Raw genomic sequence first — 72,089 nt, 5'->3', positions numbered from 1 at the left:
AATATATTAAAACCTTAATTAAAAAAATCTAAATTGACAAAACTCAAAATTGAAAAACATAGAGAATGTACATTATAGTTTTGGTCTTTACAACAGTTTTTGTATTTTGTAACAAAAGCCCATCACTAAAAGCAGAAGAGGGATACAAAAGAGACTTTATCAAATAATGACCATATAGCAAAATAATGATCATTCAGCAAAAACAGTCAAGAGTTAGCTAATGAAATGAGTGGACAAATTTTACAATCCTTCATCTGATAAATGTAACTATGTAAAATATGTTAGGAATTCTTACAAGGCAGTAAAAAAAGAAAGAAAGAAAATTTAAATAGTAACAAATAAATCCAGGATTAGAATAGGTGTTTCTCCAAGGATCACATAGATATAGCCAATAGATATCAGGAAATGCAAAGCAAAATGACCGGATTGACCTCCACACCTGATATACTGGCTGTTCCCAGGTGGTAGAAAACAACAAGTTTGGTTAAGGCCATCTTTCCTCATGGCCATCAAGCTGAAGAATGGCTCAGCTACTACGGAACATTCAGTTGAGGTTTTGAAATGAAAATAAGAACTTAAACGTGACCCAGTAATCTCATGTCTTCTTATTTATTCAGTAGAATTAAAATCAGGGTGTGGAGGTGTCACCAAGACCTTTGCCCCCTCACACCTCTGACAGTAATTTTCATATTAGAAAATGCAGTAGGAAAAACCAAGGTGTCTACTGATGGATTGGTAGTAAGCAACAATCTTTTGCATATTAAAATTATGATAATTCTGCTAATTGTAACAATGTGGGTACATCTTGGGTACACTATGCTAAGTGACATAAGTCGACCATGGAGGGATAGACAGCACAGAATTCCACTTTTATAACGCAGGTAGAGTTCAATTCAAAGAAGTTATGATGGAATGATGTACTAGAGACTAGCAAGAAGCACAGTCAAAGGAGAGTGAATGAGTTTTAGTCATTCAATGTAAAAATCCCCTTAATATTTAATAATCAGCATACAGTTAATAATATTAATAGGATTGATAATACCTATTAATAGGTTAAATTTTCTGCTATTTAACCTTCCAATAAAAATGAATTTTTGCTGTAAGTGTATAGTTTTAGGATATTCAGGTTTTTCCTATAGACAGACATAAATGAATCTCAAAAATGATTGATGATACTTAAAGTCTTAAGCAAGTTATTTTATAGTTCTACAACCAGCAATATACACATCCTTTCAAAATAAAATTTACTTAACAGGTTTGTCTGGTGGAGGAAAACTGAGAGCACATCTCAGGAGAAATGCCACATTGCCAGTGTTAAGATCTTGGCTGAAAAAAAAAAAAAAAGATCTTGGCTGAGTTTCAAAGGAGGCAATCACCTGAGGAATGTTTCAAGAATAAGAAGTAAAAGGATTCTAACTCCTTGAAAAGGTCAAGACTGGCTTCATGCGCATTTGGGGATACTCTGTCTTGTTGTCATTTTCTCTGCTATTTCTGTCTTTTAAGGTAGTTGTCAATCCAATTGCCATTTTTCACCTGGAAAATTGTAATTTTATATAAACAGTTTTCAGAGTCTCCTCTTGTTTTCCATAAAAGTGGCATGCATATCATTATGTTCCTATTATATGAGCAAAGAAAGAGGCATACACAAACCCTGCAAAAGAAGAAACAATAATTAAACCTCTAGACTCACTACAGCACATACTGTTTCTTATTCTCAGTACCTTTTCTTCTTTCTTCTTTTCACCCTGCTAGATTAGGAAAGAGGTTTGGAGACAAAAGACCAAGGTGGTCACAGAATGCCTGGGTTAGTGTGTGAAAGGCATTCTTCAAGCTTCTCTGCACTGTGCCTAAACAAGTGCAAAATTTTAAACTGATGTAAAATAAACATTAGTAAGATTCACACTGGAGACACCTAGGAGATAGATATTGGGACTAATACTATTTTCTCAGGGAATCTGTGGCATTATGCAGAAGAAGAAAATTTGAAAATGATTTTTCAAGTCCTATAGTGAATTTCATTGAATGTGTCACAATGTGAGGGAACTTATGTTTTCAGAATGTAGACTCTGAAGTGTAAGTTTGAAAATTAATTGAAATTTATGCCTGGCAATGCTGAAACATGCATGGGCAACCCATATATTGCAGTTCTATTTAATTTGTCCATTTTGGGTTTCATGGTCTAAGTTGGTAGGGACGATTGACCGGTCTCTTCCTCAAGAAGGCGCCAGATCTCATTACAGATGGTGTGAGCCACCTTGTGGCTGCTGGGAATTGAACTCAGGACCTTCGGAAGAGCAGGCAGTACTCTTAACTGTTAAGTCATCTTTCCAGAGCTGGAGAGATGGAAGTGTAAGTTAGTAAGTATAGTTGCAAACTGTGCAGAACAGTTACCTACCATTTATCAGTCTGCTTTGAACACCAGAATACTGAAATCATTGTGAGTCACAGACAACGTAGCCTTTAACTATTTGACAGTTTGCTTTTAAAAATAGTGTGTTTCTCAAATTTGAATTTTAAAGGGCATTTCCGATTTTGTGTGCGTGTGCATGAAAAAAGAAACTCATGGTCTTTTTTGTTTTTTTAAACAAAAGAACTCTTATGTCCTGCATCTATTCTTTTTTTTTCTTTTTTTTTTTAATTCAAATTTAAGAAAAAAGTGGTAGGAACTCCATAATCATAAGATAAAATATGCCTCAAATTTTTTATTGAGGATACAATCATAGTGCCAAAATAAATAGGTTTTAAATAGCAAAAACAAAGAATAGTATGTTTCTCAACACCAGTCTGAACTTATTTTTATATTATCTAATGGTATTGTTCAAAATATTCATCTGTTCCTTTTGTCAAGCAGCCAAATATCAATCATCCATTAAAAGCTATGCTCACAGAAGTCTCTATACATTCCACTTATAATCAGTCATTAGGAATGATACTCATTAAAAATACTACCTACGATGTGAACAATAACAAGGTATATTTTGCTAATTTTTCCCTAACATTAAGTACTTCAGTAATTATACATATTACTGAAAGGCAATATCATGCTCTCAAATTCCCAACTCTACATAACTTTATGTGCTTGTCTATCTTTATCATTCTTCAGTCATTTTCCCAGGTTTTTTTCTCCTGAAGTGCAAAGTATCAAATCACATACTTGCCTGATGCTGAAGAGTTAAAGAATTTCAGTATGAAATCATAGGGACCATCTCTATGGACGGTCAGTATAAGCTGCTCATGCATAGCTTTCTACTTTTCCTAAAGTCTACTATGTTATGGATTACATGACACTACTTGTTGATTTAAGAAAGGCTCCGTTTTCTGTTATGCACCCATTCAGTCATATGTTATTGTAATCTTTATCCAAATATTTTATTTGGATATTTTACTCATGTCTTTATTATTTTACTCTTTCTCTACCATCACATATCACAATAATATATTCATTTTTTTCAATAGGGTATCCTACTAATGCAAAAATTATTTATAATTAATTTTACTAATGCTAATAATCATTGAATCTGTAAGACACGCATTTTCAACCCTAAATCTGTAATATGTAGCTTCATTTTATGTCAAAATATCTGTGTAAGAAATGGAAAGATGATTAATTTTCCGTTTGTTTGGGGACAGGGCACTATTTATAAAGCAAACAGACAAATCACTTCAAACAGAGAGGGCACTGAACACCAAGCTATGTACTTCTTCAATCAATACCCCATGACCTTTCCAGATGAAAGGGTGATAGTCTTCCACCAAGGAAGGAGGGGAACAGTTCTTTGCTCTGCTTATGAGATATAGAGGTCTTTTGGTTATGCAGAAAACAGGATACAATAGAAACTTCAGAAAACACTAGAGTGGACTCATGGCTACATATTTTTCTAAGCTTCCCATTCACTACTAGTTTTCATCTGTTAATAAGCCCTTCTGTTCCCCAAACTAAGGACACATTCTGTTTATTGTGTGCCTGGACTCCCCCTCCCCTTATATTCAGCTGTCTGTCTATGCCCTCTTCACAGTACAAGCAATAGCTCTAAATCAAGAGCGCAATGCATGGCTAACCCATTCAGCACTCTGGGGATCATATGACAGAGCTTGGAGAATGTGAGGGAGGTCCCCAACAACAAAGCAGGATATTATTTCCAAGGCAGTCTTGGGGCTGTGTGCACCTCTGTAGCCAGAACAATGAGGCTTTCATTTTCCTCTGATCCTAAGAGTCAGCCTGACTGTCCCATTGCAAAAACTCAAAGGAGTTCCCATAGCTTTTCTAAAGCCCCCGAGACTGAACAGAAACCACTCCACTATTAGAGACCCAGGACATATGCTTTAAAAAGATGGGGGATTTTACTAATTCACTAATCACAATTCATTATCTTTCCAAATAAAGTGTAATTATCATGGCAAAATCATGATTTAAAAGAGGTGAACTAACTAAAGTATAAGAAGTATACTTTCTAACAACGAAAATGTAAATTTCAGTCACAAGTCTAAGTTTTAGACTCAAGATTGTACCTTTCCTTTAGAGTCTCATAGCTTTTCTCACAGGCATGTAGGATCATATTTTATACATCAATCTGGACTGTATTTAGGGGCTTTTTGCAAACTTTTGACAGTGTATTCACTTGTGTTTATTTGCTTTTCAGAGTCAGTAAACACAGACTCTAACATGAAATACTGTGAAACTGCTGTCCTTCCTGATGAAATGGAAAAGATAAAGGTACATTCTTTATGCGGGACTTTAACTTATATTTTAATATCCCCTAATGAGTTAGAGCTGACTTGTGATGCACACCAAGTAAGACTAACTTATTTTACACATAAAACAAGGCAATCGTAGAGAATCACAATTTGGAAGCTGAGAACCAATTAATTCTCATGCTCTTTTGTCTCCTTGAGAGCTGCAAAATTAATACTAAAACACATAACAAATTCCTCAGTGTTGATAGAATTGACTAGATGTAAATTTTGACTGCAAAGTTTGGTGATGTCTACTCATATTTAAAGGCAATGAGAAAAATACTAACAATTGTCACAATATCAAGAAGACTCTTCAGAGATGGCAAAAATTCAGAATCTTTCATACAGCTATCACAAAATCACCTCAAACCAACAATTCTTTGTGAGGCTTAGGTGTAGAATTATAAATTCCTGATACTGTTTGAAACAATGTTTCTAACTTCAAAAATACTAGCATTCTTTAAGAAAATATATTAAAATCTGGACATCTTAATCAAATAACCTATGATTATATTTTAGAATATGATTAATGTAAATTAGATATTTAGTAAATTTAGAAAATTGATTAATGTAAATATGAAACAAACTTGGATATGATACACGGTAATGTTTATGATACTTAATCTCTGGGATATAGAGTCAGAAAGATATTGAGGAACTTTGTACCACTGCCCCCATTCTATCTTTATATACAGGTTAATGAAACTGACAATGTTTAATGACTGCACTAACTTGTGAAGAATCCTATTATTACTCATGGACATCATGACTTTGAAACATAATTCTTATTATTGTATCTTAGGTTCTGATGAGACTAAAACTATATATTGCTAAATCTAAAGACATAAAACTATAGGATGATTTTTTTGATGGCTTGAATTATACTTTTCCTAGGTCAGGTGATATTTTGGAAGAATGAACAGGCTGGACTGGAATATTTCTGAAATTTTCTCTCACACATTATTATTTTATCAAAACTAAAGGCAACCTCCTTATAAACACTGATCTGTCATGCTTTCCGTGTCCAGCTACCAAAAGGTGTTATTGGGCTTCTATTAGTAGTGACAGGTAAAGTAATTTTAGGACTCAGACCTCCCTGTGCAATCACAGTTTATTCAATAAATATTAACAATGTAAAGATTCTACATAAGTAGCTAAGTTCAATATGAATAAAACTATAAAGGTCATCAAAAGTTCTGAGAATTGGACAGGCAAAGGAATTTTTTAAATATTTTTAGGTACAGTGTTGCAAATAGTATGATGTCATCTTGAATAGTAAAGCTACCTGTAGTGCTGTGATTAATTTTATGTAGTAACAATTTGCCCCATAATAAATACAACTCTGATAGTTAACGATTATAGCCTTGTCAACCATCAATTTGGCAACTTAATACCAACATTTCTCACCTAAATATGCAATTTATTTCCACTGTTTATCTTGCTTTCTCAAACTAGTTATGAAATATTCACTCTTATTGAATATATAAATTGTTTTGTGAAGATTTTATAGGTGTATTTGATTTTACATTCTTGAAAATTACCTTTTAACAAAAGTAAACTATTCATAAATAAGTAAAATATAACATCATAATTAAGAAGCACATACTTGTAACAATATAAGAATCAGCTTGCAAAATAAACAGCAGAAAATATTAAATAAAATTCACACAACCAGAAAACCCAAAGCAGTGAATATAGAAGTGTTTTTAGTGTTAGCTACTATACATTAGCAGACTATAATATTAAAAACCTCCCCAATGTAAAATGCATTTTTCTTCCAAGAATAATAATGAATCAAAACCTTCAAATAGTCCCCTGTGATGCCTTCCACAGCATGACAGCACAGGAAGAAGACTCTGGCCAGATGCCAGGGTCTTAATCTTGAATATCCTGTGCTCAAGAACGGGGAAGATAAAAATGGATGGTCCTTATAAATTATTCATTCTCAAGAATTCTGTTAAAGTAGCACAAAATGGACTAGGACAGCAACCAAGCATGTACATCTAGTCAAATTCTTATTCAAAAACTAGGACAATGTGTAGATATTCTCGGGCAGAACTCAAGAGAATTTATTACTCGTAGACACTCATTAAAAACACTGAAAATCACATCAGCTCAAATACAAATAACCACCAGAAAATGATGTAGGTTCAAGTAAAATATCATCATAAAACATTTGATAAAATATTCTGCTAAAATTACCTATGGAATGTAACTATATACAATACCAAGAATGTGTAGATTGTATAAATGATAAAGTCAATGCAAGAATAATCATTTGTTAGTAGAAAATATTAAACATGCAAATTTTTCTTAAATATTTTATTCTTTAATATTAGAGCTGTAAAAGAATTATTATAAGATAGAAACAACAAGATATAAATATGCCAATTACATTAATAATAAAATATATTGTATCCATTAAAACTAACAAGCACATTGATTTAAAAAAATCTACTGTATGATATCTGTGAGTCTTATGCATACACACATGCATATGTAGCTGTCATGAACACATGTACATATACTTTTGCGTATACATACATACGTGCAAACACACACACAGCATATACATACATCACATAGTAAATATGGCCTAAGGAGTTGTCTCTGTTGGTGTTTGTGGCACAAATATAAGTACATTAGTTGGAATCTTAAGAATCCATGCAAAATATAAATGAAATTATATGTAGAAACAATCCAAGTCCTGGAAAACACATAGAAGCATGACCAAGACTTTCTGGACAGCCATTTTATCCAAATTCATGAGATTCAAGTTGAGTGAGAGATGATGTTTCAAAACAATCAGATGTAGAGCACCTTTCTTGAACTTTTGGGCTGTACATGCATGCTTATACATATGAACACATATGTGGACTCATGCCAGCATGTGCCGAGCATAAAAGAAGACATATTCAAATAAAGAATACTAAACAATTAATACCATTGGTATGATACATCTCTTGTAAAGAACAGTTAAACAAGGAGGTACAAGTACTTTGTTCCCAATCCATTCATTATCTATTTTATTATGTAATATGTATGAAACCAAGTGTACAGACAAAAACTTCTAGAAATCTCAAAATAACAATATCACATAGATTTCTGACATGACAATTCAATAAGACATAAAATATAAATACAGACAGACAAGAAAGCAGATGCAGTTTTAAAAAATTTAAGGTTCATATAGAAATAAGATAAAGATAAAAATCAACTGGAAAATTGAAACTTACGTTAAGCAATTATTGTAAGTTTGTTTAACCCTATAATCGCTTCCTTTCCTTGGTGACAGAATCTATCCTGTATCTGAGGCTCTCCCTTCACCCTTACCATGGCTGAAATGATGGTTTCTGCACCAGTCTCTGGGTTTACAGTTTTGTTTTCCAAAAAAGTTCAAGCCAATATTTCTTTAAAAATAAAGAAAAAGTAATTTCCGTTTATTTCACCATTATCTGAGAACAAAACAAAACTTTTTTGGTCCATTTTATGATGTAAGTATAATCTTCTAAGTAAACCAGACAAACTCAACAAGAAAATAAAATCATGAGCCAATCTAAATTGCAAACAGGTGAAAAAAATCTTAGACAAAATAAAGGTTAATGGACTAATACAAGAGGAAAAAAAAAACACTTCATTCAGAAAGCTGTGGATTCGTGGCTTTAGAAAACCTCATCAAATAGCAGAGATTATTAGAAAAGTAGAGGAAAAATCATATAATCTTAACAGATTTCATTTATTCTACACTTAAAATACTCTTTGAAATTGTAAAAACAAGAAACAGAAAGGATCTTCTTAAATAATTATTTGTTGAAGTGGGATGAAACTATAATCCTTAAGTTTAGGGAAACAAATATTTTAATGAAAACCCAGAAAATGACAATGATATATTTTATGAAATGTCATTGATATTTAAAACAGTTCTTAAACAAGTCAAACACATTTGCAAAAGATAACAGAAATACAAAGACTAACAAACCACATGACTTTAGTATTTTAAAATATTCAAGAAACTCTGGACTTGAGATAACCGAGGCAGTAACGGATTTCCTTGCAAACATAGAACAATGCCGAGCACCCATACAGACACACTAGGTCGGTGACAGGTACTTGCGTTTATGATTGCAGGCAGTCTCCTGGGGCTTCTTCTCCACTCAGCCTAACTTGATGAGCTAAGCCAGTGCAAGACACCAGTACAAAAGAAGATGAATTGCACTCCTGGAGATGATATCTGAGGCTGTCATTTATCCCTACTGCCACCAAACATGTGTGTTTACTTTCATGGGCATTAAAAAATGAAATCCAAGATAATATAAATATCTTTTTTTAGAATAAATAAAATATTCAGCTACGTGCTATATATGGGTAAAGACACAAAAGTCAACCAATGGACACAAATTTTCTAAATAAGCAGAGATAATAAATTCATAATCTAGAAGACATTGCAATTAGAATTTCTTTCTGAATTAAAATACAATGCAGAAGAAGTTGAAATATCAACATTTAAAATATTCTTTAATAATTATAATATTGGTATATGGAAAAATGACTAATATTAGAGAATAACTGCCTTGCAACATGATTGCTGTGGCTGTGTAAATAAAAGGGGACTATGTAAGGAATCAGTAAATGAAACTTGGACAATTGACTGTTTACTAAAGCATACAAATAAATTAAAGTTTGTGTTGTATCTACTTCTTATATCTTACACAAGACATTAAACATGTATGAAATTTTTAATCTCAAAATAAAATTTGTTTGTGATTTATAAATTCCATGTCTGAATATTTTCATGTAAAATTCTTTGATATAGATAATAAAATGAAAAGAAAATTATTAAAATGAGTATTGACAATTTACATTACTGAAGCTAGAAGATTTTATCAGAAAATAAATTCAGGATGATAACATTTATTTCAGAAAAATTTGCAGAGAGAGATGAGCTATCACTAATAGGCATTGTGAAGATTTAAAACTGGAACTCTTTGGGAGGCACATGATTTAATAGCAACTTTAGGTTTTTTTTTTTTTATCAGATTTACATGGTAAATTTTTTCTCAAATATACCATAACAGAAATATTTTCATAATTTAATCATAGAAAGCACTAGTTAACATCTTACAAAATTGCTAGCATGATCCACTTATGACATTAAAACCTGAAGTTAGGTGTACTAACATGTCATGTAATTTTAGAATATTTATGAAATCTTTCTTAAACAGAAACTCTCAAAATCACATCTATTTTACTTCTTCATAATTCATAATGTAGGATTTGTATTAATTTTTATTGTTTTGAAAAGAATCTGAAGTTTAGCATTACTCAAAAAGTAGTATTAAAACGTGCAAAAATCCAGCTTCTGCCATACAAAGAGAATATAAATGAATCCCAAAGACAAATTATAAATGGAGGTTTCTTTCCTGCTTGCCAGTTCCTAAATAAACATTCAGTATCTTAATATTAATTATAATTCTTTTACCAATGTCTCAGGCATATTACTGACTAACTGTTACAATTAAATTAACCCATTTTTATTAATATATACATTTCCACATGGCTGTGGCTTACAGGTGATGTTCTGGCATCACATTCCTTTCAACAGCTACATGACATCTCCCTGACTCTGCTTTGTTTCCTTCCTTGTCTCTGTTTTTATTTCATATCCATTTATATTCTTATCTGCCATAGGCCAAAACAGTTTTATTCATAACAATACAAGCAACACATATCTTCAGCATACAGATGGACATTCCACATCATCTCCCCTTTTCTGTCTAATTAAAAAAGTTTTCAAATTTAACATAATAAAATTAAATATAACTAAACAGTTATCAAGCGAGAATTACAGTTACAATATTTAGTCTACCTTAAAAAATGTTACCAAGAAGCTCAAGAAGCTGTGCTTGACTACGATTTTTGTAGGTATAGAAGCCCTCTTTTTTTTTTTTTAGTCTTTTGCAGGTTTTATGTGGATGTACTTGCCCTGTTTTGGTGCCATATGTAAATGCAGGTTTCTTTCCTGCCCACCAGTTCCCAAATAAACACTCAGAGACTTAATATTAATAATAATTATTTGACCAGTGGCTCAGGCATATTACTGACTAGCTTAGTAATTAAATTAACCAGTTTTTGTTCATCTCTGTATTGCCGCATGACTGTGGCTTACCTGCAATGTTCTGACACCTTACTTCTTAGGACAGCTACGTGGCATCTCCCCCGACTCTGCCTTCTTTCTCTCCTTATTTCTGTATTTTCCGCCTGGCTATTTTCTTCCCTGCCATATAATATGCCATAATAAATAACTTTATTCATCAGTCAATAAAAGCAACACATATTCGCAGCATACAGAAGGACATCCCACATCACTAATTTGTATCAAACAAAATACAGTATAAGCTCCTAATAATTACTGTGAAATATTATAAATCTTTACAGATCAGGATAGATTACTCTGCTAAAACTTAATTATATATCAAAAAGAAAAAAAAAGAGTACCCAGTCACTAGAAAAATAAAGACTAAAATAAAATTTAAAAACAAGAAAGTAAAAAATAATATCAATTAGATATGTTCTATATTACTAATACTCAAGTATATAAAGATTACATAATTGATTAGTGATTAAAGTATTTAACTGGCAAAATGGCAAATCTTGGTTCAGATATAAATATTCGCACATATAAGAAAAATTATTGTGATCTAAGGGATAGGTATTTAAAGAAAACACTCCAAATAGAATGGAGCATTCTATTAACACCTATCAAAGTAGAAGAAATAACCAAAACTGAAATGATTATTTTCTCCTCAACAGGAGATAAGTAAGAACTTTCAAGCTGTTGGTGAAAGTATTACTGTCTCTACACATGGGACCTGTTCAGAAAGACCTTTCTCTCTTTTTTTCATTTATACTACTTAGTTTTTAATGGTGGTGTGTGACTACAATCCACTTATAAGACGGCATTAAGAGAAGGCAGCTCAAAAACAGACCTGGTTGTATGATAAGAATGTGTGACAAGATAAAGAAATATCAAGAACCTAGATATTCTGAGGCATAGTCACCAGAGTACTGTGAAATTACAGGGCATACTTCTTGAATATTAATGACATTAGCTGTTTGAAATCTGTGAACATTTTAGATACTGTCCAGTATTTATAATACTAAGAGAAGTATAAATTGATAGGGAAATCAGAAAGAATGGTTAAACTTGGGAATTATCTTGTGGATATTTGATTTGGAAACATGCATTTGATAAACAAGAAACATACTAAGAGTGAAAAAGAAAAGTCTAAAATCAAACTAATGTGACTTAAATGAATGTAAAATGGCTTCCTAAAAAAGATCGTGTGAAGGAAGCTCTCATTGGTTTGAGCAAGGCATTGAAAGAGCTTGTCATTTGAGATTTGGTGTATGTTTCATCTTTTCAAGGAGTACAGAAAACCAGAAATCATAACTGAAAGGATCAAAGCAAACTTGTCAGCATGTAAAACTCTATCTATAACAAGGAACATAAAAATAAAGTCCAAATAATAAAATAGAACTGAAAACTATTACATATCTCTGACACATGTAAAAGCCAAGGAGACTGCATGTAAAATTGATAAAGGACCAATGCTTCCTACGGTATGAAGTGGAAATGTCTGCACATCCATCAAACTGTCATGTACCTCTAAGGTAAGTGTTTATAATTGATTGTATTTTAGAAATTTATGAGAGGAAAAGAAAGTAATATCTGATTGCAAAACATTTCACAAAACTGGTATTTTCATAGCACTTTTATAGCTATCAATATATCTTTGAAACAATCTGGCATAATCTAAATTTACCATATAGAAACAAATAAACACAATTAAGTACGAAGTAAATCTTATATCTGAAATTAAACATTTGCTACTAGTTCCATATAGTAATAAATTATATCTATATAACATCTATCTATATCTCTATATATTTATATGTCACTAAACCTCTTTAATGAAATTAGGGTAAGTTCATTAGGTAAAAGATCACTGAATTGATATCTGTTATATATATATATATATATATATATATATATATATATATATATGTATCAATGCCATCAAAATGTTATAAAGTAAATATAAGTAAAAAGTGTGTGTTAGTAAAAACAGTATTAGTGTTATGTTTACAAAGGAAAAACAAGTTTGAAGGCCATATGGCCTAAACAAAAGTAGGCATGTTTGAAATAGTACTCAGGTGTATAAAAATGCGAAAAAGGTATATGAAACTCAAGTTCCATAGACAAAGAATGAATCCTGGCAACTGCTATGGAGGGCTGTTATGATGATTCATATTTGTTCTTCTTCACTCTAAACATTGGCTATGTGGGTTGAAAATTAAATACATCACAAGCAAGCATTCCAGGGTTGCATGGTGTAAACTTTGAAATAAGAAGTAGGAGACAGAGTCATGGGTCACTACATAAAACCCTTGGCACACAAGTTTGAAGACCAGAGTTTTCATACACAGAACACACGTAAAATGAAGCAGCCACCAAGCCACTAGGGGAGCAAAGACAGGACAGACTTAGGCAGCTGGGAAGCTATACTAGACTAATAAGCTAGTTTTAGATTCAGCAGGAAACTATTCCAATTAATAAAATACAGAAAACTCCAGAGGGATGTAATAGTTCAATATTCTCACAAGAAAATGTATATGTTCCTACATATTTGAACATGTGTATTCACATACACACATATCAAAAAGAAAAAGAAGAAAAAATATTTTATATATTTTATATTTTTCTTCCAAATTAAAACCACTCAAGCCAAGAAATGCCTAATTAGTTTAATAATGGTGAGAGAAAACTTGGTCTCCAGGGAAAAGCCATTTTTATTGGCTAGTTTCCATAGTTAAACATTAAAAATGCAAATGATCTAACTCTGTATAGAATGTAGGATGTTTGTGGTGTATTCTAACTAGTGAAATACTCAAAAACACAATATAGAGAAGTCATGAATCAAGGACTCTATATTTGATCAGATTTCCTAGCATAAAAACTTTCTAAAGGATTTGTCAAATGCATCATTTTCTAATCTGATTTTTTTCTATTTAAACAAATCTAGTTTGTATTTTTGCAGGAAGATAGCCAATGCTTCTCAAAACTATAGATATATATCTGAGATTCTGTATAAATGTAGAGAAAAACTTCGTCCCTCAACCCCCTAATTGCACCCACTTTGTATCTTTAAGCCTCAGTTTATGTTTGAAACCATAATGGTGACTCAACAAATGAGATGATGTCGGCTTTGGACAATCACAAATGATAGCAATTTCTTCCCAAGCCTTATGGGCTAAACAAACAGAACAGAATGTAGGGAAAGTCAATAAAGCAGAGAAGAGTGTAGAGTCCCTATGAACCAGTTAATGGCTGCAGAAAATAGAAGTATTTATTGAATATTCCTTATAGAGACAATCCACTTTATCTCCATTGTTTAAGATCAGTGACGCAGTTGGCATGTCTTTCAAGTCACTTTTGATTTTAAGGATATTTCATATATTTAAAAGTTAAATTGCAAAAAAAAAGTTAAATTGCAACCAAATAAAAATAGAATATACTTTTTTGATGACAAAGAATTCTTGCAGGTTTTTCTTCAGTCTTCAATGTTGTGCTCTGATTTAACCACATCCCCTTCTCCTACTACCACCCCTTCTTGAATACACACACACACACACACACACACACACACACACACACACACACACACACACCAAGTACATACACAGCCTCCTTAGCCACAACACAATTTTATCTTATGACAGTGTGAATCCTTATGTTTTTGCCCCCCCCCCCCCTCTCTTTTTGCCTTTTGATTTTTACCCGTTTTGCAGTAAGGAAGAATTAAAGGTAAGGGGAAAGACCTGCCACTGTATTATTATTTCCTAGATCACAGTTAAATGAGTAAGTCTTGACTTATTATAACTTAATTTAGTATTTTCAGTTTGTTACATTGAGAATGATAGCCACATAGTTTTCCACTTCCCGTTTGATGTTCCAAAAGTGAAGTAGGTAATTAACTTTAACTTATGTGTGCTTAATGAATTTGGCAGTGTGTAGACAAATGGAAATATTGCAAACACATTTAAAGTGGGTAGATAGGCCTGAGGCTTGGCAAGTAACATGTATTAAGTGCATTTTTGACTTATGACACCTTTGATATGTAATGTGATTATTGGGATAAATGTGTATATGGTTCTTGCCTCTTTATCTCCTGATGAGTTTTGTTGATCAGTTGTTAATAACCAGCTTAACATCTGCTGTCTACAGGCCTGTCCATATTATCAGTTTTGGTTTGAGGACATTAGCAGTGAGAGCATATATTAATAAATATAAACTTGTGGTAAAGTGTTCACTGTGTGTTAAGTGTCTCTGTTGTCCATGTTTGACTTTTGTTTTATTTGTAAGGACTTTTCTTAGTACTTTTCTTTCCAGTTGACTAAGGGATAATGTGTTTACACTTTCTCACAGTTCAGGTTATATTATGATCCTATTTTTAGGAGTGCACAATGAATTCATGTAAGCATGATCTATTGCTTTTTGTTATAATAGACTGTAGTTTAAAAATGTGATAGAAATATACTCTTTTCCCTTAAATTCTTTCTTGGAGGTAATTTGTCACAGTAACAGAAATGAAACTAAGATAGAAATTGGTACCCAGAATTGAGGTTGTTGCTGTGATCAATCTTACCATGTGTCTCATAAGCTTTCTAACTCTTCCATAGGAGCAATGTGGGAGAATTTAAAACTTTGGAATGCAAACACGTGGAATTCTGCAAGTAGAGCTTAAGTGGCCTTTTTAACACAGGCTCACAAGATAGTAAGATTGAGAGAAACATGGACATGGAAGCCCAGATCATAATGTTTCAAAGAGGAACAAGGACTTTATCAGGCCCTGGGCTTGGAGTCATTGTGTATTTTGGTCACAGATCTAGTTTCATTTTTTTGCGTCTATCCAGAAATTATGAATAAAATTGAACAATATAATGGACTATTTATATGACAAAGATAAAGGTGTGGGCAATATTAAAGTTTCAGAAAGGGAGAGTGCAGACATCAAACTGAATGCAATTGTTAAAGATTTAGCTCCTTTTAAGAGAAACCTGATGCATTCCTCAAGGCTCTCTAAGAGAAAACAGTGTGTCTTCTCAGGGTGAGCATAGTGGCATAGAAATGTTCAAGACCTAGGAGGATATGTACCTAGCTTGTGGCAGAACTTCAAGAAGATATCCATATGGCAACAGTTTTTAAAGCAGGCAAGATGCAAAATTGAGGGGGTGATATCAGGCATCTAAGCATCTAAGCCAAGATAAGATTCCCTCTGGATAGGACCTGAAAAGCCACTGTGTTAAGTTATGAGGGAAGCCTGTATTTCCTGTTCATGTCATAATATCTGATATGCCAGTCCTGTGTGACAGCCCCCAAGGAGGTTGTGGAGTCAAATCAAGAGCAAAGTTATGTGTGTTTCAGGTAACAGAGTAGGAAGAATGAGGGTACCCAAACCTCTAAAGCCCAGGTGATTACATTATTAGGCCCCAGGTAGTGGGTGATTTTCCTGCTGGATTTCGGTTTTGCTTTGGTATGACTGCTTCTTTTCTCGTTTTAAAGAATATATTTTCATTAATTCTCTGAGAATTTCTTACAATATTTTGAACATATTTAACACACTCTCCTCACTCTAATTCCTCTCAGAAGAACTGCTCATCACCTCAACATTGTCTCCTCTTTGTTGTGTGTGTGTGTGTTCGTTTTGTTGCCCACATTTTCATTTGCATGTTGCCATCCTCTGGTTGCCTGGTGAACCTACCAGAATCTACACTTTTAAAGAAAACTACTTATCACTTTCCCCAAAAGTCCTCAAATTTCAAAATTTCATCAGCGAATGGTGGAGTCCTATGTATCCCTGCATACTGTGTGCTACAGTACTGATTGGCTTGATTTTGTGCTGGTGTTACATAGGAATCCTAGCTTCTGTGAACTTACTTAGAGTACGGTAGTTCCCTTAAATTAAGGAAATAGTGTTTCAGTAGAGTTCTCCCCATCCTTGGGTCCTCACAACAGTGGGTCTTCTGCCCTCTCTTCTGATGTGGTCCCTAAGCACTTTTGTAGTGGTGGGGGGAGGGCTCCAGAAGTCCATTTGTGGCAGAGCACTCTACTGACACTTATTCTCTGCATCTTGACGAGGTGTGACTTTTTGCATTAATTGTTGTTCACTACGCAAAGAAACTTCTTTGATGAGATTTGATTATTCTACTAATCTGTAGTTATAGAGTTACACATTGAGAGGTCAGTTTGGCAGCGTGTCTGCTTAGCAGAACTCTAGGACTTGCCAGCACTCTAAAATAAGTTCTTGGCCAGCTCTTCAGTACAAAGCACAGATTTCTTCCTGTGGAGCAGGCCCTCAAGAAAGTTGTTCAGGCCGGGCGGTGGTGGCACACGCCTTTAATCCCAGCACTTGGGAGGCAGAGGCAGGCGGATCTCTGTGAGTTCGAGGCCAGCCTGGTCTACAAGAGCTAATTCCAGGACAGGAACCAAAAAAAGCTACGGAGAAATCCTGTCTCGAAAATTCAAAAAAAAAAAAAAAAAGAGAGAGAGAGAGAGAGAGCTCTTCAGGAAGTTGTTGGCTATCTCCATTCCATTCCTGCAACTGCTTCATCTATAAGCATGTGTGTCATGCCAGCCATTACTGTAGTTCACAAACTAACAGCAGGACAGTCAATGATGTTTTCCCCAACCTTCTCCTACATAGCGTATTTCAGTAATATGAATCCTAGGAAACAGAGAGAAAACTCCATATTCAGTGCAAACTTTATTTTTCTAAGTACTGGGACAAAAGTCTGTGGCGTCTGGAGCAACAATGTCTTATATCTAAGTTTTAGAGGACAGCAAATGGCAATTCCAATAGCCTGCATTGTTTGGGGTCTCCAGGAAATGCCTAACTCATATCTTAAGTCGAATTATCTCACATTTAGTCTTTGGAATTTAAGTTGTCATACTTCTATATCTTATTATTATTTCTAGAATTTTCCTTTATATCATTTGCATTCTACTATCACCACCCCTTCTTAGAACTTCCTTATCCTTCCACAACAATGTGTTTTTCAGTTCCATGGACTCTTCAGGTCTTCCTCACTACATACATAAATCTAAAGATCTGATGCTGTGATCCACGTGAGTGAGAAAATGTAATGGCTTTTTTTTTTTTTCTGAATACGGGTCTCTTCACTTGATGTTCCCTCTGATAATTTCATTTTCTTTTACAGATGAAATTTCACTATTTATGGGTTGCATATTTTCATTATACATTCGCTTACTGATGAATATATTTGTTTTCTATGTCTTGGCTACTGTGAATAGAGCAGCCGTAAACATGGGATAGCAAGTATCTCCTCAGTGTGAAAGAGTCCTTACAAAATATTTGCGACAGGGCTATAGTTGGGCCATGTGAAAGTTCTATTTCTATTTGCTTTGAGAACTGGCACAATGACTTCCATAGTGCTTGCTCCTTCCATTAAAAGTGCATAGGGATTCCTTGATCCTACATCCATGACAACATTTCTTGTCTGTTGAATTTTTAATCTTAGCCATATGCACTGACGAAATATGAAACCTCAAAGTAGTTTTAATTTCCTTCTTAGGTAAGGATTGTGAAGAATTTAACTTTTTTTCTTAGTCATTTTTATTATAAGAATTCTATATTCAGTTCCATAGATTACTGCTCCCTTTGGCAAGTGCATGAATAAGTATAATATGTTTCGATTAGGTATATCCCAAATTGGAGGGATTTATTCCCTCCCATAGTCACACTCTTACTATCTTTTCTCAATTTCTTACAGCATTTTTAAATCTCACTAAGGTTACTTAGAGATGTCACTATGTGCTTGGCTTTAGGGCTGTTTTTCAGAGCATGAGAAGACTTATAGTGGCTACATTTTTCAAGATAACTTATTCAGGTCTAACATCAAGATTCATTCCCTTTGAAATTGGTTTGTATAAATATTGGTACATAAATTCTGTTTCATTTTTCTACTTGTAGATATCTAGTTTTCCTAACAGCATTTATAAAGACAGTGTCTCTTCTATAATGTATATTTTTGGTTTCTTTAACCAAAATCCAATGACTGGCTGTGCATTGTCTTACATCCGTTTACTTAACATTACTCCATTAATCAATGTATCTGCTGTGTGCCTCCACGGTAATTCTATTTTTGTTACTGATACTTGGTAGTACAAGATGAAACTATGGATAGTGTTACCCCCAGCAGTGTTTTTGCTGCTGACAATTACTTTGTCTGGTTTTTCTTGTCCTTCCATATGGAGGCTTGGTGGTGTGTATGTTGTTTCTCTCTCTCTCTCTCTCCCTCTCTCTCTCTCTCTCTCTCTCTCTCTCTCTCTCTCTCTCTCTCTCTCTCTGTGTGTGTGTGTGTGTGTGTGTGTGTGTGTGCGTGCGTGCACATGTTGTGGTGGTTAGTTTAAATGTCAACATAAAACAATTTAGAATCACATTGGATAAAGGTCTCAGAAAATGTCTGTGATGGATTACCTTAATTGTATTAGTTGTTAAAGGAGGGCATGCCTATTGTGTTTGGCATCATTTCCTGTTGTAGAACCCTGTAGTGGATGGAAAGGAGAAAGTATTGGAATGAGGGTAGTAATTCATTGATTTCTTGTCTTGCTTGCAGATGTAATGTGACCAATTCTCCCAAGTTGCTGCTGTTGTTAATTCTCTGCCATGAGGGACACTTCCCTAAAGTTGCAAGACACATGAGCTTCTGTCTACTGAGCTAGCTTTGTCAGGGCATTTCATCACAGCAACAGAAAGAAAATTATAACATGATTCTTCTAATTTAAGGAGAAAAAAATGCCACTATTTTTGTTTATTTTCTATATTGTATTTTGACAAATAATGTTAATTTTGGTGTCTCATTAGGACGAAGGATATTAGTTAATTTTAGGATCCACCTAAGCGAATCCAAAAGTAGTTTTTGTATTCATTTCTATAATGACAGTGCCATTTTATTGCTTGTACTCCTCACAATCAATTCCTCACAATCACTTTCAAATGCAAATAATTATTATATTTTATAAAAAGTCTGTAGGACAAGTCAGATTAAATATTTAAAGGGAAGGTACTTAGTGTTTTTATTGAATATTTTAAAAATGGGGGAATTGGAGGTGGAGAAGAGGTGGAAATTTTTAATAAAAAAATAAAATATAAATTGAATAGACAATTTTGAATTGAAACTAATCTTAGATAAACTTAAATTTTTCCAGAATGATATTCTTCAACTTAGCAATCAGGAGTAATACAATAATGTGTGTTCTTATTTCATGTTAAGAAACTTATTCTCTAGGCTTTTCATAGGAAACTGAAGGCTTGAAAATCTGACTCTGTTCTTGAATTTTATCTGGATCCCATCAGCATGCTTTGTAGGGTACACAGATAAGAAACTGACAATACATTTCAACAGGTTTAATTTTGAATTGAGGCTTTCAAACAAAGAACATAGCATAGCTAGACTATTTAATTACATTTATTTCAGAGAAAATTCAAATTATATTCTTCTCCTGAAAGATAATTAATTTCAAAATTAAAAAGTTAAAAAGAGTAATTAAAGTTCAAACAAGTCCTTAAATACCCTAAGTAGACTTTCCATATTTTGGTTTTGTTTAGGAAAATTAGGGATAACAATTGCTGGTATATTTCTGTGCCAAAATGATATCTGATCCAAGTATTGACAGACTTCAGAATGAACTGCCTGTGGTTATGAAGTAAGCTTCTTTATATAAGTTAGCTGACATGTTTTCTGAAAATATCTACGAAATTATTCAATTGTCTACATTAGTGAATTATCTCAAAACATCATAGATCTCACTTTAATATATTAGATAACACATAGATATTTCTATAGAATGCTTTGTATAGTCTTTAATGCTAGAATGTCCAAAACAATAGTAACAAAATTTGAAAGCAAAACAAAACAAATAAATAGGGTCTCAAGTAGCTCAGGATAGAAATGAACACGTAATGTCCTTGGATGACCTTTAGTTTCTGATTCTTTTTTTCTACCACCCAAGTAGTGGGATTGCAAACATTCCTCTTGACACCTTGCTCATGCAGTGCTTCATGTATGCAGGCGATCTACCAACTAAGTTATGTGCTCAGCAAAATCTTCACTCTTAGAAGGAAGCAGTTATATACTGAAGTCCATTTTAACCATCTAAGTTTTTCCTAATGTCCTTCCCTTCAATTGCATGCCACTATACTCTCAATAATGGGTATTGAACACAAATCATCTCTAGTTACTGTTCCATTTTACAATTTCTGTACTACTAGGTTACCATATGATTTCAAAATTCTATAACTTTTAAATGCCAAAACATATATGTCGAAATACACATGAATTTACATAAATATATAAAATCAGGTTTGCACAATAACTGTCCTTTAAAGAAATAAACCTTTAACTAATGAGAAGATCTATACCTAGACCTCTTAATGTATTTACTTGGATTGACTTTTTAATGTCATGAAAATGAAAGAAATACATAAAAACTAATTTTAAAGAGTTATTTATGTTTCTATGCATTTGTGCCTGAGTGTATTTACTTGGATTGACTTTTTAATGTCATGAAAATGAAAGAAATACATAAAAACTAATTTTAAAGAGTTATTTATGTTTCTATTCATTTGTGCCTGAGTGTATGTACGAGCATCACTGGCCTGCAGGTATGCAGCAAGTCAAAGAGTGTGTCAGACCTGGAACTAGAGTGCTGGGGTTGTGAGTCACCTGCCGTAAGTGTTAGGAATGATTCTGGGTCCTCTTCAGAATAGCGGGTGCTGAGGCATCACTTTACTCCATAAAATCTGATTATGAAGTTTTTAAATGTTTCATAGTTCTGATAGTTCATTTGACAATAATCATTTTGGTGACCAGATTCCAAATACCTTATTGTTGTAATGTATTCCAAGAACATATTAAAATTTCATATATTCCTATAATTAATTGGAGGAAAATATGCTGATTCCATGTTTATTGATTGTACTTCAGACTTCTTCTCTCCATACAATTTTGATGTATCATATGATTATTTCTGAATTCTATATGTTTCCTATATATAAATGTAGCATATCTAGTTATATAATTCTGCTATGTTAGTTCTCTAAAATATACACATATATGAAGGTGATCTAAATGAAATCGCAAATAATGGGCGATATAGAGGTCCACCTGTCCATATCTTATTGACAAATGATGCTGGTTACTGAGACTGGTTAACATTCTCCTGAGTTGTTGCTCAAAGGTTCACATGGGAGTTTCAAAACAATCCAGGTGTGCTCTCCACAGTCTTAGGGCAGGAGCGTATGACTAAAGACAACCCCTACACAACTCATTGAACATGGAGAAATCGAGGTGATACTTACATATCGCCCCTATGTCCTCACATCTTTGGTGAAGGAAGGTACATTTCATGCTACCAAAAGAGAAAAAAGAGCAACCCAGCCACAAACGACTTAGTCCACAGGGGTGTCTGCTTATGAAATATGTAAGGGCAATTATGGCACAAAGCTTGTACAAGTGCAAGTAACTAACCAATATCTAATTTGACATAAGACACACTCCACAAAATATAACCCATATATGAACCTGCATGGCTGACCAAGAACCAGTAATTATATAACCCAAGGACCTAGGTTAAAACCAAATGCTACTGTTCTAAAAATCAACAAAAATAGAAAAGCAAAAAATAATAAAAATAAAAACAAGCAAACAGCAATAAAAAGACACCTGATGACATTCTGCTACACTTATAAATCAGTGCCTTGCTCTGTCATCTTCGTGCAGCAGGTGACAAGAATGTGCAGCGTGAGAGTCCTTGGAACACTCAGTCCTAAATGCAATGTTTATCTCCTTGAAATCCTTCCCGTCAGGGCTTAGGGAACCCTGGAAAAGTGGGAACAAAAAGATTTTAAGAGCCAGAGGAAATGGAGGACACCAAGGAAATGTCTGCTAAGTCAACCTGATAAAGGCTCATATGAGTTCATAGAGACCGAAGCAAAGTGAACAGGGCCTGCACGGATCTTCACCAGGTCCTTTATGTATATACTGTGACTTCCAGTTTAGTGTTTTGACTGGATTCTTGAGTGTGTAAAAGAGTGGGTTTCTTGTGCTTTGTCTTGGATTTTTTTTTTTTTTGCTTCTGTATGTCTTGTCCAATTCCAATGTGTTAGTTTTTGTTTTATCTAATTATTTTAAAGTTCTCAAAAAAAAAGGAGCTTGGAAAGTGTACAGTTGGGACTGTTTTGGTCATAATGACATGCGTATAGCTGGCAATCAGATAATCCTTGTCTCATCATAAAACAAAGAACAGTATGCGAATGGTCTGAAGTAAGAGTGCATCCACTCTTGCAGAATCCTATCCATGTGAAGAGTTAATTTGATACTTGTGTGAAATCCTATTGAAAAGTGGCAGTTCAATCAAGGCCTAAGTCAATTAAATCAACGTGAGTCTAATTAGGTTTTATGACTGCATCAAAAAGAAATGATGGAAACATTTGACATCCTCAGAAATTCATTGTGGGATATGAATATGCCTACTTTTCTCTCCTTTTTATTTCTTAAGCTCTAGCCACACCAATCACTATTAATAGTCAAACTGATATTTTTGAATGGTGAGCATTAATGAAATGATTTGGATAACAAAATTTCCAGTGTTTTGCTAGGACCAAAACGATTGTTCATTTCAGGATTCTCACTATATATCTTTGATTCACTGTGTATTTTGAAAGTACAAAACCCAAGGAGACACCTAAGGCAAAGACTCTTCTACATTTTTATTTATTTATTTATTTATTAAAGATTTCTGTCTCTTCCCCGCCACCGCCTCCCATTTCCCTCCCCCTCCCCAATTAAGTCCCCCCCCCCTCAGCCCAAAAAGCAATCAGGGTTCCCTATCCTTTGGGAAGTCCAAGGAACCCCCACCTCCATCCAGGTCTAGAAAGTTGAGCATCCAAACTGCCTAGGCTCCCACAAAGCCAGTGCGTGCAGTAGGATCAGAAACCCATTGCCATTGTTCTTGAGTTCTCAGTAGTCTTCTACATTTTCTGCCTGCCTGACTTCCTCTGCCTTCTGTCACTTCGCCTGTGCACATTTGAAACAGTTGAGGATGGGACTGAACTGTAGGTTATTTAATATTCTGGGACTTACTTTGTGACTCTTTGGTTCACTTTGACCAATGTTCTAGACCAATAAATAAAATCACTCTGAATTTTTGAAGTAAAGGCTTATTATTCCAGGTTTGTAAGCAATAAATCTAAGCCAGACTCAAGAGTTCAAATTTGTCACATAAACTGTTCCAGTTCCTTCAACTGCATAATGGAGATAAAAATCGTTCTTTACTTACAAGGTTATCTTGAGAGGTAAATAAATTGGTTTAAAATAAAGATAAGAGTACCTAGTCATTATTAACATAACTTTATAAGATATGACTACTAGCTGAATTATTATTAAATAAACCCCTTGTTTTTAAATTAATACAGTTATGCCAGTTCACGTAATAAACATTATTTTAAGACTGAGATATAAAATTCTATTTTTGTTTAAATGATAGATCAATTAAATTATTTAGCAAAGTTTCTCTTGATATTCATTTAAATCATCTTGTGTACTAAGCTATCTCAAACAAATAAACAAGTTGCGGCCATTGATACGTCTATATATTTATATACTGACAAAGTTATAGATAAAAAGAAAAATATTAAAGATGTCTAATTTTATGTCTTTACAATGTATTGCAACTAAGCCAAAATTACATATATGTATATATATATATATATATATATATATATATATATATATATATATATATATAGTGAATGACAGGGTATTACAAACAATGAGCAATAAAGTTTCTGTATTCAATAGGCTTACAGGAGAGTGGAAAGAAAGAAAAACAAGAAACTACAACCCATTTCACAAAAGCAATGGGTGGAAAATGGGTAGGCAAATAAGGGAAGGTGTAATTACATCTTGCTTAATAAATACAGCTGAAGCCATGCATATGGTATTTAGAACTACATCTCTTTGGAGTACAATCTATGATAAAAAAAATCTGCTGTGTATCATACTTTATTATACTTATTATGATGCATAATATATACATATTAGATACTCTGTATATCAATAATGTTGTTTAATTGTGGACCCATATTTCTATATGGTATGGGAGCCAGGCTCTAAGGCCGTATTAGTACCTGAGGTGGTCACGTAACCTTCCATACAGGCTGTCACTACCTAACAAAAGGTCAGGATGTTGCTCTGCTCCTTTCTTTGTAATTTAGAGGATGCCTGAAAATAGGTGCTAAATCAACCTATATGACAGCTAGCATACTGACCAGGAAGATGTGACAGCAACCACAGGTAGATGTTGACAGGACTAAAAGCCGTTCACCTGGTTACCTAAGAAACAGAATGCTAATGTATTTTCCCCTCAGTTTACGTTTTGGTATAAAGACTGTTTGGAGAATAAATGAGGGGATTTCATCAGGATGTGAACTCAGGATTTCATGAGAGAACACTGAGAATCTCCCTCCCAACAAAACCCTGTTAGTTGTGTCTTTATTCCCAAACCTCCACGTCGATCCACAGAGAGATAGTTTATGTTGGGGTTTGGTTGAGAGAAATAATTTATGATCCGGGCTATCATCAGACCCTGACATTTAATAAAGTATAAGCAGGACAGAGAATCTAGAATTCAGGATTTTCCTGACTGAGGTTGTGGATGCCCAGCAGCACAGAAACTGGATGTGGTGGCATACACCTGTAATTCTAGCACAGGAGAGGTACAGGAAAGAAGATTAGGTCAAGACAATCCTCAGCAGCATAGAAAATTTGAGGCTACCTCAGACTATGCTGTCTTTAAATGAACCAATCAGTCAACAAATAAAATTCAATAGAACCATCAAAGTATTCTGAGCTATTGTTAGTAAATACCTTCCGTAGGTATCTGTAGATATAAATGGACTAAAGCCCAACTGTGTAGCACAAAACAAAGCATGACATACCCCACAAAGCAAAGAGGAAAACTTCAAAATATAATGTAAATTATTTATAGCAATTTGTAAAACAACAATTCCTGAGTGTTAAGAACATGCACACCAAAAATTATACACCATTTAATTTTAAATTTTATTTTTTAGCCAATTTCAGTTAAAATAAATGCCACAAAAATATTAGGACATATGACAAGACTACTTATTAAATATGTATAAATTAAAAAGTTTATTTGTGTGCTTTTAGGTTTATTCAATCACTGGGGACCTAAAACTCAATATTTGATACAGGATAAGTAGATGATCTCCATCAAAACAGGGAATCTGTTTCTGACTGGGAAAAGAATTATAAATTGTTTCATGAGCACCCAGAGCACTATGGAGTGTCAAATGTCTTTTTGTTTTTACCAGGGAGATGTATATTATCAAGTAGAAAAGAATGAGAAAGAAATTCTTTTATTTAAAAGAAGACTACCTGAAAGTACTAAGACTGCAATTAAACACCTGTCTGATTGAGTAGAGAGCAAATGAATTTCTCCCCCAAAGGATTACACAGGGATGAGTCGATGAGAAAAGGAGAGTGCTAGAAAATGTGATTATACTGACAATTCAAAGGTACTAAAGGGAAATCCTAAGTTCCAGAGCAGTTGACTAGAATAGAACAAACCTCCAGGTACCACTGAGGTGGATGTTACTGCCCTAAGTCCAGGACAAGAGCTGTTCACAAATGCTAGGTTTCAGCAGCAGAATTCAGAAAGTTGAAGGTCAGTATTAGCATGAGTGACACTAACGAGGAAGAGACACCAATCTCAATTTCCCTTCCAGAACACAGTCTATTTTTATCCCTGAATGAATTCAATCTTTCTGATATTTAGGCATAGACAAAAGCTGGGAAGTTTGTATTTTAATGCCAAAGGAAAAAAATATGAGAAACCAAGAGACATTGTAAGATTCCAATATCTGTGGCTTGGGGTCAGCTTCATTTTTTTTTTTTGTTTGTTTTAAGCTAGGGAGATGAACAAATGAGCAAGGGAAATAAAGTACTACTTGTATTATTTAACTAATAACTCAGTTCTGTTAAAGGAAACCATGGTGTGAAAGAGAAAGGCAAACTTCACTGAGGCATAACCAGAACAACTGGGTGTGTTAATTACTTTGAATGCTTACTATAAAGGATTTGCCAAATAATTGGTTAGAAGTATTAATCCCATGTCTATTAGTTATGAATCTATGTTCTTGCTCTGTGGGGTTCAGTCTATGATTTCGGGAGCTACATTCTGACTTGGACTCTTCTCTACCTGCCCACGAGAAGATTAAAGGACAAAGAAAAGAAAAAAGATTTATATACCCATACTTATTTGGGCTCTTGATAATATATTATCTAAAGCATATATGTAATCATGGCATTAGCATCTAACTCCAGTACTGAATGTAAAAACAGGGTTTGTGAGAGCATTCTTACCCTGGAATGTTTATGTTCCAAACCCAAGAGGACAGCTTTCAGTATTCAGAACCCAGGATCTTAATACAGTTAAACCTGCTTTTATAGCCAATGTTTTTGATATAGCAATAGCAATATTTTAATAAATTCACTCTGATGGAGGAAGGTCGTTGGTTAATTAATAAAGAAACTGCTTGGCCTGATAGGTTAGAACATAGGTGGGTGGAGTAAACAGAACAGAATGCTGGGAGGAAGAGGAAGTGAGCTCAGACGCTATGCCGGTCCTCTCCAGGGCAGACACTATGAAGCAAACCACCAGGTCAGACATGCTGAATCTTTCCCGGTATACTGGTGCTACACAGATTACTAAATATGGTTTAGGCAAGATGTGAGAATTAGCCATTAAGAGGTTAGAACTAATGGGCCAAGCAGTGTTTAAAAGAATACAGCTTCCATGTAATTATTTCGGGGCATAAGCTAGCCAGACGGCAGGGAACCGGGTGGCAGGAACGCAGCCTGCAGCTCCATCTACATCACTCATAATTACATGTTCTCCTAGCTTATGCACAAAACTTAAAGCTTTTTATTTATTCTAAAATATAAAGTTGGGGAAGGGAAATTGCTTCCTTTATCCATTAACTCAGTTTAACCTCAGCATTGTTCAAATTGCCTTTTTCATTCTGTGATGTTAACTAGTGAAGATACACCAACGCAAGTTGGTTAAAATAATGCATCCACTGGAACTAAAGTAAGCTGAGAAAGATCATATAAATACTTTAAAATAATCAGATATTTGAGTATAGAATGGAGACATTATAGGCAAAGTAACAAGGAAATTAAATATTGAGGGCCTTTGGGGTCCTGCCCCAGGGTCCTCTTCAGGATTCAGATCTGATGTTGCAGGAAGCAAAAGGAACTATCTTCATAGAGTATTTGAAGATGAATGAATTCTCTCACAGTTCTATTCCAAACAAGTCTCTTCATTTTTCTGTTTTTATTCTAATTTCCCTGTCCTAATTCTAATACCTTCTAGTTTTTTTCTCCTAGATTCTTTCTCCTGGCATCTTTTCCTACATTCTTCTCCTCTATCCAAAAACTATTTCATTACAGGAGGCTCAAAGTAAAGAAAAAGCTACAAGAGTTATCTCTCATTGGTCAAAAATACATTCCTAGAGTAAATGATAAGAAGTCAAACCATTTACCGGGGCAACACAAGGGTTTCAAGGTTTCAGGAGTAAGACGTTGATGAGGGGCACACTGCACAATGACAAATTTGAGACATAGGTCCTTTGCCAGCAGACTCAACAAGTAAAGAATTGGTACGATTTTTTTTTTAGGTCCTTTGTGTACCAACCTTGGTTGGACATCTGTAACTCTGACTTTGTGAAAATCTCTAAAGTTTTAAGCTTATGGTCTATTTATAAAATGTCTAGTTTGAAGTTACTCTGAGGTAAGTGAGATAATTATGTGCAGTTAGTCTGGGCAGAAAAACAAAACAGGCTTTTAAGTGTCTACAGTTCTCATGGGACAAATAGGTCTAGTTATGAAGCATGTGCTTGTATATTTTCTATACGTCAAAATTACACAGATAAATGAAAAGTTATCTTCCTGGCCATCACAGATACATACAACCATATAATAGAGATGTAATAATGAGATTATTTACATCACATGAGATTTTACACACTGCAATGCAGGTATTGGAGAAACACCAAGCTGTCTGAGCAAATGTGAGCAATGGTTTCCATAGTCGATGAACCTGCAGGCCTTGCCTGAACAGAATTAACCTCTATCTATCACTCCTCAGGTAGGTTCACACTTCAACACTAGTTACCACCTGATATAACACTCACAGCCTCTGACAATTAAAGTCATTCATAACTAAACTCATCCGTCATCAGGATTATGTTTTCATCTTAACAGTTTATTATTATTTATGGCTACAACTTAATGTAAGTAAAATATTTCTACAGCTCTAAAGAGAAGGCAGGAAATATTTGAATACAATACTTAGTATCCTGATATTTTGATGTGTCTCAAACACAATTATCTGCAGCAGAAAGTTGATGAATCATGGAGTTATAAAATCATAAACAGATTGGGTGGTGGTGGCAAACACCTTTAACTCTAGCACTCAGGAGACAGAAGCAGACAAATCTCTGAGTTGGAGGTGATCCTGATAAACAGAACTAGTTCTAGGATAGTCAGGGCAACACAAAGAAGTGTTTCATCATAAATAAAGAGACAGACAGACAAGTAAATAAATAAATAAATAAATAGTATACTTAGGAACTTAATGACTATGAATCATAACTTGATACTCTAGGAAAAGAGAGAACTATTTTAGATTTTAGGATTTTTGTGGGTTGGGTATTAAATTTCTCTTGATGAAGACTCACTATCTCTCACATAACCGATATCCATATCAGTACTTCTATCCTGTCAAAAGTGAAAGTAGAGTCTGCTAATATCACAAAACATATTGCACAGATTTTTAAGGTTTGATGAGTGAAATATCTCATAGGGCCAATTATTAAAGACAGGTGAAAGCTCAAACTCAAAAAAACCTAGTTTCTTTGCTCTCAGAAGTGGTATTTCCTCCTCTTATCACCCTAAAAGTGAAAGAGAAACAGGAGAAGCAGCAAAAAGAAGGTATTCATGAGTGAAGATATAATGGAGAACTTCAAAGGTTCTTGTAAAATAAATAATTCACAGGAAAAAATATGATATTCATGAAATAGGAAAATGTGGCTCAGTTTCAGAAAATAAAGGAATGAAAAATCAAAAGTTCTTTTTCTTTAAAAGATCAATAAAATTGATAAACAATAGCCAGCCATTAAGTTAGAGGTAAAGCGAGACAGAAATATTGACAGAGATAGGCAAAGCATTGTATTGTTATACATAGGAATTCTATGACTTGAATGTCTGTCCTCTCCAAAATTACACTAAACTTCAGTTGCCATCATAGCAATATTACAAAGAGGGTTGTTCAGAGGTCATAAGTAAGCAAGAGTTGGCATTGTTCCTGCAGCATGCGAGAAAATAGGCCCTGCCTCTCACCTGAACAGTATAGTGGAGCTTACCCTGTTGATTGGAGTACAGGTGAGCCATCCCTGAGGTTACAGGAGCAGGAGAGCTGAACACCACTCCTTATTTTACCCATAACAGCAATTAAGAGAGTGTGCCCTGTACCTCCTCTGGGCAAAATTGTAGAACTGGTCCTTTTGGAGTGAATGTGAGTGAGCCAGGCCTGAGGGCGTTTCAGCAGGAGAACAAGTTGCTCCTTGCTTCATGTGGCACTGGATGAGCTAGCTGGGGCACTACTGAAGAGCTGTCCTAGGTGGTGATGATGAGTGAAATTTAATGAACTGACAAACCCAGACACCACCCAGGTCCAGAACCAGGGCTAAAATTTAGCCCATTCAACACCTTCCTCATTTATGAACTTAAGGAGCAGATAAAGGGGCCCAACCTATAAATCCAAAACATCAGGATCTCCATGAGGAGATCCAAGAGAAGTTCTTCCAGCGAGGGCCCAATACTGATGGTTCAGGAGAAGCCAGAGGCCTTGGACCAGATCAATGACTCAGAGCAATGATCATTTACAAATAAAGGTGTAAGGACTAAAGGGTTCACTGTGTGACTCACTGGGCCACACTACATGTTCCACAGGGAGAAATCGTTTTGAATTTTTGGTTGTCCTTTTAAATTTATTTTGTATAGCAGGGAGGTCGCCAGAGCAGAGGAGAAGATGCAAAAGGATAGATGGGAACATGACTGGGATCAAGATGCATGATGTGAAATCCACAAAGAATCAATAAAACATTAAAAAAAAACGAAATGGTCTGTCAAAGCATGTTTAATACATGATTCTCTCTCCATGTTTTGGATTAATATTATTATAAAAGTTTGAGCTTATTCTCTTACATTATCTTTAACCTTCTACATTTTATAATGTTATAATGATAGCAAGAAAAGCTTGGCATTATATTTCTTAATTTCAATAATGAGTACCAACTAAGGTTATATTTACTGTAAATTACACAGCCCCCAGAATATAATAAATGAAAATAATTTAAAATTACATAAGATAATAACAGCATAAAACTGAACCCTTAATAAGCATATCCAAATTAATTGGGAGTTTGTATATTGACCATTGCTAAGCAGGTTATAGAAAATATACCAGTGGTGAGATATACTATATTCATCGACTGGGAAACTATTTCTAAAACATTAATTCACCCTAAATTAATGTCTAGAGTCAATAAAAAATCAGATCAACACAGCAGTAACTCATTTTGCAGACACTGTCAAATTGTCTCAAAAATTTAGAGAAAAGTCACAGAAGTTAAAGACATTTTAAATATGTAAATAATAAAATACTTTTTAAATTATACGTCTATTCTGTTTATATAAACAGAAGGTAGATGCAGGCAGATCTTTGTGAATTTAAGGCCAGCCTAAATCCCTGGAACTGCAGAGCTAGTTCCAGGACAGCTAGGGTTATTACACAGAGAAACCCTGCCTTGGGAAAAGAAGCAAGCAAAGAATCTCAAAATGCTTTTTGTTTATGTAACTCTCCTGTAATTTATATGAAAGTAAAATAATTGGGAGTATATTAGTGAACACCCACATGTTTAAAAATTGAGTTAGAGTAACATTCTGGAACAGGACTGAAATTATTAAATTTCCACAAAGAAGCAGGTGTATTTTTAGTTAGGCAAAAATGTCTATTTGGCCTGCTACCAGAACATGCTCAAGCATAACAGAGTCTACAGTCCTAGAGAAAACATGGAAACTGCAACAAACCTTTGTAACTTTATTGTGTAACTGCTATGCTGTGGCCATAGAAGGCAATTTCCTTGTACTGAACCAATTCCTATAGTTCTTTCTGTCTCTACCCTTTCTTCTGCAACAACCCATAAGCCTTGAGAGGCAGGTTTATGATATAGATGCTACATTCATGGCTGAGCCTATTCCAGTCTCTGTTCTCTGCACCTTGACTAATTGTGTATCTCTTTTCTAATCTCCACCCACTGCAAACAGAGGCTACTGAGAGATACACTTATCTGTGGGTACAATAATAAGGCATTGGGAGTCAGTTTAATACCACATACATTTAACGTATTTATAATATGCCTCTAAGTCAAAAATAAATAAGAGGACATTGTGGGCATCGTTAACTCATATTTGGTTTCTAGCCATAAATAAAGGACATTGGGCTTATAATGCATGTTCCTAGAGAAGCTAAGTAAGAAGGTGAACCCAAAGACAAACACATAGGCATCCTCATGAATATTAACCTTCATCAGGCGATGAAAGGAGACAGAGACAGAGGAGCACAGGACAGAAATCTCAAGGTCCAAATCAGGAGCAGAAGGAGACGGAGCACGAGCAAGGAACTCAGGACCGCGAGGGGTGCACCCACACACTGAGACAATGGGGATGTTCTATCGGGAACTCACCAAGGCCAGCTGGCCTGGGTCTGAAAAAGCATGGGATAAATCCGGACTAGCTGACATAGAGGACAATGAGGAATACTGAGAACTCAAGAACAATCGCAGTGGGTTCTTGATCCTACTGCACGTACTGGCTTTGGGGGAGCCTAGGCAGTTTGGATGCTCACCTTAGGAGACCTGGATAGAGGTGGGCAGTCCTTGGGCTTCCCACAGGTCAGGGAACCCTGATTGCTCTTCGAGCAGATGAGGGAGGGTGACTTGATCGGGGGAGGGGGGGGAAATGGGAGGCGGTTGCGGGGAGGAGGCAGAAATCCTTAATAAATAAATAAATTAAAAAATAAATAAATAAGTAAATAAAAAGAAATTTCAAAACTAACATACAGAAATCAGAGAAAATTTAAGAAATATAAGAAAAACATGTCTTATGTTTTCTTTGTCCTTGGTTATTTCACTCAAAATTATTATTTCCTCTCCACCCATTTACTTGAAAATTCAATAATGTACTATCCCATTTCATAAATATGCCCTATCTTTGTCTTCATTATCCATAAATCACTTGAAGAACATCTAGGTTGTTTCTGCTTCCCAGCTATTGTGAATAGTGCAGAAACAGCAACAGATATGTAAGTATCTCTATGGGAACACGTGATGTCCTTTAGGTATGTGTCCAAAAGTGATAGTGCTGGATAATCTGGTGAATCTAGTTTCATATGTCTGAGGAACAACCACACTAATTTTTAGATGTACCAGATTGGACACCTACCAATAATGACTAAGTGTCCCCTTTACTCTAATCTTCACTGGCCTCTGCTGTAATTTTATTTTTAAATATTAGGCATTCTGACAGGTGTAAGGTGAAATATTGAATTATTTATATGCAATATTTTATAAGAAAAATTCAGATGTGTGTACTTTATCCATAATGAAGACAAACTATTGAATTAACAACACTCTAAATACTGATGAAAAATTGTCCCTTTGGTGCCTGACTTAGCTATATAAGCTACATAATAAACTCCTGTGACCAATATAAATAACTGAACAAAAAAATGCATAGTGAATCAATTTTCACCAAAAACTAATGTAATTAGAATGGAAGCTAATTAGGAACCTAGACATAAGAATAATATGACTTGAACTACATGATTTACATAATTTTCTTTCACACAAATTCTATTAAAGTGTAACCTATGAAAGATGGAGAGAAGTGCAATACAGCATAAACAGAATCAATGTTATGAAGCAGACAACAGAACCACACTAAGGCAACTTAAATTTTTAATACAAAGCTTTGACTAAAAACTATTCTACAAGCAGAAGAAGAAATTCTAAATTCTTCATTGGTAATTTTACACGTCAAGCATGATATTATGCTAAAGTCTCTACACAGAAAAGACTATTCTAAAATTATAATTCTGAGTCATTTCAATCCAAGGAACATATAATTGTATAAACAATTGAAAGTATAGACATATAATTCAAAATGACTTTGGAATGGGAAATACCCTTTATTTGAGTTTGAAATTTTTGATGGTGCTGGATTCAGCTCATATATATTTTTTTTTTTATTTTGGGAAACAAAAATGAAACAATGTCAGCAAGACTTCCTATGATTGACTGTATGTTTTGGTTTTATTTGATGGTACTTTGCTAAAGGAATTTTTCTGTAAGAGTGGTTTATTCTTGCCTGGCATGGTGACACATGATTAAAGTGTCAACACTCAGGAAGTAGAGGCAGGAGGACCAGAATTTCATGGCCATTCTTGGCTATCTTCCAGGAGACATATATTAGTCAAGGAAGTAATAAACAAACATTTTAAAAGTTTATTTTAAATTAAAATATTTTGTCTCAGGAGTAATAAAAAGCTGTAATCTTTTTATACACAGAGATAAATATGCATGCAGAGGCACCACATTGCTGAATGTGTGGCCTAGTATAAGATTACTACATGCAAATAAGCAAATGCAAGTGTGGCAGAGAAGAGAAAGGGCTTTTATGCTACACAATGCTATGGAAAGAATTATATATATATATATATATATATATATATATATATATATATCTGAAAAAGAAAGAGAATATTCTATATCTTTGTAGAGAAATGATGCATTGCAGGAAGAAGATCACTGAACAGAAAGAAACAAAGCCTCAGTATAGATTCTCAGCATTAAAAAGTTGCATTAAATATAATTCTACATCTTTGGACTGAACCTGTTTCAAACAGGCAGTCTTTAACTTAAAGTCTATTGTCATGGGAAACATATGATATTTTTCTGTCCATCAATTCTCAGTATGGTAATATCCTACTATCATGTATTTTCAAGAACACTTATACAATGAAATATAAAGTAGAAGAAGGTAGATTGCTAGAACCAAACCTTACTTACTGAGCCAGGGCTACCTGATTATGGACTGCAGGAGAGAAACCCAGACCAGGATAATGTCTTCACAACACAACTAGGACTGTGACAAGTTTATTGCACACAATCAGTCTTTTTATACCCTTATTATAAACAGAATATAATGACAGTGGTCAGGATCAATACAACGGTAGTTGCCAGGATATAACAATATTTACAAGCTGTATAAGGAACATAATATTAATGTCTAAGACTAATTGTTCTGTCAAGTTTCTATATGGTTCATTGACTTCTAGGGAACACATAGATGCACAAAGCAATATACATTGCTTTGAATGCATCACTACCTGAAAGAGTGTATCTCTTTTCCCAGGAAGAGAAAGGCACATCATGCCCCAGAATCCATGGACTTTAACTTGAAAAACCTATGGTGCCTATCTCTCAAAGAAACTAGACCAGGTCAACTTCATGATTTCCCATTAAATCAAAAGCAGTGCATAACTGAGGATTCAGACAACTATATATTTTTTATATTTACAGATATATTTTCTCAATTCTTTTTTCTCTAATGAAATAAAATTTTAAAATTAATCATTAAAATATTGGGTCAAATTGTAATATAAAAACACAGAAAAAAAACCTGAAACCAGTAACATATCACATCCAGATAATAAAGAATTTAGATATGTAGATGAGGGTCATTACAAAATTTTTATTTACACTTAATGAACAGACTGTTATTTCCACATGAAAGAAAACCAGCTCTCAAGTTCTAGACTGGTATGGACTTATAGGCTCTTAACACTTATGTATTTTAGTTACACCTGCAAATGGATAACTCATTTTTCAAATGAGAAGACTCAGTAGACATCAGTGCTGAGGACATTTAAAATGCATTCTAAATTGTAGACCTCATTTCAAGGTGATAGATGATCCTTCCAGCCAAAATGACACATAAAAGAAAGTAGTTGTTTAGAAATAAAAAACTGGTGAAAGATAAGTGATATGCTTTGCAGTTATGAATGCAACATATCTATTGATATGTCAGAATGAAATTTTCTAACAAATTAATTGTTCTATTTTCTCAATAGATATAGATTCCATAACAATACTTAAAAAGCTACACTAGCTTTTTTTTTTACCAATATTGCATATGGTTGTTGTTTATAAAGCAATAGTTCCTTATTCCTGATGTGTTCATTAATGCTGTTTTTATTTCAAAAGAGATGTTTTTGTTACTCTTTTCCACCCATTAATGTAACTTTTGTGAGGAATTTAAAGAATGCAGTGAGTGGTAAGGTGTTCAAGGTTAATGTTTTCTTAATATAATCTTGATATTTGAAATGGAATGACTGTGCTTATTCCAGAAATCAATGTTAATACTGTTAATAGAACAATTAATAGACACATATTTAGAATGATTCTAGGTCCCTTATTTTAGGTATACATATAAGGGTCTTTTTTTTTTTTTTTGGTTTTTCGAGACAGGGTTTCTCTGTGGTTTTTTTGGAGCCTGTCCTGGAACTAGCTCTTGTAGACCAGGCTGGTCTCGAACTCACAGAGATCTGCCTGCCTCTGCCTCCCAAATGCTGGGATTAAAGGCGTGAGCCACCACTGCCTGGCACATTTAAGGGTCTTAAGGAATGGTTTCTTTCATTTCTGAATTTCAAAAATTGTACCTAAATTTAACAGAGAGTACTTATATCTTTTCCATAATATTTGGCACTATAAATCATTATTTTCTCATCTTGGTAGTTATGAGTAGAACAATTTTTAAATACATTATACCATTACTCCTTGGGATCCAATAGAACAGCAACAAAATATCCTATAAGAATATTTACCAGAATATTTTTAAATGATTTATTAATTTTTATTTTATGTGCATTGGTATTTTACTGGTACATATATCTGTCTGAGAGTACCAGATCCTCTGGAGGTAGAGTTATAGACAACCTTGTTGCTGCGGGAATTGAACCCTGGTCCTCTGGAAGAATACCAATATGATGTAGGAGGTTCTCTCTATGTGTTGCTTTCGTTGGTTGAATAAAGAAACTGCCTTGGCCTTTTGATAGGGCAGAACTTAGATAGGTGTGGAAAAGAGAACTGCATGCTGGGAGGAAGAAAGCAGAGGCAGAGAGCCGCCATGGAGTCACCAGAGTCAGACATGCTGAATCTTTCCCGGTAAGCTATGACCTCATGTTATTACACAGATTGGTAAAAATGGGTTAGATCAGGATGTGAGAGTTGGACAAGAAGAGGCTAGATATAATGGGTTAGGCAGTAATTTAATTAATACAATTTTTGTGTGATTTTATCGGGAGTTAAGCTAGCTGGGTAGTGCCCACTCCTCCATACTATAACAATATATGTCCATTCCACTGGACAATGACTAAGAAGGACATTTTTAGGTCTTAGGCACTAGGCCTAAGTTAACTCCAAACACCCAGGTTCTGCTCAAGGAAAAAGAAATGTGTACATTATGGAATGTGGAGTTCTACAGTTGGAATTATGATGGAGGAGGGTCATCTTTCTATCTGTTGTTTCATTGGTTAAATAAAGAAACTGCTTTGGCCCTTTAATAGGACATAAAATTAGGTAAGCGGAGTAAACAGAACAGAAGGCTGGGAGAAAGAAGCAGAGTCAAGGAGTCACCATGATTCTCCTACCAGACACAGACGCAGGTTAAGATCTTCCCTGGTAAGACACCTCATGGTGTTACAGGGATATTAGAAATGGGTTAGATCTATATGTAAGAGCTAGCTAATAAGAGGCTGGAACTAATGGGCCAGGCAGTGTTTAAAAGAATACAGTTTCCATGTAATTATTTCGGAGCATAAGCTAGCCATGGGGGCAGCCGGGTGCCGGGGACGCAGCCCCACTGCTCCTATTACAACAGAATTATCTAGAACAAGAAATCCAATATATCTCAAATATAAGTTTTGCTCATTAACTCAAATTTGGGTTATGATTTCTATGGTATTTATAATGCTTTTATTTAGGTTGATGTATATGACCGATTTTTTCAACTCAACATTTACTCTCTTATTATGTGTCATATCTAAATTCTCTAAGGCATTCTTTTATAAGTAATATGAGTAACAGTTTGTGTCATTTCAAGGCAACAGAATTTTTAACAACAGTCAAACTTGTAATAAAACAATATACTTACATTATGCTGATATATACACCTATTTGCTTATGTCATTGATTCCACCTTAAAAAGAGAAAAAGATTTTTAAGAACAAATAAAAAGGGAAATCATGTACTTGATTGATTTATGGGAAAAGGTTTGATTTGAAAAGTAAAATGACTTTATGAGGTCAACCAGTTACTTAACATTATGCTCATTAATGGCTTATTATTAAACATAAAGGTAGATATTGCAATCATATAGACTATTTAACCCTGAAGCATATCTTGTTTTCTTGGAATGAAAAGGCCACAGATATATTTATTATTATGTCACTACCTAAAAATCTTGCACCTCTTTATAACTATGAACATTTAGAAAATAAAACCAACACCCTTAAATGTCTGCTAACATTGACTCTAAGTTTCTATACATGGCATTTTTTGAGACCCATTTTTGAAACAAGGCTCAGTGTCTTAGTTAGTGTTCTATTGCTGTGAAGAGACATCATGACCATGCCAACTTTTATAAAGGAAAAGAATTAATTGGGATTTGCTTGGAGTTTCAGAGGTTTAGTTTGTTGCCATAATGGTGCAGAGCACAGCAGCATATGGGCAAACATTGTGCTAGAGAAGTAGTTGAGAGTTCTACATTCAAATCTGCAGGCAGAAGAGAGTAAAGTTGGGACTGGATTGGTCTTTTCAAACCTCAAAGTCCATCCTCAATGATAAACTTCCTCTAACAAGGTCAAATCTTCTCCAACAAAGCCACAATTCCTAATCCTTCTCAAGTAGTGTCAGCCCTGATGATGGAACATTGAAGGATAAGAGCCATTGAGGGCCACTGTCATCCAAATCATCACACTCAGTATCCTGTCTCTTGTTTTTGTTTTTCTAGGTCAGGTAAAAGTTACTGTGGACTTCATTCCATAACATAGTACAGGAAAATATAGAATGTTGTATTACAGAGATAATACTCAAATGTGTTTAGTTAGTCGATATATTTATGAAAAGAATATTTGGTCAAAGGTATTTCTTTAACTTTCTGTAATGCTTGTTAAATTACTTTAAAGATTGCCCATTAATGCAGTCAATTTATTTTGATTGAATATATTCACAAAACCACATTTAGATGTAAAAGATGTTGGAGGATTAAGTTTAATCATCTGTTAATAAATCCTACCTTTAATTACTTGTACTTTAAAATTGCAGCCTACACAAAAATGATATTTATATTTTCTAAATTATACCTTCTTTGGAATTCAATAATCTTTTAGCTTAGACAGGTAAGTACAATTTTATGCACACAGACACACAACACACACACATACACACATATATATTTTTTCTAGAAATTTACTAACATTGATTTAAAAGTTTTTATGTTTTATTTATATGTTTATAAATTACAATTTGTAGATTTACTTATCTGAGAAGTAATGATCTATTTTATCTCTTATTTTTATAGCTAATTATTCATTTTGAGCAATAATTTGTACTTTATTGGATGTTTCTTCATGTGTATTTTATTTGTTATTAATATATTTAAAATGTACAAGGATGAGACTGTGTGCATTCATTGTAGCTCTACAATGTGTGGTCATTCATTTCTAGAATCACAAGTACCTCTTCAATACTCTTCAACAATTCTTTTTTCCCAATTATTTTATCTACTTATTTATTATTATTATTAAAAATTTTCACCTCCTCCCCTCCTCCCATTTCCCTCCCCCTCCCCAATTCCAACTCCCTCTCCAGTCCAAAGAGCAGTCAAGGTTTCCTGCCCTGTAGGAAGTCCAGGGTCCTCCCCCTTCCATCCAGGTCTAGGAAGGTGAGCATCCAAATAGACTAGGCTCCCACAAAGCCAGTACAGACAGTAGAATCAAAACCCAGTGCCATTGTCCTTGGCTTCTCAGTCAGCCCTCCTTGTCAGCCACGTTCAGAGAGTCCAGTTTGATCACAAGCTCCATCAGTCCCAGTCCAGCTGGCCTTGGCGAGTTCCCATTAGATCAGCCCCACCACCACAGTGGGTGGGTACACCCCTCGTGGTCCTGACTTCCTTGCTCACGTTCTCTCTCCTTCTGTTCCTCATTTGGACCTTAGGAGCTCAGTCCAGTGTTCCAGTGTGGGCTGACTCTATCTCCATCCATCGCCAGATGAAGGTTCTATGGTGATATGTAAGATATTCATCAGTAAGCTCTATGCTGCTGTTAGAGGTAACATGTTTATCCTCAGTTCGTTTTCATTCTCTTCTAGTAACTACCTGCCATCTCTTGCAAGTTTCACATTAAAATACTCAATTATGTTTTGGGTAAATAGTGTTTTTTAATTTATTTCTCTTTTCTTTGAAACTTGATAAAAAACAAATTAGCAGATTATCTTCAAGGCTTAAGCTATTTTGTTTCATGTTGCATTGCTTTCCATGTCCCCAAAAGTTTTATTTTTTTCTTTCTTGGCAAAAATTTAATACTCTCTTGAAATATCTGTTCTGCTCTTCAATCGTTACCACGTTTAGACTTCTTTTTTCGGTATTTTTACCCTAATACCCATTTGCTCTATATTTTAAAGGTGTCCAGACTGATTTTCTTGTGCTCTGATCCACCACTCTGGCAACACAGATTTTCTCTCTGAGGCTGATTTTAATTCTTTATTTTACTTCCTTCTTACTTTTCTCACCAACTTCACCTTACACATAAAGTTTTTCTATTCCCTCTTTAGGCCCACATTTGTTTTGTTTATAAGGCTTTACTAACTTCCAAATATATTGTTGACCCATAGTGTTTGCTTTTCTTTATATTTACAACTCTTGATATAAGAAAAACAACTTGAACTTCAAGTTTTCCTCAATAACTACTAACAGACCACTGGAGTTAAACTCACTGTGGTGGATGCATTTGATACTTGGTCAACTTCATGTGGTGGTTTAATTAGATATGGCCCCAATGGACTTATTGTAGCCTTGTTGGAGGAAGTGTGTCATTTTGGAGGCAGTCTTTGAGGTCTTATAAGACCATGCTTAGCCAGTGGGACACAAAATACTTCTGCTGCCTGTGGATCAAGATAGAGAACCCTCAGCTCCTTCCCAGCGCATGTCTGTCTTCATGCCATTATGAAGATAATGAACTGAACCTCTGAACTGTAAGCCAGCCGTAATCAAATGTTTTCTTTGATAAGAATTGCCATGGTCATTGAGTCTCTTCACAGCAATAAAAACCCTAACACAATCATCAACCACTTAAAGCCCTATAAACTTAAAGATAAAGCCTGTCTTCATTTAGAGGAAACCTCTTCAATATATCTGAGCATGTGTAGTGTCCTGGTTTGTTTCCCCAATTGTTTCTTTGCCTCCAGTTATTTCTGGAAGCTTCTTCTGCTAGATGGAGCAGGGGGATGGGTGGATATTTTCACTCTGTATATAGGTTGGATTTACCAAAGACAAAGCAAGGGGAAACGGAGCAAATGGCTGAAAATCCACGAGTTTATACCAATAAATGTATCCTCGTTGAATTTGAAGCTGAAGCTGCTTGAAAGTTCTTTTTTTATTTTATTTTTTTAATTTAATTAATTAATTTATTTATTAAAGATTTCTGTCTCTTCCCTGCCACCGCCTCCCATTTCCCCCCCCCCTTCCCCAATCAAGTCCCCCTCCCTCGTCAGCCCAAAGAGCAATCAGGATTCCCTGCCCTGTGGGAAGTCCAAGGACCCAGAGAAGCTAAATAAGGAGAACCCTAAGAAGAACATATAGGCATCCTCCAGAATATTAACCTTCATCAGGCAATGAAAGGAGACAGAGACAGAGACCCACATTGGAGCACCAGACAGAAAGCTGACGAGCAAGGAACTTAGGACCCTGAGGGGTGCACCCACACACTGCTTGAAAGTTCTTATTTCATGCAGGTAATTCTTGGCCATCGTTTGTTTGAGAAAAAGGAAGACTTCAGCACACCTTTTGTTTTTATGTTGAATTTGTTTAGAACTTAGGAGAAATTGTGTCAGGCTATCTGCCACATATTAATGCAAACTGGATTACAAATACTCTGTGTGTATGAGTGTTTAACCTTAAATTCAACAAAAGTAAAAATTTCCATTAAAATATGAAGCAAAATAAATCCACAAGTTCATACAAAAAACAGTAAATTCCCCTCACAAATCATGAAAGTGTATTTTAACAACTTTGTGTATTACTTGATTAGATATCCGTTTTACTGAAATAGGCTTTTCAGGGTAATGAATAAGCATATCATCACTGTTGCATCTTCCCTATAATCTTTTATGAGAATGAATAGAGGCTTGACAGAAGTATGCCATGGTTGAAGGAATAAATTGACTTTTTCTTGCAATATTGTTACTAATTAATTCTACATGGAATCCTGCTTTGCTTTGCTCTTTTAGCATAATGGAATAAGAGTGCGTAGCACAGACTACTCTATTTGTCTTTTGTTTGAAATTCTCTTATAAATTATATTGTAATTTACTTGGTTAACACTATTTGGAATCACTGTTCTTCAAAGAGCCAAAGCAAGTTAATTTGGCTCAAGCTGATGTAATGCACCTATTTTCAAAACACAGTTCTGAAATCTATAACACCTTTACCAAGATATGTGAATACATATAACTTTAAAATATTGAATACTTGTTCAGAGTTTCAGAAATTAAAATCCAAGCCAGAGAAGCAAAACAAAATACAGTTTTCTAAAATCTAGAGACAGAGGAATTAATCTACCTACAATAACTAACTTTATTGATTTCATACTAATTTGTACATTAGTGCAGTTTTAAGCAGAGCAATTTAACTTTGCCATGTGAAAAGAAGACAAGTGCATTAAAGACGTGATTTTGAGAATCAAGTAGAATATTTAACAAAGTTGTGAACACAGAGTTTATAGCATTGCTGAAATATTTAATCTGAGCATGTAGAGGAAGAGCTAATTGTGGAATATTATACTTGCAGAAAATGCAAAACAGTTAATTTTATTCAAACACCTGTTTAATAGAAATGACAGATTTATAGAAGAATACTGAAGCAGGTATCTTTCTAATAATTTATTCTTTCATTTTAATATTATTTGGTGTTTGTCATAGTCAGGGTTTCTACTCTTTTGATAAAACACCATGACAAAAAACTAACTGGAGAGGAAAGGGTTTATTTCTGCATCTATGTCCTGATCATAGAACATCTATTTTTTTTAAATAGTGAAAATGGGTTTATTTTGTCTCAAAATAATTCCACACCAAAACATTTTGCTGAGAATGAAATGATTTTTAATCTCTAGACAACAGACTTTTAATTGGCACTGAGAAGATTGGAATGGATGTTGTTCAGCATGCTTGGCGTGGGTGAGGCCCTGGTTCAATTCTCAGCTGTTTCCTGCTTCCTCACTAAAAATATATTCAGAATATATTGAAAGTTTGATATTTAAATACATTTAAATGTGGAACTTACAGATATTTTAAGGCTCAGGCAATCCAGAACAAAGTGCAGAGACACAAGTATGTGGTGACTGCTGGATATTCTAAAGGGACAAAGAGCTGTCAAATATGAAAAGCAATTAGCCTTTCTATAATTTAACTCTAAGATCTATTCTCCTTTATATACTTCAATGTTGTTGGCAGTTTCATACACTTTTACTTTATAAAGAATTCCTCTAGGAATTCTAGTTTCTGGAGGTATCCCAGATATAGACAGCTTCATTTTCTGTCGTACTTACAACATCTGCAAAGTCCTTAAGGCACATCCAGGCCCAGGTTGTTGTGATCAAGGGGCTTCATGATGGCCTCCTCCATGTATTCTTGGGTCTGTCAAATTCATAACCAATATTGTAAAAGGATCAATCTTTATAGTTGTGCCCATGGCCATTGGAATTGTTGCATTTCCCAAACACTTTCAAGTTCTCTTCATTGCTCGGAGACGGCCTGTGCAGTTGGTGGCTCGCACTGAAGGACATGAGGTGTGACAGTTGCGTGCATGGTGCACCTGATCATAGCGCATATTAAAGAGAACTCAAGAAAGAAACTCAAGTGAAGAACCTAAAACAAGAAACGAGCATCATCGAATCATTGAAGAATGCTTCTTATTGCCTTCTATGGCTTTCTCAGTTTTTTTATTTTATTTTATTTTATTTATTTATTTATTTATTTGTGTGTGTGTGTGTGTGTGTGTGTGTGTGTGTGTGTGTGTGTGTGCATCATGGCTCCGGGGTAGCACTGCCCACAGAGGGTTGCCACAGAGGATTGAGCCTACATCCATCAGTCATTAATCAAGGCAATTTTTGACAGATTAAGCTACAGGCCAGTCTTACTCAGGAACTTCCCACTGAAGATTCCATTTTATCAGATATATCTAGCTTTGTTTAAAATTGACAACAAACAACTAGAAAAATTGACCCCAGGCCAACTTGACAAACCTTTTACTCTTCAGTTGTAACCTTTTTCCTCTTGTTCATTTCCAAGATCTTATATTAATGTCAATATCATTATATAAAATACCCCGACTTTTAAAAATCCTCCAATCTTTAAAAATTCAAGCAGTTTAAAAGTTTAACCTCTTTAAAAATCCAACTCTCATCCATATTCCAAGTTTGTTTGAACTGTATAAGTTTTCTCTCAAATATCCAATTTTTCCCCAATACTCCAAAATGTTTATAAAATCCAGTTGCTCTAAAATGCAAAAACTCTCTCAGTTAGGGATTCCTGAAGGTCAAAAATAAGTTTCATATAAGCTTATCAAGTGGAAGAACAAGGATATAGTCACAATCATTTAAAACAAATCTAAAATTCAACATACGGAGTCAATGCCTTTTGTTTAGACACCCACGGTTCCTCTATGACAAAGTGCTTGGTCCATTTCTCTAGCTCTGACCTTTGTAGCACAGTTGCTCCAGTTGGGGAGGAGTTGTTTATCAAAGAAGATATGTGATTAAAAAAAAAAGAGAAGTTCATGTTCTAATATTATTCTAGTACTATTCTCTAGATAAATCATTTTATTTCTTTTTCCTATACAACACTTTGTCAGACTATGTATCTCTGATTATTGTCAACTAACCCATCCCCAGACTGTGTGGCCAGGAGAGCTTAATAGCCATACTCCTTATCAAATTTTGCTTTATAATTTTATGGTTATGACAAAATAATTTTATTTTAAAGTGTAACTGATCTAATTACTCTGGCTCTTCTAATAATAATTTAAATATTTAAATATTTATGACCTACAAGAGACATGGCAAGTAAAAGCTATGCTCGTAATTGGTGTCATGAACATATTCATTAAAATATTTTGTGGGTTTTCCTAGCTTTCTTTCACATTCCTGAATATCTTTAGAGCCAATTAAAATATTTAAGATTCTCCTGGGATTTACATACATGCCAATAGACCTAAATCATTCAGAAAATAGATGCTTAGGGTTTTGCCTATGCTTTAGATATGTTTTTCTGCAAATTCTAAGTACTAAAGTACTAGTTTTCACCTTTTTATTAAGTTTGACACCTGTTATTTGCTGTTCTCTCTCTCTCTTTCTTTTGACTTAATTAATCTCAAGTCTGTCTTTGCTATATTAAAATAACTCCTTAAATTTTACCATATTTTGAAACCTGAACATGTGAAGAACAATTTGTCACACAGAAATAAATATTATCAAATGAAAGATTTTGGAATGAGGAGACTATCCTACATGTCCCCATGAAATTTTAGTGTCACTATTTTTTTAATAAGACAGAATCACAAAAGGAAATAATATATATAGTACACTTCAGAAAAATATTTCTATAGAGAAAGATTAAAATTTTTGTTCACATAGTAGTAATAAATCTAAATCAATATATTTAAAGGAGTGCTCCACTAATAAATGATAGTTTGTACTTCTTTATAATAATAAGAAATATTCAAATTTGAAAAAAGAATTAAAGTGACTTTCAATCAATGACAGAATATTCATATTCTACATTTTTCAAATTATGTGAAGCAAGCTCCATAGGAACAGGCTCAGACGCTCTTCAGGGACATTGGTGGATCAGGACTGAGCCAGCTACCTAGGCCAGAGCTGACCTGAGACAGGGAACTTTACAGGAACAGGAACAAGGGAGCAGCCACTGAGTGAGTGAGCCAGAGCCAGAGACTGCTAAGGGTCTGGACATAAATCTGGGACCTTCAAAGGAGTAGAACTAAGCCAGGACCCCTGTGGGTCAGGGCCTGAGTCTAGTACTTCATAGAAACTAAGTCTGAGCCAGGTCCCTGCAGATCTGGGCTTGTGTCTGGGACCTCAGAGAGAGTAGGCTTGAGCCAGGAACTCTGTGGATCAAGGAGTTGGTCTGGTACTTCAAAGGGAAAAAGGAGGAATCATAAACCTCAAGACCTGATATGAACATGTGTCTGGGACCTCTGAGGGAGCAAGCATGAGCCAGATCCTCTGCAAGACTGGGCACACCTGAGCCTGTGAACGCCGAGGGAGTAGACCCAAATCAGAGACTTTTTCCAGACCAGCTCCAATCCAGGGACCTCTTCAGGAGTGGTTCCAGACCAGGATTTATAAAAATAGGTCAAAGCTGACAAACCTAGGCTAGAGCAGGCCTGAGACTGCAAACTCCAAAGGAGTGGAGCAAAATCAGGGAGTGCCGAGCTACCTCCAGTGACCAAAGAGGTAACTAAAAACATGGCACTAACTGTACCATGAGAAACAACCGTCTGAGCCTTGGATTCACTGGCACCTAGAAGATTAATCAACAGAATTACTGACAGCCCCAAACTCACCTATTAGAGGAAAAGATGAGAACACATACAACATTACAAAGAGCAACATGACACCAGTAACACCTAAAGAGCCTACAACAGCAAGACTTGAACAACCAAATATAGATGAAGCAGAAGAAAATGACCTAAAACATAATTTTAGGAAAATATTTGAAACTCTTAAAAAGGAAATGAGAAATTCCATCAAGGAAACAGAGGAAAAGACAAACAAAAAAATTGGAAGACATCAGCAAGTCCCTTAGGGCAAACAAAGAAAAAGAAATCAAACATGTGAAAGAAACTATTTAAGACTTGAAAACTGAAATACAGACTACAAAGGAAACACAAGCCAAGGGAATTATAGAAACAGAAATCATGAAAAATGATCAGGAACCACAAATGCAAGCATGAATAGCAGAATAAAAGAGAAGGAAGAAAGAATCTCAAGCTCTGAAGATACAATAAAGAAACATTAAATCTAACAAAAGCTTAACCCAAAATATGTAGGAAATATGGAAAACATGAGAAGGCCAAACCTAAGATTAAGGTATAGAAGAAGGAGAAAAAGTTCAACTCAAAAGCACAGAAAATACATTTAACAAAATCATAGGAAAAAAAACTTTCCCAACCTAAAAAAAGACATGCCTATGAAGAAACAAGAAGCTTACAAAACACCAAATAGACTGGATACAAAAAACGTGCCCTTGCCACATAATAGTCAAAACACTAAATATACAGAATAAAGAAACAATATTAATAGCTGAAAAGGGAAAAGGTCAAGTAACATATAAAGGCAGACCTATCAGAATTACACCTGACTTCTCTTTAGTGAAAATGAAAGCCAGAAGGTTATGGTCAAACATTATGCAGACATTAAGAGACCATGGATGCCAGCCCAGACTATTATACCCAGCAAAAATTTAACAACCATAGAAGGACAAAACAAGATATTCCATGACAAAACCAGATTTAACCAATAACCACAAACCCTTATGGAGGAGGGTCATTTGTCTATGCATTACTTTCATTGTTTAATAAAGAAACTGCCTTGGCTTTTGATAGGACAGCAGCTTAAATGGGCAGAGTAGAGAGAACAGAATGCTGGGAGAAAGAAGGCAGTGAGGCAGAGTGCCATGGAGCCAGCCACCAGGCCAGACATGCTGATTTTTTCCCGGTAGGCCACCACCTCCTAGTGCTACACAGATTATTAGAAATGGGTTAATCAAGATGTGAGAATTAGCCAGGAAGAGGCTAGAGCTAACCGGCCAGGCAGTGTTTAAAAGAATACAATTTGTGTGTTGTTATTTTGGGTATAAAGCTAGGTATGCAGGGGCTGAGTGGGATGAAAAGCAGGCCTGCTGCCTCATCACTACAAAACCCAGCCCTACAAAATTACTAGAAGGAAAACTCTGATGCAAAGAAGTTGGCTACATCAACAAAACATAGACAATTGATGGTCTCATAGCAGCAAATCCCAAAGAAAAGAAAAACACAGAAATTAACATAACCAACACTAAAAACTAACTTAACAGGAGATAGCAATCAGTGACCATTAATGTCCCTTAATATACATGGTCTCAACTCACCTATAAAAAAGCACAGGCTAACAGATTGGATATAAAAACAGAATCCATCCTTCTTCTGCATACCTGAAACCTCAAAGACAGACACCATCTCAGAGCAAAGGTTTGAGAAAAAAAAATTCCAATCAAATGGACCTAAGAAACAAGTGGGTAGCTATCCTAACAAATAGACTTCAAACTAAAATCAATCTAAAGAGACAAAGAAGGATATTACATATTAGTAACAGGGAAAATCCAACAAAAGGAAACCTCAATACTGAACATCTGTGCCCCAAATACAAGGGCACACTCATATGCAAAAGAAAGACTTTTAACACTTAAATCATATATTAAACCCCAAATACTAATTGTGGGAGACTTAAACACTCCACTCTTACCACTGCACCTGTCAGTCAGACAAACAAAAAAAAATGAACAGAGTAATAAGGGAACTAAAAGATGTTTTACTCAACATAGAATATTATGAACTTAACATAGAATATTCCATCCAAACAAAACAGAATATACCTTCTTCTCAGCACCTCACGGAACCTTCTCAAAAATTGACCACATACTCGGTAACAAAACAAACCTCAACAAATACAAAAATTGGAATAACCCCATGTGTCTTATCAGATCACCATGGTTTAAAACTAGAGGTCAACAGCAATATTAATTCCAGAAAGCACACAAACACATGGAAATTATACAATGCTCACCTGAATCATCAATGGGTCAAAAAAGAAATAAAGAGAAATTAAAGACTTTCTAAAATTCAATGAAAATGACCACACAACAAGCCCAGATTTATGGAACACAATGAAATCAGTGTTAAAAGGAAAGTTCATAGCACCAAATGCCTATATAAAAAGTTGGAAAATCCCACACTAGTGAATTAACAGAAGATTTGAAAATTTTAGAACAAAAAGAAGGAAACTTATACAAGAGAACTCGATGTCAGGAAATAATGAAATTGAGAGCTGAAATCAACAAGATAGAAACAAACAAACAACAATACAAAGAAACAATGAGACAAAGAGTTGCCTCTTTGAGAAATTCAGCAAAATAGACAAACCTTTGTCCAAACTAACAAAACGTAGAGAGAGAATATCAAAAATAAAAAGGGGAACATAACAACAGACATGGAGGAAATACAGAATATCATCAGGTAATATTTTGAAAACCTGTGCCCCACAAAATTGGAAAACATAAAAAATTAGACAGCTATCTGAATAAATATCACTTATCCAAATTAAATCAAGACCAGATAATCAAAGTAAACAGACCTCTAACTGCAGAAGAAAAAGAAAAAGTCATCAAAAGTCACCCAACCAAAAAAAAAAAAAACAGGATCAGATGGTTTCAGTTCAGAATTCTACAAGATTTTCAAAGAAGAACTCATACCAATGCTCCTCAAAATATTACAAACAATAGAAACAGAAGGAGCATTGCCATTTTTTTATGAGGCTACAATTACCCTATTTGCCAAACCACAGAAAGACGTTACTATGAAGGAGAATTACAAACCAATCTTACTCATGAACATTGATGCAAAAATACTCAATAAAATGCTGACAAATCAAATCTAAGAACACATTAGAACCATCATCCACCATGATCAAATCAACTTCATCCCAGAGATATAGGGATGGATCAACACACAAAAATTTGTCATTGTAATCTAGCATATGGACAAACTGAAAAATAAAAACTATATGATCATCTTATTAGATGCTGAAAAAGCTTTCAACAAAATACAACATCCCCTCATGATAAAGGTCTTGGAGAGAGCAGGGTTACAGGGAACATACCTAAATATAATAAAGGCAATATACAACAAGCCAACAGATAACATCAAACTAAATGGAGAGAAACTCCCAGGGATGCCATTGAAATCATGGAAAAGGCAAGGTTTTCCATTCTCTCCATATCTATTCAATACAGTTCTTGAGGTCTTAGCTATAGCAATAAGACACCAATAGTATATCAAAGGCTTACAAATCAGAATAGAAAAAGTCAAACTCTCACTATTTGCTGATGATATGAAAGTTTACATATGCAACCCCAAAAATTCTACCAAGGAACTTCTACAACTTCTACAACTTATAAACACTTTCAGTAATGTAGCAGAATACAAGATTAACTCAAAAGTTCAGTAGTACTCCTGTACTCAGATGATAAAAGGGCTGAAAAAAGTCAGAGAAACATCACTCTACACAATATCCACAAATAGTATAAAATATCTAGAGTAACTCTAACCAAAAAAGTGGAAGACTTGTATGACAATAACTAAAACTTTGAAGAAAGAAATTAAAGAAGACACCAGAAAGTGGAAAGATCTCCCATGCTCTTGGATGGGTATAGTTAACATAGTAAAAATGGCAATATTACCAAAAGCAATCTACAGATTCAGTGCAATGCCCATCAAAATCCCAGCAAAATTCTTCACAGACCTGGAAAGAAGGGCACTCAACTTCATATGGAAAAGCAAAAAAAAAAAAAAACCAAAAAACAAAAAACAAACAAACAAAAAAAAAACAACAACAACAGGATAGCCAAAACAATCCTGTCCAATAAAAGAGCTTCTGGAGGCATCACAATCCCTCACTTCAAACTCTACTACAGAGCTACAGTACTGAAAACAGCCTGGTATTGGCATAAGAATAGACAGGAGGAGAAATGGAACCAAATTGAGGACCTGGATATTAATCCACGTACTTTTGAACACCTGATTTTTGATAAAGAAGCAAAAAATATCAAAATGGAAACAAGAAAGTATATTTCACAAATGGTGCTGGCATAACTGGATATCAACATGGAGAGGAATGAAAATAGACCCATATCTATCACCATGCACAAAACTCAGGTCCAATGCATCAAAGACCTCAATATAAAAACAGCCACACTGAACGTTATAGAAGAGAAAATGGGAAGTACACTTGAGAACTCAAGAAATTAGTCGTCAAAGAACAAATAATGCAGTAAAGAAAAATGGAAAACAGTCCTAAACAGATAACTCTCAACAGAGAAATCTAAAATGGCTGAAAGACACTTAAGGAAATGTTCAGCATCCTTAGTTATCAGAGAAATTCAAATCAAAACAACTCAGATTCCATCTTACACCTATAAGAATGGCCAAGATCAAAAACACTGATGACAACTTATGCTGGAGAGGTTGTGGAATAAAGGGATCACTCCTACATTGCTGGTGGGAATGCAAGCTGGTACAACCCCTTTGGATGTCAGTGTGGCGATTTCTCAGCAAATTTAAGAAACTACATTCCTCAAGACCCTATTACAGGGTATTATACCATTTTGGGGTATATATCCTGCCACAAAGACATGTTCTCAACTATGTTAACAGCAGCATTTTTTTGTCACAGCCAGAAACTGGAAACAGCCTAAATGCCCTTAGACCAAAGAATGGAGAAAGAAAATGTGGTACATTTACACAATGGAGTACTACACAGCAGAAAAAATAACAACATCTTGAATTTTGCAGGCAAATAGATGGAGCTAGAAAACATCATTTTGAGTGAGGTAATCCAGATACAGAAAGACGATTATCACATGTTCTCACTCAAAAGTGGTTTTAAACATTAAGCAAAGAAAACCAGCCCACAAATCACAATCCCAGAGAATTTGGACAAGAATTTGGACCCTAAAAGAGACATACATAGATCTAATGTGCTTGGGAAGTATAAAAAGACAAGATCACCTGAATAAATTGTGAGCATAGGGACCTTGGGAGAGGGTTGAAGGGGAGGGGACAGATAGGGAGGAGAGCAGAGAAAAATGTAGAGCTCAATAAAAATAAAAATAAATTAATTAAAAATAAATAATAGCCTATCAGGAACTAACAGCTAAGCTTTACTTAATCTTTATCCAATTGTAATATAGGATACATCATTTTATATTTTGATACTGTAATCTTGTAAATGTTTTGTGGTTTTGTCTTTATAAACCCCTTACAATAAGAGACCCAGTGCTTCTCCCACCGTCTGCTGTGTCAGACTGTGAGGCAGAGGATCCATGCTAGACTGTACTTAATAAATGAGACCTTGCTTATTCATTTGGAAAAAAAGAAAAAAAAAATTATGTATAGCACATAAAAATATATCCTTCAGTGCTAAATTATACCACTCAAATAGCATGTAATTTAAAATTTCACTGTTTATTTCTGAGATTAATTCCTTTAGAAATTTCAGACTAGAGTTAACTGGAGCTAACTGAAATCATAAAAATCAAAATTATGGATAAGCGTGATAGTGTAACCTGAAGTCCGGCTTGTTGGGGTTTATATCTTGCCCAGTTACCACAGTCTGTAAGCCCCCCAAGAAAATCACACAGAGGTCTCCATAAGATTATAAACGAATTGGCCCATTAGCTCAGCCATCAAATTAGCTTTTATAACTTTTATAGCACATTATTTTTATCTATGTTAGCCACATGGCTTGGTACCTTTCTCAGCAGGGTAGATCATATCCTTCTTCTACGGTTGTCTGGGAAGGACTGTTGAAGAGCTTCCTTCTTCCCAGAATACTCCTGTTCTCATTTCCCCACCTCTACTTCCTGTCTGGCTACTGGCCAATCAGCATTTATTTAAAACATAATTGACAGAATACAGAATTGACCCCACCATTTCCCCCTCTTTTGTTTTTTTTACACAAAGGAAAATATCCATAGTCCATTTGTTGGGAATGTGGGTGTAGTTATCCAGGATACTTCGTGCTGGTTGGGGGTGCTGATAATCTTATGGGGAAATAAAGAAAATTTAGACTTATGATCAAGTTCTTACTGGAGTATCCTGTGAGTCTTGATCATCTCGGGCAGCAGTCTTAAATCTCTTCTGTATGTAGAACTCAGACATCTGAGTCATCTGTTCCTCCCAGAAATTAGACTTCTGTGTATTTTCTTTGGGGGCTTACTGGCTGTGGGAACTGGGCAGGACATAAACCCCAATAAGCTGTCCCTCATGTTACAAAATGGTGCCAACATGTGGAAAACTGCATCCACATAAAGCCTGAGAGAGCTCATGAAGTAATTCTAGTCAAAAACTATAGAGTAAAGCATGGCTACTAGGTAGCAGCAATTTCTTGGATCTGCTCAGCTTGCTAGTAGCATGTGCTCTCATTTAAGAGAAGCTTCCTGACTCAGCTTTAGCTGCAAAACCCTGCAGTTCTTTAAGGGGTCCTGCCCCAAAACACTTAAATGGTGTTGATAAAAAGCTGACTGCATGCTTTTTGGTTTTCAGATGTAGCCGTTTAAAAACGCCAGCTTTCTGGGTTGTCCTGCCAGGGCAAACTCTGACTCTTTCAGGCAGGTAATCTGACTAAGAAGCATTTAAGTGTTGTTTGTGGACACACTGTTGCAGCATGCTTGCTGGCAAGGACCTTGAAATGCCATAGAGTTGTGGCAATAAACATGGCTCCGACTGGTACCTCTGCCATGAGGCTGGAAAGCTAAGAAATGGGCTGGATCCAGCTGTTAAAGCCATGGCTCTAATCCTCTCCATAAAGACTCATGTGGTCAGAAAAGGAGAAATATTCAGTAAAGAGAGATTCAAAGACAACAAAAACCTCTAAATGGTTTACAGTGTGTTAAAAATATATGCAGGCTTAAAAATGGTTAAAGTCTTTAAAATAAAAAAGAAAGAGAGTAGTTGGGTGTGGTGGTACACACCTTTAATCCCAATGTCTGGGAGGCAGAGACAGGCAGATCTCTGTGAGTTAAAGGTGTGGTAGCACACACCTTTAATCCTAGCACTGGGGAGGCAGAGACAGGCAGATCTCTGAGTTCAAGGACAGCCTGGTCCAAAGAGGGAGTTCCAGGACAAAGAAACACAGAGAACCTGTCTTGAAAAGCTAAAAGTTAAAAGTAAAAATAAAAGAAATAGAGGTTAAAATAAAGCCACATAAAGATGGAAAACACACAAAGAATCTTGATACTGAATGTTGTTATGCTCTCTTTGAATAGTTTGAATGCTGAAGAAGGAGCAAGAGCTGCTAAAAAAATATTTAATAATAAATGCTGCTAACCAGCCAGAGTAGCCTTGAATACTACTATGGATATTTTCCTTTGTCAAAAAAAAAAAAAAAAAAAAAGAGGGGGAAGTGGTGTGAGAGAATTGTCTGTATTCTGGAAATATTTTAAATAAATGCTGATTAGCTGATAGCCAGACAGGAAGTATAGGTAGGAAAACCAGATAGGAAGTAGAGGTGGGGCAATAAGAACAGGAATATTCTTGGAAGAAGGAAGCTTTTTATGCAGTCCTGCCTAGACCACGGAAGAAGGAAGATGTGTCCTACCCTGCTGAGAAAGGTACCGAGCCATTTGGCTAACATAGATAAGAATAATGGGTTAATAGTCTAGAACAGCTGGCTTATCCTATGTGAAAATATAAGCTTCAATCCTGACCTAAGTATATTCTAGAACAAAATGTATGGAAAGCATAAATGAAAGATACATTATACAAAATCTTTAATGTGAAGTTTCTATTATTTTAGGTTTCCCTTTAAAATAGTCAAACATTATAAACATAGCTTAAAAGGCTACAGATACATAAATCATTAAATGATCTGATAGCACAGAAGAAGATACATTTTTCTTCAAGTATAATGGCTTAATTGCATGCTGACAACTGACAACAGGAATGTACATAAATGAAAACATAAACCCAATATTATATAGTACTCATAAATAAGATTATAAAATATTTAAGAGAATAAATACCAATCATTTCAATTATATATTTAGATATATTCAGGAAAAAGAGTTGGCTATCGAAAAATTGCTTCTTATAGTAATAAATACACAGAGCAGAGTATGGGTAATATTTGAGGAAGGAAATCATAAAATTTTCTTGATATATTTCCATAGTTATGACAAATTCATTAGAAGGTGAGGTTTTGCCCAACTATTTGGACCTGAGACAGCGAACTCATTTAGTTCTTACAGAGCATGTGTACATTACAATTTTAAGAAGCTGATACTTAATAAGAGAAAACTCCAGGTAATTGAAAAAATACTTGGGAATAATTCCTCTTTGCTCATGAGAAAGACATATATTTCCAGGATTCCTGAGTCATATAGTTATTTAAGATTGCTATGGAAATTTTTCATTAGAAGAAACACATTAAGCAAATGTTATTGAAAGTGTAAGGAAGGCAGCACAGCAGCGTGTCTCAAATAGAAATATAATGTAGCCTTCAGACACCAGAAGGCAAATGATAGAACAGAAAATAAGAACAGGCATATAAGCTTGCCACCTTGAAGGATAATGTCTAAGAAAACTGTAAAATTGAATAAATATATCAACCAGAGGTTCAGGAAGTATTGTCAAGCTAAAGAAAGACAAATACATAGAAATCTAGATTAAGCAGTACCCAGTAGATGACAACCCCATATCTTCAAATTGATAGAATAATACAGTCATCAATCTACTTTCCATGAACAGTGAAAATAGCCTTCAACAATAAGGTGAAATGAAGACATTTCATTCAAGTAATATTTGTCAACAGTGATATACAAAGTAAAATAGAAAAGGACATACTTCAGCAAAACCAAAATGTTAATGTGTACAAAAAGAATAATAGATGGCTAAATCTAAATGAGCATTCACTTGAAAAATACACTTATATCTTTAAGTGGTTAAAATACATAAATATATATACACATACATGCATATATGAATGTATATATACACACACATACCCAAACTATGTGTCATAGAAGCAAACTGTGGGAAGAGAAGTACTTTTGGCTTCAATGATAACTAATAACTGCCAATGTGTGAAATAAGCATACAGGTGATGTTTTGGGGACCACTTTGCCTATGCTCTCCTAGGCAAGTAGGAGACTTCTGTGTTGATAAAAGTACCTGACCATGTTAGTACATTGATTTTCTTTACATTAAATAGCATGAGTGCTGGCTAGTTTTATGTCAGCTTGACATAAACTAGAGTTATTAGAGTGAAAGATCCTCAATTAAGAAAATACCACCATAAGTCTGGGCTTTAGATTAGTCTGTAGGGCATTTTCTCAATTAGTGATAGATGTGTGCAGTTCTAGCTCACTGTGTGTGGTGACACCCCTGAATTATTGGTCCTGAATGGTATAGAAAGCAGCCCGAGCAAGAAATAAGGAGCAAGCCAGTAAGCAGCTCCCTTCCATTGCCTCTGCATCAACTCCTGCCTCCAGATTCCTGTCCTGTTTGAGTTCCTGCCCAGACTTTTCTTCAATGATGTAGAAGTGTAAGCCAAGTGAACACTATCCTCCTAAACTTGCTTTTGGCCATGACGTTTAACATAGGAAACAGGAACTAACTACAGCAGCATATTTCGATTTTCTTTACTTTTTTTCAGATTCAGTTTTTGTGTTTTTGAATTGTGCAAGACATTTTTAAAAGTCAAGGAGGATTCTAGAGAGCAGATTCAATGACTAAAGTATCCCTCACAAGAAGAAACACTAGGTTTCAGTTTCCCATAAGCCGCACACATATCAGGTGGGTGTGAGGCCCTCCTTTAATGCCAGTGCACAGAAGATAGAAGCAGAGGATCATCAGAAAAGTCAGGGGTATACCAACTGAACCAGTGAACTCTGAGTTCTAATGGTAGGCAAAGACTTAAAAAATAAGGTGTCAAGCATTCTAGGAAGACTCCTAATATATACCTTGGCCTCCACATAAAGCGAACATGCATACATGCACATATACCACAGTTATGTTCATATGAAAAAAAATAACTCTAAAAGTTAAGGAAAGATCAAACCAAGAATTATTGTTTCCTATTTTTTATAAATTTAAAGATGTTTCGGAAATAAACTTCTCTGTCTCTTGTCTCGTAAAACTGACATTTGAAAATGGCATTAGAATGAATAATTTAGATTGCATTATTTCTATCCATTTAGCAACTTGAACATATTGGATATTTGTGACTACCCAATCATCTCCAAAAATATAAATAAATAAAAGAATGACAAGAGATTTGACAATATGTCTTGGTGAGCACTTTGAGTCATTATAGAGACAAGTGTATTTTTATCAGTGCAGCGGAATTAAATGACTTTTGATGTGTTAGAGACTTTGAGTTTCTTTTCTCTGGATTGTTAATGACTGTTCTGCTATGTGACTTTTGTGTCTTTTCCATGTAAAACTTTCATGAGTCATGAAACAGATTTTTGAATTACTAAAAATTGCTGGAGTTCTAACATTTTCTTTCTGTAAATCTTGGTAATTATTTCAAAGATCTTACTCTCTACTTTATGCCCAGGTGATGATTGGCACAGTCAGTTAGTAATGAAATTTCTAGCTCTCTGATAAAAATAGATAAGAGAAACTTGCAAGTTTGCTATAATTCTGTAATTTGATGCTGTAATTTGAAATTATATTTTTCTTTTGTTATTATATTTTATGTGTGTGTGAGGGATTGTGGATATTTATTATCTTTTTTTAGTCCTCATGATAATATTATTAAGTTGATTACTCATTTGCCTAAGGTTGAAATGGTAATATTATTTGTAAATAATCATAGGATGATAATTGGTATTGATAAGTTTTGCATCTAATCCATTAGGTTTTAAAGTCCCTATGTGCTTTGGGAACTCCTTCAGCCAAAAGCCTTTACGATACCAGCTCATTTGGGCATGGTCACTTGTACTATAAATAAAGATGTAAAGTTTGCACAGTCAATATCTCTCTCTCTCTCTCTCTCTCTCTCTCTCTCTCTCTCTCTCTCTCTCTCTCTCTCTCCTGTTGCTAGATTCAGTTCTTGTTTCTTGCTCATGCAGAGGACTGTTCATCTTTGAGTCTATCCCCTAAATTAAGAACCCTTTATTATACTCAGTTCTAAGCTAGTGTGGGAATGCTTTGTTGTATTTTTCCACACATATGTACCTGACATACAAACTATGCCTCCCAATATTGGATAGCTATGTCTTCATTATAGGATAGTTACCACACTGCTAGGGGGGTAGCTTCATGTTATTAAAAATGCAGAGTAGAGCCATTAAAAATAAATCTATCCTTAATTGTTGGTGAATTATTCTCATTTAGTTATGTACTATTTCTTTGTCTAAGCCTCAAATGCAAATGTCAATAAAACCTTGCAAAGAGATGGGACCTCATATTCAATCAATAAACAAGAGATTCATTGACAGTAAAATGAAAATAGAAACAAATCAAATCTAACCATTACCTTGGAGAAAAGTATCTAATGACATCATTAGCAGAAGACAATTCACATCAAAGTGATGAGATGCCTTTGTGTCTTTTTTTGCTGTTAAACAACTTTAGTTTAATTTAGAGATAATTTACTGCAGATTTCAAACAAAATATGCTAAAATAATTGAAGCAACTGAATACTAAGTCGGATATAAAAAACATTAATTGCAAATTTCATTGATTACAGTACAGTAATCTGTGTTTCATGACTCTAGGGTCCCTTTACATTCTCAGATGGTTTCATTTCATTACCCCATGCTCCTCATTTAATACTTTATTGTAAAAGCCCTTTATCAAACACCAGACTCAGGTAAAATGGAAAGTATAATTTAATTTACTGTATTGAAATCAGCATTTATTTTTCACTGTTATTTTAAGATCATCAAATTATTGTCTCTTTTGTTAAATACAGAAACACTCTTTCTAAAAGAACCCCTTGCTCCTAAATACCTGTAGATCACAGCAACATTGTTGTATTTACTGTTGAGTTCCTGCAATACCTTCTAAGTCCTGCATTGCTTATGATTTTCTTTTTAAAACATGAGCAGAAGACAGTGGCAAAGGTGTTGTCTCAGTCTTACAAACTTAATGAAATGGATATGGCAGTATTATACTTCCAAGTTTTGACAAGTGAAAACTAGGTGCACACAATTCAATGGTTTGGGGGTTGCATTCATCCTTTAAATGGCCATGGTATAACTTATCATGGGTACTTAAAAGAAAATTTTCTCTTTCCACTCTGTTTCTAAGAATTCATTACAAAGGAGTTGTTACATTTGAGATGAGTTCCAGTGCAGATTCATGTCATCTATTCATACTCTGGGTATCTCTCAGGATAAGAATCAAACAGGAAGCTAATTTTCCATATTGAAAAGAGTTGAAACCTGCTGGCTTATATGTTAAATTGAAATATGCTATCTAAGCATTAGCTGTCAACGCATTACATTAGAGCTAAGTAATGGCATAACCATTGTATAGTCCCCTGGATTCTTTTAAGAAAATGTCTGTTAAAAGAGAACTCAATTGATACCATATAAGAAAACAAAGACTGAAATCAATCTAGTGTGCTTACCTTAGAAACATTATTTTTGCTATTAATATAGGATGGGTTTTAATAGAATTATACAAATATCCTGAATTTATACTATCACCCTGAAAACGAGAATAACATCAAATAACACTTATTCACTGGAAATCCTTTGAAAATGAACCACACTCCAAAACAATGAGGTATCCTTAAAAAAAATAAATACACCAGAAGAACCCGTGAGTTCTTTGCCATGAGGTTTCTATTTGTAAAAAGAATGAGATGTAACTATTTCAGAATGGTTATTTTCTTTCCATATCATCTATTATATAAGGAGTATATGTTTTCGACAGCATTATTAGCTAATCAACACATTGTTTGCTTTCAAAGTTTCAGTTTCTGTCTGTGCTTACAACCCTAACTTTAATATTTCATTTGTAGCCTGCAAAATTTTACTTCCTTATGCCAACCAATGAAGCTTGATCATTCTCTCTTTGTCTCTGTCTCTGTCTCTCTCTTTCTCTGCACACTGATCAGATAGCCTGATTCATTACACAAAATAAAAGTGTTCCAATGTTTATTTTTCTAGTTTCAGTCAAAGGGGGAAACACCTACATTCTTCCTGGAACCACATTTTGAATCTCAATAACAAAAATACCTACAAAGGATGTCAGAAGAGAAAAATGATGCAAATGCTTCAAGGAGAAGGGCTGGAACTAGTAAGTATTGTGCTTTTGGGGCTTGTTTTTCTGACATGCATAAGCTAGCCAGTGCTCAGCTGGGCTAAGATGGAAGGACAGTGAACCAGATTACATTATACGAATACAGTATTCAGATTCACAGCTGGGTTGTGATCACAAATGCTATGAAGCAAAGCTAAGTATTCAAAATCTTGGGCTGGAGATATGATTCAGAAGTTAATGTGTGCAGTAGTCTTGTAATGAACCAGAGTTAATTCCCAACACCTTCATTGTGAATGTCAAAACCACCTGCAGCTCCAGCTCAAGGGTGGAGTGATGCTTCTGGTCTTTAGGGGACCCTGCCCTCATGAGCACATGTCCACACACAGATGCATAGTTAAAATAAGAAAAAGAAATACTTAAAATATCTACAGGTTATTTTAAAATGCTTATAGCCACCATTACTTTTTCATTACTGAATTGGAACTTGTGTATGTGCATATCCGTCGTAAGAAAACTCGACCAGTTAAAAAATAATGCTATCTTCACAGGAAAGGGATGCATCTGTGGCCTTTACCTAAGTGACCTTTCTTGACTATTCCTTGACCAAGACTAACTTAACTTTACTAAAGATGAGATTGGCCGATCAATGGAATTTCTGAGACCAAAAAAGTGGAGATTGAGGAAAACAAATAAAAGCAAAATTCCCTTTGGCAAAAGAAACAAAAATCTACCATTTCTTCTCCATCCCATATCTGCTGGTCAAGAGTGGACTGATGGACATTCTCATTCATTGGTAGAAAATTCAACCATGTCGAGTGCACAGACCAGGTTTTAGATACACCCAGATACATATTATTAGCCATGCTTAAGTTTAGAATACTTTTAACACCATAAAAAGAGACCTCACTTATTATTTTTTTCTCTCTGTGTACAACCAATAGTCTATATTACACTCCAGATGCTTGGATATCATCATATCTCACATAAATGGAATCATGCAATGTGGCCTCTTACTACTTTATTTGACCCTTCATGTTTTAGTATATGTTAGTACTCCACTTGCAGCCCCTTTTGGGGCCAAATAATATTAGTGTGTAGGTATATGATGATTATTTATTTGCTCTTAGAATAATGGACTTTTTGTCATTTCAGAATATTTCTGTTATCAATAACATGACCTTTAAATATTAATTTCTTCCAAAAAATATTTTTATTTCACACACGTGTGTGCTTTGCCTCCACCTATGTCTGTGCACTATATGTGCACCCCATGCCCCCAGAAACAAGAGACAGCACTGGCCTCACTGGAGCTGGTGATATACAAAGATGTGAGCTAATTTGCAGGTACTAGGAACTGAACTAAAGTCTTTTGCTAGAACAGTAAGTGGTCTTAATTGTTCAGCCGTCTTTCCACCTCTCCTACTACTAATGTATATATTACATCATAAAATTTTGATCATTGTTTTCTGATTTTCCTCTTGTTCCTCTCTTTTGTTATCCACCTAACAACTTTCTACCCTGTCCTAGGAAATGAGGTTTAAACCCTATGGTTTTCTTCTAAACATTTTATAGTTTTAGTTTTCAATTAAGTCCTTCACATATTTTGAACACATTTTTATGTTGAATATGAGATCAGATTTCAATTTCATTATTTTGCATGTGAATATTCAACTGCTCTATCACTAGCTGTTTTTTTCTTTAGGTAGTATGATCTGAAGGCCCCAGAAAAAAGATTCACATCTGAATTAAAGATGCTAGAACACCAATCCATCCTGATTGTGGGAATTTGGAAATGTACAGATCAAGAGCTAAATAATCCATATACGTCTTTCGAAATACATATGCCATTCATTGTGTGACAGTGTGTTGGGTGTAACAACTAGTAATTTTCTCTATCCACATACATGATATTCCCAGGAATGTATTTCTAAAATTCCTTCTATTCTAAACCTTTACATTCTTATGCAACTATAAGAAGCCATGGAATCACTTCATATTGGAACATGTTTTCAGGTCAACTTGAGTCATTTAAATGTTGTAGGTCACTCACACTTGGTTCAGTCATAGAATATTTCCCATTTATTCTGAAGTGACACTTGTGTTTGGTATCAACAATGTGATGAGGAAAGACATATTTTATCCTTGGCAATAGATTCTCCTTGTTGCACTTTTAATAACTAGTTTGAAGCAATAATTTATTTATTACATGTGTTTTATTTATTCAATTTTATAAAATATAAGTATCATATTTATAATATTCACTGATTTTACTGAGGAAGAGGTTCTAGATTCTCTTTGTGTTGTCATTCTGGAAAGAATACTGTCTTTACTTTTTTATTTTATTTTAATTTATTAAAAAACTACCTGTATCTATCGGGAACTCACCAAGGCCAGCTGGCCTGGGTCTGAAAAAGCATGGGATAAATCCGGACTAGCTGAACATAGAGGACAATGAGGAATACTGAGAACTCAGGAACAATCGCAGTGGGTTTTTGATCCTACTGCACGTACTGGCTTTGGGGGAGCCTAGGCAGTTTGGATGCTCACCTTTGGAGACCTGGATAGAGGTGGGCGGTCCTTGGGCTTCCCACAGGTCAGGGAACCCTGATTGCTCTTCGAGCAGATGAGGGAGGGTGACTTGATCGGGGGAGGGGGAGGGAAATGGGAGGCGGATGAGGGGGGAGGCAGAAATCCTTAATAAATAAATAAATTATAAATAAATAAATAAATAAATAAATAAAAAACTACCTGTATCATTTTACCTGTCAAATCCATTTCCCACTCTCTCCCCTTCTGCTCCCTCAACTTTTCCTCCTACCACCTTCTCATCCACTCTTCAGAGAGGGTAAGGCTTTTCATGGGGAGTCAACAAACTCTAGCATATTGCTTTGAGTCAGGACCAAGGCTTTCCCCAATATATCTAGACTGAGCAAGGTATTCCTTCACAGAGAGTGAGTTCCAAAAAGCAAGGACAAGCAACAGGGATAAATCCTGGTCTCATTGCCAGTAGCCCCACAGTCTGCCCCAGCCATACAACAGTTACCCACATTCAGAGGACCTAGTTTGGTCCTAAACTAGCTCCCTCACTGTCAGGCCAGAGTTAAAAAGCTCCCATTAGCTCAGGTAAGCTGTTTCAGAGGATATTCCCATCATGGTCTTGTCTTCTGCTCGTATTCTCACTCCTCTCTCTCTTCAACTGGACTTTCGGAGCTCAGCCCAATGCTCTCCTGTGGTTCTCTGCATTTGCTTCCACCAGCTGTTGGATGTAGGTAACTATGATGACATTTAAGAGAGCTATCAATCTGACTATAGGGCAAGGCCAATTCAGACACCCTCTCCAATATTGCTTAGGGTCTCAGCTGGAGTCATCCTTGAGCATTCCTGGGAATTTCTTTGGTGCTAGGTTTCTTGCCAGCCCCATAATTGCTCCCTCAATCAAAATATCTTTATCCTTTTCCGTCTCTGTCCTTCCCCCAATCTCAACCATTCCATTAATCCCTTCAACCTTCCCTTCTCCTCCCCCTCCCATGATCCCAATTTTCTCAGGAGTTCTTGTCTATGTCCTCTTCCCAGGGAAAATCTCTGTGTGTTTCTATTAGGGATCTTGTTACTTAGCTTCTCTGGGGTTGTGGACTATAGGCTCCTTATTCTTTGCTTTGTGGCTAGTATTCACATTCTCAGTTTCATTAGGTCCTGTTGAATTATTGTTACTCTCAGTTGTCTATACTACTGGGGTTATATTCAGGAAGTGGTCTCCTGTACCCACGCATTGAAGGCTACATCCCAATTTCTCTTCTATCAGTTGAGTGTGATCAGATTTATATTGAGGTCTTTAATATATTTGAACTTTATTTTTGTACATGGTGATTGATATTTTAATTTTTCTACATACTGACATCTATTTATGCCAGCTCTATTTGTTGAAGATGCTTTTTTCCATTGTATAATTTTAGCTTCTTTGACAAAAATCAGATATTCAAAGGTGTGTTGATTAATATTTGTTCTTCCATTTTATTCCATTGGTCAACCTGTCTGGTTTTATGCCATACCAAGCTGTTTTCATTAGTGTAGCTTGATAATAGAGCTTGATGTCTATTTATTATTTTACAGGATTGTTTTGGCTACCCTGAGTTTTTTTGTTTTTCACTTGTTTCATTAGCATTACCCCAAGATATTTTACGTTGTTTTTTTTTTTTTTTGGCTGTTTTGAATGGTGACATTCCTCTGATTTCTTTCTCAGCTTCTTTATTATTTGTAAAAAGAAGGGCTATAGATTTTTTTTTGAGTTGATCATGTATCTGGCATGATTACTGAAATTGTTTATCAGCTATAGGTGTTTCCTGGTAGAATTATTGGGATCACTTATATATATATCATCTGAAAATAGCAAAAGTTTGAATTCTTCTTTAGAATCTATATCACCATTAATCTCTCTCTTTTTTTTTGCCTTACTGCTCTAACTAGAACTTCAAAAGCTATGTTGAGCAGCTGTGCAGAGAATTGACAGCCTTGTCTTGTTCTTGATTTTAGTGGAATTGCTTTGAGGTTTTCTCCATTTAAGTTGATGCTATCTATCATCAGACTTGATGTGTATTTTTTTTTATGTTTAGATATGTTCCATGTATCCCTGATCTTTCCAAGACCTTTATCATAAAGGGGTGTTAGATTTTGTCAAATGCTCTTTCAACATTTAATGAGATGATCTTATGTTGTTTTTTTTTCCAGTATTTATATAGTGGATTACCTTGATAGATTTTTGTATGTTGAACCATCCTTGCATCTCTGGAGTGAATTTCTTAATTTGCCAGCATTGTATTGAGTATTTTTGCATCAATATTCATGAGGAAGAATGATTTGTAATTATCTTTTTTGGTTAAGGTTTTGTGTGGTTTCAGTATCAGGGTAAATATAGCCTCATAGAAAGAGTTTGGCAATGTTCTTCTGCTTTCAATATGTGGAAAAATTTGAGGAATATAGGCATTATCTGTTCTTTGAAATTTTGGCAGATTTCTGTGTTAAACCATCGGGCCCTTTTTTTTTGGATTTTTTGGGAGGTTTTTGATGATAGCTTCTATTTCTTTGTAGATTCTAAGCCTATTTAAACTGTTCACCTTGTCTTGATTTAATTTTGGTATGTTGTACCTATCCAAAAAAAATTGTCACCTTTTTTTTTACATATCCCAATGTTGCGTAGTACATATTTTTATAGTATGACAAATGATTCATTGGATTTCTTCAATATCTGTTGTTATGCCTTTCTTTTCATTTCTGAGTTTGTTAATTTGGGTGTTCTCTCTCTGTCTTTTGATTAGGTTGGATAAGGGTTTCTCAAAGCACCAGTTCTTTGTTTTATTGATTCTTTGTATTTTTTTTGTTTGTTTCGAAACACTATTTTTATATCAATAGATTTTATGATACAGACTGGTGTTGTCACAAAATTGTGAGTACTCATATATTTCAAAACACTTGAAGTTGACATGGGATCACCTTAAACAATATCCCTATTCTTGATTTAGTCAACTTATGCATAGGGAAATATTTACATTATTTTTAGAATGTTATAGTAACTTACATTATTTGGATAATTTTTAAAACCAGTATCTGATACTTAGAAAATAATGTTTTAGAAACTAGAGCGCTAGATCAGCAGTTAATGCACTAAGTGCCTAACAAAAAAAAAAAAAAAAAAAAAAAAAACTGGAAAAATCCCACACTAGTGAGTTAGCAGAACACCTAAAAGCTCTAGAAGAAGAAGTAAACTTACTCAGGAAGACTAGACAACAGAAAATAATCATTTTGAAAGCGTAAATCAACAAAATCAAAACAAAGAAAGCAATATAAAAATGAGACAAAAAGTTAGTACTTTGAGAAAGTCAACAAATAGACATAACTTTATCTAAACTAACCAAAAGACAGAGTGAATATAAAAATTAATAAAATCAGAAAGGAAAAAGGGACATAACAACAAAGAAAATCTAGAGAATTATTAGATCATACTTCAAAAACCTGTACTGCACAAAACTGGAAAACGTAAAGGAAAATAACAATTTCTGGATAAATATCAGTTACCCAAATTAAATCAAGACTAGATAAGTAAATTAAATAGACCTAAAACCACTAAGGAAATAGAAATAGTCATCAATAGTCTCCCATCAAAAAGAATCCCAGGATCAGATGGTTTCATTGCAGATTTCTACATGATTTTTAAAAGAAGAACTAATACCAATACTCTTCCAATTGTTCCATACAATATACACAGACAGAACATTGTCAAACTCTTTTTACAAGGCTATTGTTACCCTGATACCCAAACCTCACAAAGATACTACTAGGAAAGAGAATTACACACCAATCTCACTCATGAACATTGATACAAAAATACTCAATAAAATACTAACCAACCCAATCAAAAAATACATCAGAAAAATCATCCACCATGACCAAGTAGGCTTTATCCCAGAGATGCAAGGATGGTTCAACATACAGAAATCTGTCAACGTACTCCATTATATAAACAAACTGAAAGGAAAAAAAAACAACACAGGATCATCTCAAAAGATGCTGGAAAAGCCTTTGACAAAATTAAACACTCCTTCAAGATAAAAGTCTTGGAGAGAACAGGGATACAAGGAACATTCCTTAAACATAATAAAGGCAATATACACATACAACAAGCCAGCAGTCAACATCAAAGCAAATGGAGAGAAATTCAAAGTGATACCACTGAAATCAAGAGCAAGATATGGTTGTCTACTCTCTTTATATCTATTCAGTATAGTACTTGAAGTTCTAGATAAAGCAATAAGACAACAAAAGCAATTCAAGAGGATACAAATTGGAAAAAAAGAAAATTCTCACTATTTGCTGAAAGTGTACAAAAATGATCCCAAAATTTCTATCAGGAAACTTCTACAATTTAAGGATACCTTCAGTAATACAGCAGGATACAAGATTAACACAAATATATCAGTAGCCCTCCTTTACACAGATGAAAAATGGAAAGAAATTAGAGAAGCATTACTCTTCACAATAACCACAAATAACATAAAATATCTTGGTATAACTTCAACCAAACCGAAAGACCTGTATGACAAGAAATTTAAGTCTTTGAATGAAAAAAATTGAAGAATACAATAAAAATGGAAAGATCTCCCAGGCTCGTGAGTAGGTAGAATAAACATAATAAAAATGCTAATCTTACAAAAAGCAAGCTACAAATTCAATGCACTGCCCATCAAAATTCTAGAAAAATTCTTCACAGACCTTAAGAGAGCAATACTCAAATTTGTATGGAAAAAAAAAAGCCCAGATAACCAAAACTATCCTATACAATAGAGGAACATCTAGAGGCATCATCCTCCCTGACTTCAAACTCTACTACACATCTGCAGTAATGAAATCAACCTTGAATTGTCAAAGGAAAAGACAGGGTGATGAATGGAATAGAATTGAAGTCCTGGATATCAACCCACACACCTACAAACACCTGATTTTTGAATGCATTGACACAAGGGACTACTTCCTAAATATATCTCCAGTAGTACAGACACTGAGAGCAACAATTAATAAATTGAAACCTTCTGAAACTGAGAAGCTTCTGTAAAGCAAAGGACACTGTCAACAAGACAAATGACAGTCTACAGAATATAAAAAGTTCTTTACCAACCCAAACTTTTACAGAGCATTGTTGACTTTGATTTCTGTCCCACCCAGTCTCACAGTAGTTTAGCCTCAAAGAAAAAAAGCAAAGGTCTACATTAATTATAAATTGATTGGCCAATTAGCTCAGGCTTTTTATTACCTCTTTCCTACATCTTATATTAGTCCATTATTCTTGTTAGCCATGTGGTTTGTACCTTTTTCAGTGAGGCAGTCACATCTTGCTTGCTCTGTGTCTGGCTTCCTCTGTGTCTGGGTGATGACTGCAGACTGAAACTTCCTGCTTCCCAGAATTCTCATTGCCCTGCCTCTACTTCCTACCTGGTTGCCCTGCATGTACTTCTTTCATGGCTACTGGCCAATCAGTATTTATTTAAAATACAAGTGACAGGATACAGTCAACTGTTTCACAGCAAAGAATTTGTCTCAAAAATATACAAAGAGCTCAAGAAACTTGACATCAAAAGAACAAATAATCCAATGAAAAATGGGGTATACCTAAACAGAGAACTCTCAATAGATGAATCTAAAATGCCTGAAAGACAGCTAAGTAAATGCTCAACATCATTAGCCATCAGAGAAATGCAAATCAAAACAACTATGAGATTCCATCTTACACCTGTCAGAATGGCCAAGATCATAAATGCTGAGGACAGTTTATGCTTGAGAGGATATGGGGTAAAGGGAATGTTACAGCTACTTTAGAAACCATTATGGCAATTTCTCAGAAAATTAGGAAACAACCTACCTCAAGACCCAGTAATATGACTTTTGCACATATATCCAAGAGATGCTCAACCTTACCACAGGGACATCTGCTCAACTATGTTCATAACAGCACTGTGTCATAACCAAAGACCTAGAGGCCCCTCAGCTGAAGAATGGACAAATAAAAGATGGTGCATTTATACAATGGAGTACAAGACAGCGGTAAAAAATAATGGTACCTTGAAATTTGCAGGCAAATGGATAGATCTAGAAAATAACATATAAAGTGAGGAAACACAGACTGAGAAAGACAAATATAATATGTACTCATTCATAAGTGGCTTTTAGACATAAATAATAGAAAAAACCAGGCTGCAGTCCACAGCCTCAGAGATCCTAGACAACAAAAACATACATGAATCTATACAGGAAGGAGAAAAAGAAAAGATCTCCTGAGTACATTGGGAGAATGGGGATCATGGGAGAGGGTAGAATTGGGCAAGGGATGAAGGGAGGGAAGCAGAAAATGTATAGCTAAATAAAAACAATAAAAAAAGAATTCTTATTGCTCTTGTAAAAGACCTGGGTTTGGTTTCCAGTACCCACATGAGAGCTCATAACCATTTACAGCTTCAGTTCCAGTGGACTGTTGCCAACTTCTGACTTCCACACACACACATGATATGTGCATATTCACATATGTAGGCAAAACAATAGCATACCTAAAAATAAACAAGTAAGAGAAAAAAGATGTAAACTTTTCCATCAAGGGCTTTATCATTTAATGCAGTGTGAGATTATAGTAGTTGATTCTTTCAAAATTATGTAGAATATTGGTGTCACACTGGTAAAGAAATAAAAGTAAAATGGTTAAAGTTTTAATTTCAGCTAAAATTATTTAGTGACTTTTATGGTATATCCTTTGCCCTCCAACTTGTAGAGATGTCCTTTTCAGTTGTTCTTAATCTATGTTCTCTCTTCTTTTCCCTCAAGATTTGACTGTGCAACATTTTTATGCTCACACAGCTTCCCCTGCATTCTTAAGGCTAATTACTCCTGAAGGAACATCTGTATCATGTCCTTTCTGTATCCCTTCATTGGACCAACTTAATTACATGGGCTGTTGTGTTCAAGAAAATATACTGACGGATCATTTTCCCAGTTGAGCTCTGCAACTATTAAAAAGAATCTTATCCTTCACTTTCATTTCCTCAAATGATTGGCTCCAGTGCTGAGTTTAGCATGGCTTCTAAAATGAAAATGTGCTAATGATTTCAGGAAAGTGTAAAACAGGGAAATTGCACATATTCAACACACTGCCAAGGGAATGTAATACAGCCAGAACTGTCACTTGATAAATTATTGCAGACATTTGAGGCTTCTTTGTGGTAGTTTAATGTACTATTATAGAATATTATATACATTTGTAATTCATTTGTAGGATATACAAATCTTCAACCAGAAATCTTTTCTTAAGACATGTATGCCTAAGTGTGTTTCTAGTGTGTTTTCAGGAAAGTGCGTTTTCAGACCTCTGTGCCAAAGTATGTTTCTAGTGTGTTTTCAGGTAAGGAATCTCTTCCATCCTCTCAGGTGTTTTGCTTAGCACTTTATCTTCAATTTTCTGTCTTTTTTTTCTTATATAAAATCCAGTCCTTAAGCTGAGTGATATTTAGCTGTGGGATTACTATTTGTCACAAATGAACAAGTACAGATTCCAACATATGTTTTCTACTGTCTTATCTTTGATATTTTGTAGAATGTCCATTTTGGATTCATTTTTATAATACTGAAATCTTAATCAAAGATTGCAACTGAAGTAATCATCTTTGCAATTCATGTATTATTGTTCTTTCTTACTATTTTTGTTTTACCATTGTACAAGGGATGGCTGTGCATGCCAAGTTAGTGCTATAGTACTGAAAAAAATCTCCAGCCCTCATTTTACTTTTGTTCTTTTATTTTCATCCCTTCTTTTCTTTTTTTTTCCATTTGAGGCAAAGCATTTCTAAGGTTCTCAGGCAAGCCTTTATCCAATGCGTTGCTTAGTCTGACCTTTAACTTGAGACTCTTGTGTCATCTCCCATATATCCTGGATTAGCTCATCACAATCAGACCTAGTCATGCATTCACACCCTAGAAAATTAAATTTACAAGTGTTGCACAGAGTTAGTATTCTTATAACATAGATGAAAAAGGCCTTCAACGCAAGGATTAAGCAAGATACATTATTCAGAGAATCTGAATTATTTACATTCACACCAGCAAAGTTACTGGAGCCATAGTAAGTATTCTGAATAAAAGTTCTACCATTCGCAGACCAGATAAATTTGATAAACATTCTCTATAATCTACGTAGTGCTATTTATTAAAATAGACTTATTAAATAAAGCATGAACATCATAAAATTATGTGGGATTCCAACTGTAAAGTTTATGTGTGATAATAAGATCTAAGGACTAAAAATTGAGGTTTAATTTTATTATTATTGGACAAGGTCTCATGTATCACAGAGTAGTCTCATACTTGAAGCATTCCCAAGGATGTCCTTGAATTTCTGCCTTGATCCTACGGTTCCTACAGCCCAATCTTTCGGATTATAAGCATTCTGACAGTGTACCTTGTTAATAAGCAAATGCCATATAAGGTATAATATGTAAATGCATATCCTCACATTAAATTTAATAAATTTTTAAACATTTATAACTTAGGAAACTGGTTATAATAGTAAATTATGACTGGATATTTCTTTTGTTTAAAGAGATCAGAATAATACAATATAGAATATTTTACATATTAAGCAAATGAATTGTAGTGATAGTTTGTGATCTAACAAATAAAGCTTGCCTGAAGGTCAGAATATAAAGTAAGTCACTAATTAGTCATAGAGGCCAGGCGATGGTAACACACCCCTTTAATCACTTCACTTAAGAGGCAAAGGCAGACAGAACTCTGTGAGTTCAAGGTCACCCCTGGGTACACAAGATTGATCCAATCTAAAAGAGAATTAGAGCCAGGCAGTGGTGGCTAACACCTTTAATCCCATTACTGAGTCACATACCTTTAATCCAAGCACTAGGGAGGTGGAGACAGGGAGGGATCTGGGTAGAGAGAGGATTATAAAGCAGAAGGAGACAAGAGCTCGGCTGCAGTCCTAGGTTTCAGTCTGAGCATGCAGTCTGAGGTTTCACAGGGACAATGGCAGTCTGAGGATTCATAGAGATAGCATCACCCCTTTGGTGTGAGGATTGGTAGAGGTAAGGACTCGAGTGGCTGGCCATTCTGTTTCTCTGAATTTTCTGCTTTCCCAG

The 72,089-nt window shown here is 34.9% G+C and overlaps 1 pseudogene; it reads right to left on the bottom strand.

Moving 5' to 3' along the window:
- Window positions 1-43,571: 43,571 nt before the first annotated feature.
- Window positions 43,572-44,055, bottom strand: LOC142842572 (6-pyruvoyl tetrahydrobiopterin synthase pseudogene; annotated as a pseudogene).
- Window positions 44,056-72,089: the final 28,034 nt, after the last annotated feature.

This window comes from Microtus pennsylvanicus, chromosome 1 (assembly GCF_037038515.1).
Source record: "Microtus pennsylvanicus isolate mMicPen1 chromosome 1, mMicPen1.hap1, whole genome shotgun sequence".
NCBI lineage: Eukaryota > Metazoa > Chordata > Mammalia > Rodentia > Cricetidae > Microtus > Microtus pennsylvanicus.
The sequence above is the reverse complement of the archived record's forward strand: the minus strand, read 5'-3'. Positions and strand labels throughout refer to the sequence as shown.